The following is a 72089-nucleotide window of genomic DNA, read 5'->3' on the forward strand; positions in this document are numbered from 1 at the left end:
GAAAATAACGTTGCAAGGCGTTGTGAGCATGTAGATCAGCTATTTTCAAACATTGTAGTACTTTTACCTTTTGGTACTTAAGTGCTTGTCAGGGTGGGGGGTTCCCAGTTCACATAATGATTATTTTGGGAGGTCGTGGCCTGAAAAGTTTGAGAACCAATGGATTAGACCATGCATCAGCGGTGTGACACGGATGGGGGGGGGGAGGAGGGGGGTTGGGGGGGGGGGGCGTCACATCAGGCGTTGGGACATATGTTGCTGTTTTAGATGTTATAGTGACAACTCGTCACTATAGTATGACTTGAGAGCAGTGGTGGAAAGTAACTAAGTACATTTACTTAAGTACTGTACTTAAGTATAATCTTGAGGTATTTGTACTTGAGTATTTCCAATTTCCAATACTTTTACTTCTACTCCACTACATCTCAGAGGCAAATATTGTACTTTTACTCCACTACAATTATTTGAAAACTTTAGTTAGTAGTTACTTTACAGATATAAATTATGATATTATAAAACATACATTAACCACTTTAGCCCTATTTTATACATAGGCTATTTGAAAATAGACGATCTACAAGCTCACAACACGTCGCAGCGCGACGCGTTGTGAGCTTGTAGATCAGCTATTTTCAAACATTGTAGTACTTTTACCTTTTGGTACTTTAAGTACATTTTGATACCATTACTTTTGTACTTTTACTCAAGTACATTTTGAATTCCGGACTTTTACTTGTAACAGAGTACTTACAGTACTTACAGTATCGATACTTACAGTATCGATACTTTTACTTAAGTAAAACATTTGAGTACTTTTTCCACCACTGCTTGAGAGTGAGAATGCATTGCCCTTACCTTTAACAACCAATACAAAAACAGATGCCATGTGTTCTCTCCCTGGCTTGAGAGCGATGCAAAGAGAGGAGATCAGTGTCAGAGAGTGAAAATGATTCAGAGCTATATGGTGATGCTGTCCAGAGGTGGTAGCAGCTCAACTCTAGTAGCCCTGGGGGAGGGGGGGCGGGGGGTGTGGTGGGGCGGTCAATAATAGGCCAGTTGTTTTCACAAGTCATAAAGAGGTCCCTTAATGTCAAGTTTCGTCCCTGGCCCTCATGGGAACATCCACTGCAGCCCCACCTGTGTCACTGCTACTTTGTGGTGCCTCATTGTATAGACTATAGAGCAGTGGTTTTCAACCTTTTTCATGCCAAGGACCCCTACATTGATATACATTTGGCCGCGGACCCCCATCTGAACATGTTTTGTGCCAGGGACCCCCAGAAGCAAAGATTTGACTTAAAAATGTATGTAATGTATTGTAAATATATTCAAAGATTTGCACACATTTTCAAGATGTTTAAAAAATAGCAGATCTACAAGTTCATAGCGCGGCACTCGGTGGCGCGCTATGAACTCGTATATCTGCTATTTTTGAATAGCCAAAACTAGGTGGTTAAAATGATTCTGACGCTATGTTTACAAATTTAGCTGGGGACCCCCTGGTACTCCCCCAAGGGCCACTGGTGGTCCCCGGATCACTAGTTGAAAACCACTGGACTAGAGTATAGACAGCTTGCACCAGTATATGTGACAAGATTGTTATTTGTAAGCTTTAAGCCACTTAAACCCTATATACTTTGTCGTATAAAATAGCAAAACTAGCTTGTAGATGGGCTGTATTCACCATAATCGTATAGGCATAGGATATCTTTGAGAACTTTTGACTACTTATAATATAAAGTCCAAAGTAGAGATGTTGATGTGGTTAATCTGAGGCCCAACGTTTATGACTTTAACTCCTTCCACTATTCTTTCCATTCATTCATTCATTCAAACAAACCGTATCTCTGGAGAGAGAGAGGAGGACATTGCCCACTGAGATGCCAAGGTTTCAGTGGTGGAAAAAGTACTCACATTTTGTACTTAAGTAAAAGTATGTAGAAATACTCCGTTAGAAGTAAAAGTCCGGAATTCAACATTTACTTGAGTAAAAGTACAAAAGTATTGGTAACAAAATGTACATAAAGTACCAAAAGTAAAAAATTCACAAGTTTTCAAATGTATAAATATCTTTTGAAAATAGCAGATCTACAAGCTCAAAATGCGTCGCATCGCGACTCATTGTGAGCTTGTAGATCTGCTATTTTCAAATGGCTAAAATGTATATAGGGTTGAAGTGGTTAATGTATGTTTTGTAATAATAATCAAAATCTAGAAAGTAGCTAGTAACTAAAGTTTTCAAATAATTGTAGTGGAGTAAAAATACGACATTTGCCTCTGAGATGTAGTGGAGTAAAATTAAAGTATTGAAAATTGGAACTACTCCAGTATAAAGTAAAAAATACCTCAACATTGTACTTAAGTGAATTTACTTAGTTACTTTACACCACTGCAAGGTTTAAAACCATAAGCTCACAAGAATAACCGAATAACCCCTTCCAAACATTCCACCCTAACCTTTCTCACCCCCTTGTGTACGAGTCACATCCATAACGTCCACCTCTTCCCCTCATTACGTGTTCAAATCTTCACCCTCTGCACCCCAAAAACACAACCTACCCCACCCCGCCACGCTACGCTACGCCCCCACTGGGCCTGAAGCAGCAGGGGTCAGGGGGCAGAGATCATCCAGAGGTCAACAGGAAATGGTTGTTCTCTCTGGAACTCAGGTCCTGACCCGAGCGCCCCACCACTTTTCATTTCTCTCTCTTTTCGTTCCCCCTGAAAATGCACGCGCCCGCGCCCTCGCACACGCACACACACACACACACACACACACACTCCTTTCCCTTGTCTGTCAGGATGGACCCTTCTCTCACCCTCTCTTCTCCTGCCTTCTCATTCACTCCTACACACGGAAAGAAAAGTAAAAAATGTTACTCTGAGAGTATAGAAATGCTCCCGTAAGAGTCAGGAATTTAGCTGTGTATTCTGTTTTGGAACAGTGGCTTGTGAGGGCGTTCCATGACTCAGAAAAACACACCAAACCCAAAACACAGTATCCAAATGACACAATCTCAAATATAGCTTTTAAGATAACTGTACATCATATTGCAGTTGTACAGTACAGTATATGAATCCTGAATACGTTCCCTCTGGCATGCTAAACAAAAATTAAGCATTGACAAACTACATTTTAGAGAAAAGAAAAGCTTGTTTTTCTTAATCGTCAAACCAGCAAATCAACTGAAATGTATGTTTTGTGCAGAGTTTTAATGTGCTGAGCAGTAACATTGCTTATACATTTCAGTTATTTTTAATTCTCACACATGGCAGGTACATTCTGCCCTTTTGCTTGCGTGTACAACTGAGCCTGCAGTGAACAAGAATGCTAAGTGCACTGTCTACCAGTATAGAATATGACGATCCTTTAAAAAAATCTGTTCAACTCTGATTCTTACAGTAAATGGACGGTCTTACAGCGTCAACACACAAGGCAACAGTCTGGGGTTGAAGCAGAGAAGACTGAGAGGTCATTCATTCATACAGATCAGGTTAGGGGTTGTGTCTGTTGGTTCTGCCGTGCTGCCAGGCCATTCTCTCTCTCACCAACACACACTTCATTACTCAGTGAGAATGCATTATATACAATGCATAAGATCTGCTACGCGTAGGTTCAAAAGAGAATGGGAGAGGGAGGGTGGATGCATTTCGTGTATTGCAGTAATGTACTATAATATTACGTGTTAATATGTACAATATGTGTGTGTGAGTGAGTGTGTGAGTGTGAGAGTGTGTGTAAGTGTGTGTGTGAGAGTGTGTGTGTGTGTGTGTGTGTGTGTGTGTGTGTGTGTGTGTGTGTGTGTGTGTGTGTGTGTGTGTGTGTGTGTGTGTGTGTGTGTGTGTGTGTGTGTGTGTGTGTGTGTGTGTGTGTGTGTGTGTGTGTGTGTGTGTGTGTGTGTGTGTGTGTGTGTGTGTGTGTGTGTGTGTGTGAGTCGGGGAGCATTTACATGTTCTGCTTCTACGGGCCGACTGCTTGGAATAAACTCCCAATATACCTAAGACAGGCCCCCTCTGTAGATAGCTTTAAAGCACAGCTCAAGAATTACTTCTTCCCTCTTGCTTTTAGTTGATATTTTTCCTTTGTCGCTGTGTTGTTGTTTATGTCTTCGCTGTTTGCTTGATTCACTGCCTTTTTGTTTTGGCCATTATTTTAATGCCACTGCTATTATTATTAATAATAATTAATAATAATAATAATAGCAGCAATTATTATTAATTTCCTGCCTTTATTTTTATGCCATTGTTTTAAACTGCTTCGATGTTGTTTTTTCTGCTTTGTTGTTGAATTGTGTTGCTTTTTCTGTAAAGCACTTTCGCTTTATTTTATTTTATGTATTTCACCCTGTAAAGCACTTTGAGCTGCATTAATGTCATGAAAGGTGCTATATAAATAAAGTTTATTATTATTATTATTATTATTACCCTTATTATTATTATATGTACATCTGAGGAAGAGTGAGACTCATGTTTATACGTTTTTTTGTGTATTGTTACTGTACAGTGTGTGCAGTTAGCTCGGAGGTGATATATATATATATATATATATATATATATAGACTCACACACTGTATGTGTCAGAAATTATTTGAGTCATTGCACTGTCAATATTAAAGAATGAAGAGATATCTAAGAGTCATTGCACTGCCATGATACATACTGTATGAAGATATACAGTGTATGTGAGTTATTGTATGTGAGTTATTGCAGAGTCATGGTACAATATGCAGAGATATCTGAGTCAATGCACTGTCATGGTACAGTATAAAGACATCTGTGAGTCAGTGCACTGTCATGGTACAGTATGAAGAGATATGTGTGGTGTCAGACTTCATTGAACGCAGCGTGTTGCATGGCCGCTACATTGGCTACAGTGTCTCACTGCTCCTGCTGGTTTGAGTTCCAACATTTGAGCTTTGGGGATATTAAAGGCAAAATGAACACACGTGTGCGACGCGAACATGATAATGCCTGTGTGTGTGTGTGTGTGTGTGTGTGTGTGTGTGTGTGTGTGTGTGAGTGCATAAATATGTATAAATCTCTGTGAACATGACGTGTGTGTGTGTGTGTGTGTGTGTGTGTGTGTGTGTGTGTGTGTGTGTGTGTGTGTGTGTGTGTGTGTGTGTGTGTGTGTGAGAGAGAGAGAGAGAGAGAGAGAGAGAGAGAGAGAGAGAGAGAGAGAGAGAGAGAGAGAGAGAGAGAGAGGAAGGGGAGGTACTCTGGTGATCATTAATCATTCAATTACACACCTGTCAGAGTTCAGACAAGGAGGAGGGGGGAGGGGGGAGAGGAGGGAGGGAGGGGGGAGAGCAGGGGAGAAGGGGGGGGGGTGTAAGCGAAAGAGAAAGGAGTGGAGGACTGCAGGAAAGAGGGGAGACATGGAGGAGGGCATACAGAGGGGGAGGAATGGACACAGAGGGAGGGAGGGAGGTGCTATCAAAGCATGCCGATCGAGGGATACAAAACAAAAAAAGGAGGAGAAAGAGGGTTGGGAGAAAGACCAATAACAACCCAACTGACAGGAGAAAGATGCTGGGTTGTGACCGGTGACGAAAGGCCAGGCGAAAGACACGCAGACACACACACACACACACACACACACACACACACACACACACACACACACACACACACACACACACACACACACACACACACACACACACACACACACACACACACACACACACACACACACACACACACACACACACACACACACACACACACACACAGAGCAGGGCAACAGACTGTCCTGCAGGTCAGTCCAGGACAGAACAGACAACATTGTCACATAAAAAAACACTATAAGTTGATCCTGCACAATAAAATCCTAACTCTCTGAGCGTACGAATGGTGAAGCCTTGCCTTGCTGGGTTACATGTGTGTACACTCTCCGAGTTACAAATGCATAAATTAATACAGAGGATTTTACTGTGTACAGAAACCAAAGAATTTAAAAAGGTAAAAATTCAAAAGGGGAAGTTATGCTATACTGACAAATCTCCCATCATGACAGACGTCACAGAGCAATCACTCAGTCTCAGCTGGGCAAAAAACATTCAATATGTTAATTATTCCCTAACTGCACTTTATTCATAAATAAAATATGCATTCTCCATCGTTACATTACACGGAAACGTGATGCAGTAAATAAACTAGTAAGAGCCTCTTATGTTATCTCTGCATTGTGAAGACTGACATGAAAAATCGTTGCTAAAATAAGGCGTCTAGAAACATTTCCAAATGGATAGTTTATCCAATGCCATACATTTATGTTTATGTAACCACTTGAACCAAAGCCTATTCTACAAAGCCTATAAGCTCAAAACACGTAGCTACGGGCCGCGCTTTGAGCTTGTAGATCGGCAAAGAGTTTGGTGCAGAGTGAAAAAGGAGCGGACCAAGTACAATGCCAATTCAGGTCTGTTTTTACTAAGAATAGTGGGTTTAAGTGGTTAGGTCTGATTATAAGAGTGGATCAAGCACTCAATTTCACTGATTACTAACACTATATCAGCATTTCCATTATAATCTCGGCAAGGACAAGATGTTGACTGTCTCTGGAACACTCCCTTCAGACATAACAACATGAGGTTAGAATGAGTAAGAAGAATACAGTTGTTTATGAGTTTATGAGTATACAACAGAGAAATGAATCATGAAATGAATTTCTTCCACGCATTATGTGAAGGATGCTGTGTTTCTAACTGTATGTATGCATGTGTGTGTGTCTGTGCATGATTTTGTATTTTTATGTAGATGCAGCACGTCCTCTGTTGGAGTGTGTGTGTGTGTGTGTGTGTGTGTGTGTGTGTGTGTGTGTGTGTGTGTGTGTGTGTGTGTGTGTGTGTGTGTGTGTGCATGGAGTGGTGCAGCCTCTATATGTTTAGCAGCAGTACCCAGCACTGTGCCTCAGGCCATAGCCATCTGTGCACCCCCCCTCTCTCTCTTCTTTCCTCCTCTCCTCTCCTCTCCTCCACTCCACTCCCTCCCTCCCTCACATGCCACCACCATGGCCATATATCTAATTTATGGCCGCCCTGAGTGTGCTACGCACACCCAATGTATGCATAATATATCACATGTGTAAAAGAAGTGTGTGATCGTCTGTGGGTCTGCGTAAGGCACCAAAAGGTGTGTGTGACTGTGTGTGTGTGTGTATCTCAGACTGTATTCCTTCCTCAGTCGTATCCCCTGATCTGCTACTGTAGTGTGTGTGTGTGTGTGTGTGTGTGTGTGTGTGTGTGTGTGTGTGTGTGTGTGTGTGTGTGTGTGTGTGTGTGTGTGTGTGTGTGTGTGTGTGTGTGTGTGTGTGTGTGTGGAGGCCCAGCTGTTTCTGGGCTTGACATCCACATGCAGGCAGAATGCCAGATGTCTCATTAGGCAAATTTGATTGGCTTGGTCATTTAGAATTCAGCAATGAGATGGTTCCATATGTACAAGATGCATGTATGAGAAGGTGAGTGTGTGTGTGTGTGTGTGTGTGTGTGTGTGTGTGTGTGTGTGTGTGTGTGTGTGTGTGTGTGTGTGTGTGTGTGTGTGTGTGTGTGTGTGTGTGTGTGTGTGTGTGTGTGCGTGCGTGTGTGTGTGTGTGTGTGTAGTGTGTGTGTGTGTGTGTGTGTGTGTGTGTGTGTGTGTGTGTGTGATTTACATAGGAGGCCGTTATCTATAAGTATTTACATGTGCATGTTGCCTATGTATATGCACTCACATGCTTTCATTATGGCTTTGCATGTGTGTTTGTATACGCGACTACGCGGCCATGCATTTATGTGCGAATGAAGTCTGTGTGGACACTATCTAATTTGTACGATGGAGTGTTCCAAATATAAAGTCTTCTTGAGGTGATATAAATAGGTTTTTCCAGCACATTCGAGAATAACAGAAAGATATCTCAGTCCAAGATCAGCAATAATCTCCTCCCTTACCAAGAGTCCACTTCATAACATTTAATTTAACAGTTTAACATATTCAACCAGTGTTGCTGCAGTACAGAGGCTGCACCACCACACACATAACCAGTATATAATGGGACACAGTAAAAGTACAGTAAACCTATCTTTTCACAAGGTGTAATGCTGCTCCCTAGTGGTCAAAATGGAAAACATATAAATATCACTGCATGTTGGCTGCAAGAAATACAAAATATAATGACAGATGTTGGAATTTTACCACTTATCCTAAGTTTAACTTTCTTGGTGGCCTTTAACAGGAATGTTCAACACAACTCATTGCCTAAGGAGAGGATTGAGGTGGATTCGCTGCTACATACAGCTGTAGAAAATCAAAAACATCCTGTAAGTAACACTATAATATAAACCATTGGTACATCTTCAAATGAATCCCTGAAAGCAACTGTACAAAAATAAATAAATATAAAATGTAAGTAAAAAAAACGTTGTTTCCGTTATAAGACAATGAATTATACATTATTATTACTGTATTATATTATACTGTATTATACATACAGTCCAATTTGTTTGTTTTGATCAAATAAACAAATTGGACAATCGACAATGTCCTCCACCCTGCGTGCCTCAAAAAATATATATTTTTAGACCTTTATTGATCCGACGGGGGAAATACAGTTTCCACTTCACCCAGCTGATGGCTGCTCAGATGATCCCGATGAGCCCCTGGGGAGGTTGCTCTGGGACACTTGTACAGTATATCAGGCAGGCCGGGAGGGGCGGGGGCTGGGGGGGCGGGGGCGAACCGGGGATCTTCTGATTACCAGACAGCTCCTTTACCCACTAAGCCAGTGGTTCTCAACCTGTGGGTCGGGACCCCCAGGGGGGTCCCCACATGATTTTGGGGAGGTCCCCAGATGACAGTGAAGTGACAATTTAAGTACTTTTACCCCCTTGTTAATACCTAAAAAAATGTAAAGAAAAGAAAAAGACCATCGCTGCATCAAAAGTAATCAACAAACTATAAAAAATGGTGAAACATTGGCCAAATTGTCAAATAATAATAATAATTTCAAATATTGTGAAAATAGCCGATCTACAAGCTCACAACGCCTCGCATTACGTTGTAAGATCTGCTATTTTCACAATATTTATCTGTGGAACCGAGTCAAACAAAATGTAATGCCTCAACTCCTAGGATGCCAAGTGCTTGTCAGGGTGGGGGGTCCCCAGTTCAAATATGATTATTTTGGGGGGTCCCCAGTTCAAATATGATTATTTTGGGGGGTCTCCAGTTCAAATATGATCATTTTGGGGGGTCCCCAGTTCAAATATGATTATTTTGGGGGGTCCCCAGTTCAAATATGATTATTAATATGATTATTTTGGGGGGTCCCCAGTTCAAATATGATTATTTTGGGGGCTCGCGGCCTGAAAAGGTTGAGAACCACTGCACTAAAGCTATGGCTGCCCCAAAGATATGTTGACATGTGTTGTCCACATAACATCAGAATGGCGGTAACTCCTGCGAACAGGGGCGCGCACGCTCTCCCCCTCTGCTCCTTTACCTTCTTCTCCTGGCTCTCTTTCTTCGTCCTCCACTCCCTTCTTCTCATCTTCTCCTGCTGACCGTCCATCACTCCTCTGGGCCCGTATTGTCTTTTGCCGTGGTAGCTGGGTTGACGGGAGTGACGGCGGAACCTCATCCTGTGCTTTCACCACCTCTTCCCTCACCGGCTCCAGAGTTTTACCGTCGCCCTCGCTCGGCTGCAGCGAGTCAGCCGCGCCACCGGAGGGCGCCGTTCGGGTCGGGTCACTTTCTCCATCCTGTTGTTGACGTCCCGGTACTCTCTCAGAGCTCTTGTCGGCCCTCTCCCTGTGCACCGTCTGCCTGCGGATGGTCCGACGGTTCAAGCTGCGGCGCGACTGGTTGCAGTGCAAGGTGCGCCTGCGGTGCCATTGGTTGAGAGACTTCTGGGCCTCGGAGCTGAGCTGGCGGGCGGCAAGCCGCGGTCGGAAGCTGCTGATGTAGTACAGAGAGGCGTAGACCGACGTCAGGTAGTAACCCCCTGTGGAGAAGAGGAACAAAAACAGACAGAGTTACTCAGTGAGACAGAGAGAAAACGTCAGGGAAAGAGTCGTTAACCTGTCGCTTGCCAAAATAACAGATTTTATAACCGAAAAACGTGACGCATGGCCTCAGTGTGAGTGCTTGAAAGTGTAATTCCCGCCGGGGGACGCTGTGGGCGCTGGGGGCGTGTCTTCTCCTCCGCGTCATCAGCGCCCATACCCTAGGTGGGGTTGGCGAAAGGGCTATCTCTGTGTGGAGTTAGCATGTTCTCCCCGTGTCTCCTAGGGTAGTTAATACCCTCACAAAAATATGTAGTAATCCTGGTCGCTATACTGCCTCCCCCATGACAGGTTTGAATAACGTGTTCCTTCCACGCGCTACGTCCTACCGGGGAAACTCCCCCGTCAGGTGATAAGAAGGTCAGTTGGCTCTCATGGATTGAAGGAGGCATGAGCTCGGCCCTGGGCTCCCTAGGCTGGTGGGGGGAGTGTAGCGCCCAGGATCACTTAAAAAATTGGCACCGGGTGAAAAAAGGGTTACAAAATCGAGGGATAAAAAAATTATGACAAAAAGGGAAAGCGTAATCGTGTCTGAATAAGTGTCCTGAGAGTAGCCCGTGTGTGGAGTAAATGTACTTAGTTACTTTACACCACTGAAAATAACAGATTTCAAAACTGAAAAACGTGACGCATGGCCTCAGTGTGAGTGCTTGAAAGTGTAATCGTGTCTGAATAAGTGTCCTGAGAGTAGCCTGTGTGTGGAGGTCTGTCTCACTCTCTCCTTGCAGCTGTGTGGGATCCAGCAGCTCCATCATATAGTCGGTGTCCAGCTGTAAGGTGACCACGTCACTGCGGAGCAGAGTCCACGTCAAGCAGGGCAGGAAGTCGTCTGCTCCAAACACCGCACCTACAGGAGAGGAGAGGAGAGGAGAGGAGAGGAGAGGAGAGGAGAGGAGAGGAGAGGAGAGGAGAGGAGAGGAGAGGAGAGGAGAGGAGAGGAGAGGGAATTTGACTTGGAAATGTCTTGACCTGAGGTTTACACACAGGGTCTTGACCATAGACCGTAAAAAGGAATGGACAGAGTGACACCATTGGTTTCAACAGACCGTAAATGAAGCCTATTTTTCAACGATTTCAAATCTTTCTATATCGCGTCATATCCTGGGCAACCGGAAATGAATGCTATTGTTTGCGTAGCTTGTCAATCAAATCATCCCGCCCCTCCTACAGCATACCCTACTTTATCATCAATTTAAAAATAAATGAGACCATAATTTACCAAAACGCATATCATGGTGATTGAAAGAAGACTTTAAACTAGCGACTGGAATCATATAGTATTTATGACAAGTTTATTAAGGTAAAAAAAATTAAAGCTAAAGTTTGTCAAAAACCCATCCGCTTGAATGGAGAAAAACACTGACACCAGCATGGGTAAAACAGTGAAACTACTGGCCATTCATATGAACTGTCACTTCCTATATAGACTCAATTTAAAAGCCGGATGCTGGGCTCTTGGTCTTGACACAAAACAACTGGGCCAGTGACAGAAGCCAAACGCATAAGAGTCATGCCAAGACAAAGACTACAGAGAATCATTCAATCAATCAAGTGAGACAGAAATAGGAAACATACCCGGGCTTGCGTTGCCGCTCATGCTCTCGTAGATGCTCTTGCAGGCCTTGAGCAGTATCTCCGCCTTCTTGCTGGGGGAGTAGGCGTCGTGCATGCGGCTCCACCGCTGCTGCATGCGCTCCAGGGTGAGGGCGTCGGGGACCCCGGCCCCCGCCGACCCTTCCAGCTCCTCCAGCGACCGCACCTCCAGCACCTGCTGGTTCCTACGGAGCGAATCGAGGCTCCCGTCTTGGTCTCGGGAGGCTTGCAGGGAGGAGTACAGGTGGGTGGAGACGGGCTTCAGCGCCACCTTGTGGAGGGCCAGCTCCACCATGGTGTCTGCACAGGAAGGGGAGAAGACAAAGGGAAGGCAACGGCAAGTCCATGTATTATTACATCTGGATGTCGCAGACACTGTAAAAACCTTTTATATGGGAGGAGACAATTCATTCCATGTTGTTGCTGTTTCACTGAGGTGCTACAGTAAGATGTTGAAATCCTATACAGAGCAGTGGTGGAAAAAGTACTCCAATGTTTTACTCAAGTAAAAGTAACAATACTGCAATGTAGAAGTACTCTGTTGCAAGTAAAAGTCCGGAATTAAAAATTTACTTGAATAAAAGTACAAAAGTATTGGTATGAAAATGTACTTAAAGTACCAAAAGTAAAAGTACTAAGATTTTTGAAAATAGCAGATGTACAAGCTCACAACACGTCCCATCGCGACGTGTTGTGAGCTTGTAGATCGGTTATTTTCAAACAGCCTGTGTATAAAATAGGACTAAAGTGGTTAATGTATGTTTTATAATGTACACTACTATGTAACTACACCACTGATACAGAGGTAGCTCTCTCTCTCACCTAAGTCTTCGCCCGGTGTCTCCGCCATGCTGTCCAACAGCGTCTGGACCTCCGGATGGTCCAGCAGTGTCTCCTTCACCGCCGTGAGCGACGACCTCACTTCCTGCAAGAACTCCAAGCCTCTGACCCCGCCGGGGTCGACCCCTCCCTTCAGCGTCGTGTCCACGAATCCCCTCACGGCCTCGGCGAACGCCCCGCCCCTCCGCTCGCCCAGCTCCTGCACCCGGATGCCCAGCCTCTTGTTGTGACACACCAGCCCGCCGATCGCCTGGCCCACCGCCGAGAGGCGGTTCTTCACCTTGTTGGCCAACCGCTGTGCGGACGGGTGGAGGGAGGCGGGGCTAGACGTCAGAGTGTCCGGCTCGTCCTGGCTGTCCTCCATGCTGCTGATGGACAGCGAGTCCAGCTCCATGCTGCTCCGGGGATCCAGGGAGGACCGAGACCTGGGCGGAGGCAGCCACACGCCGTCCTCGATCCAGGAGACCCTGTAAAGTACAGCAGCAGTGTGGGCAACGTTGATGATGGAGAGGGCCACTATATTTCCACACTCACTCCAGGGGCCCACATTGCATATCGTTGCTGTCGGGCAGAAACCTCTTATCTCCATATTTTAACTTTCTTCGTAAATTAATGCCGTACTGCGACATTCTAGTATGTCACACAAAAGTAGCAAAAATAGCAGATCTACAAGCTGAAAACGTGTCGCATCGCGGCGCGTTTTGAGCTTGTAGATCTGTTATTTTAGCTATTTTGGAATTGGAATCCTGAATTTCTTTTCTGTATTTTGAATTGGAATCCTGAAAAGTAGATTTCAAATAAATTTAGTTATACTTAAGTTAACTTTATGAACTTTATAAATACAAATACATTGGACATAAGAAAAGTCATTAAACAAATAATATAGACTTCAGTAATTAAAGCGGGTCATGATTGCATGTTTGGAATTGGAACATATACTGTACAAATCAATATATCAGTATTCCGATATTAACCTGCGGGCCGCATTAAGTGAAGGTGAGGGCCGCATGTGGCCCCCGGGCCGCCAGTTGCCCATGTATGAAGTACAGGGATGAGGCTATTAGCCGGTTTTACTATTAACCATTTTAAAAGGCAGGGTAAGTGATTTTCTTTGGTTAAAACACATGTCAAATAGCTCTATATTCTATTATAGTACTCATTGATATAGATTATAGAATGTTTGTTTAGTAACGGGAGTCTCCATGTCTCTCCAGCTCTTTAATGAACAGAACATGTATTTTCAGGTCGGTATGCCAATTTTATCAAATCAGGATAGAGAACTCAGTCTGAGGAATTGGAAGTGATGAAACAAAGAAATGAGAAGACAAAATTTTAACACACTATAAAAATGAAGCTGATATGGGTACTCTCTCCTGATTGGCTGAAATGTTGCCAGCCTACCAGAAAATCTAGTAACTAAAGTTTTCACACACATCTAGTAACTAAAGTTTTCAAATAATTGTAGTGGAGTAAAAGTGCAATATTTGCCTCCGAGATGTAGTGGAGTAGAAGTAAAAGTGTAGACAATTGGAAATACTCCAGTAAAGTAAAAAAAAATACTTCAAAATTGTACTTAAAGGTAGGGTAAGTGATTTTCTTTGGTTAAAATAAGTGTCAAATAGCTCTATATTCTGATAGTACTCATTGTTATAGAGTGTTTGTTCCTTTAAAAGGAGTCTCCTTGTCTCTCCAGCTCTTTATTAAACACAAAATACATTTTCGTTTCAGTTTCAGTTTCATTTTCAATTTAATCCAATCAGGATAGAGAACTCAATCAGGATATAGATTAAACAAGTGGAATTTGAAGTGATGACACAAAGAAATGAGCAGAAAAAATTGGAACTGGAACACTATAAAAATGAAGCTTAAAATGGGTACTTTCTCCTGATTGGCTGAGATTTTGACACCTACCGAAAAATGTATTTTCTGTTTATTAATAATAATAATATCGTTTATTGTCCCCAAAGGGAAAATTGTCTTCACAGGTCTGTTCGTTACAACAAAAACAACAAAACAAACATAACAACAAAAACAACATATCACAAAGACAAAGACATGAGGTCCCCACAAAAGAAGAGAAAAAGAGCTGGAGAGACGGGGAGACTCCTGTTACTGAACAAACTATAGCAATGATTACTATCAGAATATAGTGATTTAACCTTTTAACAAAATACTTTTTGTTTTAACCAAAAAATATCACTTACCCTACCTTTAAGTATGGTACTCAGAACTCACTGAGTGCCAGAATTATTTCTGGCTATTTCTGGCCAGTGCGATTAAAAAAGAAAAGAAATTTCAAAGTAAAAAAAAAGTGCTTTGGAAGCGAGATACAGCCTTTTTCAGTTATAAGTTAAACAAGGAGTGGATGGAGCTGCAAATCTTCAGATAATGATATCTTGGGTTCTGAACAAAAAACATTATTTATTTATTTTTACAATTCTTTTCAAAAACACGTGAAACACGTGATTGGCACGTTGCACCATAGCGGTAAAACACGTGAAACACGTGAATGGCACTCAATGAGTTAAGTTACTGCTTAATGGTCTCTCATCCCTACCTGTAAGGGGATACGGTGCCGCTTGGAAGCTGGAGCTCTGAGCTCATATCGGAGGACGTCACCCTGGGGCTGTCAGGGGTCGAGGGGAGGCTCCCCATGCTCCCTGCCCTCAAGATGGAGCTGGAGCTGGAGGAGGAGTCTCGACTGGGCCGTCTCAGCACCACCCCCTCTATGGTGGTGGTGGTGGGTGATGATGTGGGGGTGACGGTGGGCTGCTGGGAGAAGCCCTCTGACTGGGCTCTGGTTAGTCCTGGAGAGGACCAAACACAATGCTGCTGTGACCACAGAGGTATAGTGAATAAAGAAAGGGAGAGCCTCTTGACTCGCAAGGAAATAATATATCTTTGCTGTCGGGGGGGGGGGGGGGCTTGTTTGTCTAAAACCGTTCCTTTTTTATTATTATTTTAAAGACATTTTAAAAATGGTGAAAATAGCAGATCTACAAGCTCACAATGTGACATCATGCGACACGTTGTGAGCTTGTGGATTTGCTATTTTCACAACTTTTGTGCGACACTCTTGTATGATGAAGCAGGGCATTCATTTACAAAAAAAAACATTAAAAAGTTGAAATATGGAGATATGACAGCGCCCGACAGCGACGATATTTTAACCACTGAAAGCGATACTACTTCAAATCCTAAATGAAAAATTTTCCCCAATAAATTACTCTATTAATTACTTACCGTGAAGCCCTGATTTCATGGGGATTTTTTGTTTTTGGCGGCGTCCTTCACAATGAATGAAGAATTAAAAAAACGAATTAACAGCAAAACTACGGTGTATCACAAATTATAAACTAAAAAACTAAAAAACAACTCTCACTCACAGTATAATGCAACTGGATACGAGACACTTAAAAACACTTCCAGTGTAAACAGTCTTGCGTTGTGTTCAACACAATAGTTATTCAGCTCGTAGTTATAGTTATTATATCGTTTTGTTTCTGTTGTTAATTATGGAGCCCTATTTTCTTCAATTCAGCAAGCATTTTCTCAGTTTTTGGATTCTTCATTCACCGAAATGTCAAGTAATACACCACACCCGGAAAGTAATCAAAAGGAAAAGTAATACTTCCTTACCTGAGCTCTCTGTACTGCTGTCCAGAATGCCCTGATCCAATGAGAATGCTCGCTGCTGGTTGCGTAGCCCCGAGCCTCCCCATGGCCTGGCGGTGCTGAGCCGGCGCTCCCGCTTGTAGGTGCTCAGCTGCGTGGAGAGCTGAGAGCTGATTGGCTGGCGTGCGAGCCAATCATCTCCGTGCTCATGCAGGTAGAGGGGGTTGATGACACACACGGCCCCGTTGGCTGACGTCATCTGAGAAAACACACGCACACGCACACGCACACGCACACACACACACACACGCACACGCACACACACACACACACACAATTATTTTGCATAATTGGCCTAATCGTTTCCATGTTGAAAAATGTTCATACATCTTCAAACATTTTCCAAAAATAGCAGAAATAGCTGATCTACAAGCTTACAACACGACACAAAGTGACGTGTTGTACGTGCGTGTGCGCACACGCACACACACACACACACACACACACACACACACACACACACACGCACACGCACGCTCACACACATATTGTTGTGTATACCTGTATTGAACACATGACAAGGTTTGGCTCCATGTTGGTCATGTGATCGTTCTGTGGGTCAGAGTTCATGCAGAGCCAGGATTCTATGCAAGAGAAGGTTCAACTATAACAGTGGTTCTCAAAGTGGCGTCCACCTCAAGGACCCTCAGGGGTCCTTTGAGGTGGTTCCAAATGGACCCTTACAGGTCTGTAACTCTGAGAGCATAAAAATGGACCAAATTAAAATTTACACTCTCAGAGTTATGGGTGTCCATGAAATTTAAATGTTTCAGAACCACCGAACTATACTGACATAATACTTGAATTTACCAGCTGACACTAGTAGAGCTGAATGTGACAACAAACATTAAACTATTATTTATGAAGACAGAATTGTCCCAAGAATAATGTTGAGGAGTGACTAGGTCCCACCCTTATGGAAATAAAACGATGCAAATAATTTTGTGGTAAAAAGGTTTACAGCATACAGTAAAATCACACTGCCATATGACAACAGTATTACTATAGGCCAAGAACACAATCCATTTGTGACTCTGAGATTATACAAATGTAACCAAATGGACCTACGAGTCCAACTGGTTATATTTGTAGACTCTTAAGGCTGTTACACACCAGGAGCGAGGCACAGAAACGATACGAAAGTGTGACACGATTATTCCACACCAAACTATTAATTTGGTGATGCCTCATTCATACAGGTTGGTGATTTTATTTGTGCTGAAAAATCAACCTTGTTTTGAAAAATGATTACACCGCTTAATCCCCTCGTTATAATCGCACTCTGTGTGCATGTACTCATAACACAAACAGCTGCAAAAAATTAATGCAAATTAATCGCACAGAAATAAATGCTCCTGGTGTGTACGGACCTTTAGAGTTCAATTAACTCTAACTGTGTACTATAACAACAGAATATTGTTGAGGAAGATTAAAGAACATAAAAGCATTTTTTTGTGGATTTTGTTTCTGTGTGGTTCAAATTAGGTTGTGTTGGGAATGTTCCATCAGTGTGTGTGTGTGTGTGTGTGTGTGTGTGTGTGTGTGTGTGTGTGTGTGTGTGTGTGTGTGTGTGTGTGTGTGTGTGTGTGTGTGTGTGTGTGTGCGTGCGTGCGTGCGTGCGTACGTGCGTGCGTGCGTGCACGCACTGCGTGTGTGTGTCTCAAAAAATGTATGCCATCCAGTGCAGCAATGTACAAACACTCAAGAGTGCTACCTTGGTTTGGTTTAGCTTGTGATGTCTTTGCTAACATCCCAAATACCCCTGATGTCGTTTTTGTTAACACCTGTCACAAGGAGGTTCTGATTCTGGAGGTGGGCTGTGTCTTTGATCTATACTGTACATGAACCAGGCTTTCCAAGATAAGCATTCTAAGTACCAACCGCTACTGAGAATCATAACAAACCTTGGGTACAGATGCAGATTCTCTGTACTCATATTTGGAAGCCTGGGCCATGTATATAAGCTGACCACGAGTGGCCTAGCAATCGCTGGCATGACAAAAAGCAAAGGCAAATAACTTGCGAAATATTGCTCTGTTTCAGCTGTTATAGGCAGTGTGTCTGTGTGGAGGAGAAGGTGCCATGTGTATCCTTAGGGACCATGAACTATCAACCCCTTTATATTTGTTTCCCTGTAAATTAATTGTAATTTGTGGATTCAAATAAAGAATTAAAATGCGTGTGTGTGTGTGTGTGTGTGTGTGTGTGTGTGTGTGTGTGTGTGTGTGTGTGTGTGTGTGTGTGTGTGTGTGTGTGTGTGTGTGTGTGTGTGTGTGTGTGTGTGTGCGTGCGTGCGTGTGGTTGTGTGCGTTTGTGTGTGTCTGTCTACCACTGTACATGTGTGGGTATTTGTGTATGCGAGTGGATTTGTACATATACTGTATATCGTCTCTGTCGGGTGGAAACCTCATATGTCCAAAACTGTCAAATTCAAAAATGGCAAAAGTAGCAGATCTACGTTTCGAGCGTGCAGATCTGCTACTTTTGATGCTTTTGTGTGACGCTGTAGTATGATCAAGTAGGGCATAAAATTTATGAAAAAACACAAACAAGTTAGAATATGGAGATAAGAGGTTTCTGCCAAACGATATACAGTATCTCTGTGCATGCAGAATTTCACATGAAGCACGGGCCAGTAGGACAGAGACGATAACTCACCAGGTTCCAGCTGAGAGAGACGAGCGTCTGTCTGCCCGGTCACACTGTAGACCCATGATGGGATGGACAGACACACAGACAACACATCCCTGAGAGAGAGACACACACACACACACACACACACACACACACACACACACACACACACACACACACACACACACACACACACACACACACACACACACACACACACACACACACACACACACACACACACACACACACACACACACACACGCAAATGAGACAAAACAGAGCTTCAGGTGACTCTAGAGCTGTCCTCGTCTGTGAATGTATGAATTGCTTTAGTTAAGTCACAGGACATGTTGGGAAAGCACTAGTGTGATTTCAGCAACACTAGGGTGGGGTGGCCCGTGTTGACATCAAGATCTCTGTGAAACACATTAATCGGGGTCAACTGTTTTGCATACATGCCTGTACTATGAGGGAGTGCCAGGAAGGGGAATTATAATTTCTGTGTAATTGAGAATTTTTATTTTGTGTTATTATTCTTGAGTTATGTAAATGTTATTTAGAATACTGGGTTTGTGCTTCGTACAAATCACAAAGTACATTTTCTTTTTTAATATCAATGCATTGCTGTATTGAAATTTAGAACATTCCCCCCCAAATTAAATTGTCAGAAAAAAGTTTTCAAAAAGTTAAAATATGTTATATAATATTTAGTATATCAAATAGGGCTTAAGTGTTTAATTCATTATATATTTGTATTTTGCATCCCAAGAGTCCCTTCCTTCGTGCCGCACTGCAAGCTTGTGCTATTTTTGAAAATTTGAAATCTTGAAAGTGTTTTAAAATGTTTGAATCATTTTGAATTAAAGGGATTCTAGGCAACTTCAGAGATCAAAAAAAGAAAGAAACTGTTGTCAAACAACTGCTATTGAAAGTGTCTAAGTGGAAGTACAAGAAGTACAGCCCAAGGAAGTTACATGTGCAGATTGTGCAGATCTGGTTACATTCCCATTAAAACCGCATCATGAGGGTTACTTCCGAGGGAAGTACATACAACGCAAGGTCAAGCACTACAGACCAGGGTTTCCCAAACAACGGGACCCATCTGGACCCATTTTTATGGGTCACAAGTAAATTTCACTTTTTTTCCATTTCCTAAGTTTTTTCCAATTATTATTTCAAAAGATTTTCAAGAATCTTAAACAATAAATAAATCTAATAATAATAATACAAAAATAAATCCTTAAAAATAGCAGACCTACAAGCTGACAATGCGTATTTTCACTATGAAATATTAAATTAAGTATTTAATTAATTCATTATTTTTGTAAGTTTGTCTGGGGAGACACCAAGTTTTGGGTCTCGATCTATGGGAACCAGTTCCATAGACACTTTCTGCAGTAGTTCTTTACGAGGCTCTTTTCCTTGTGAGATGAAAAAAGCCAGGGAACAAGGTTACTGAGAATCTAAGTCCTCATTAGACCAGCCCATCCTATTCAACGTTCTTCAAATGAAGCTTTTGGTTCTTAGATATTCCATTATTAGAGATGAAAAGGCATGGTTCACACATACGTATATGACCTATCAAAGTGTCTTAATCCAGGTTACTCACCTGGTCAGAGAGTAGAAGAGCACCAGCTGAGGCAAGTCTGAGAAACCTAGATGAGACTGAGACAGCTGGAAGGCTGAGAGACAGAGACAGAGAGAGAGAGAGAGAGAGAGAGAGAGAGAGAGAGAGAGAGAGAGAGAGAGAATGTTTGTGTGTTTAAAATGAGATCCCCACGCGCACAAATCAAGTAACTAAGTACATGTACTCAAGTACTGTACTTAAGGAAAGTGTTGAGGTATTTTGACTTTACTGGAGTATGTCCAATTTTCAGTACTTTTACTTCTACTCCACTACATCTCAGAGGCGATGCGACGCATTGTGAGCTTGTAGATCTGCTATTTTCAAAAGATTTTTATGCATTTTATACATTTGAAAACATTTGAAAAAGCATAATGAGTACTTTCTACTTTTGGTACTTTAAGTACATTTTGATACTAATACTTTTGTACTTTTACACAAGTACATTTTGAATTACGGACTTTTACTCGTAACAGAGCATTTCAACAATGCAATTTGTTTTTCACTTTTTGCACCACTGCTATACGCATTAGTGCATTTGCATGCGTGTTATGTGCAGTCCCTACCTGCAGGGGTACGTTGTATGGGGTAGTCAGCAACCTCGTCCCCTGTAGACACACACAACAGACTGGGCTCAGACCTCTCCGTGTCCCTCACAGCCAGGAAACTCTGGAGAGAATCACAGAGACCACACACACAGACAGATGGAAGTTGTTAATAGCATTATGTCCGTGTATGAGGTGGTAACGCACTGCATGCTTGTCAAACAGGAAAATGTTTGGAGTATTAACACAGACTGGCTGCCTGTAAAACCCACAAGGCGTGGCTTTTTCTTTGGCTCTTCCGTGGCCACACCCACACAGCAAATACATTTGAAAATGTTCAAATTCTAGAAGAATTAGCTGAAAATATTGGAATTCTGGACATGCCTGGGGAGACGATCTATTATGGGAACTGGTATGAGCTAAATTCTATTTCCAAGTCCCAAATGTATATACAAACCTATTTTTCTCACAGTATGAGTAAGGTGTGAGAGAGAGAATGGAGAAAGAGACACAGATATGCAGCATGGAGGAAAACTTCCCCCTCCTGAGGCATAGTGGCAGGCAGCAGCTCAGCCAGTCAGCACACATACCACATACAGTAGACACACCTACTAATATGTCACATCCCCTCAGCCACAAATGCTTTGGAAAATTATTATATGAATGTGACCAGTTCCTTCCTCTGTGTGTGTGTGTGTGTGTGTGTGTGTGTGTGTGTGTGTGTGTGTGTGTGTGTGTGTGTGTGTGTGTGTGTGTGTGTGTGTGTGTGTGTGTGTGTGTGTGCGCGCGCGCGCGTGCTCGTGTGCGTATATGACATACACCATGTGACCAAAAGTCAGTGGACACCCTTTCTAATGAGTATTTTGTGCCCTGTGTTCCAGTGAATGGAAATCTAATTATAGACAAAACAAAATTTGCTGTCAAAATCAACACTGTCCTGCACTGACTGGTGCCCAAGAAGGGATGCTTTTGATTTACAGGCCATCAGAGATTGGACCTGCAGCACCTAAAGCTCTGTTTCTTGCACTTTAATATGCTTGAACTGTTCCTACCTAAACTGCTGTACATAGAAGATACTGTAAAGTTGTTTACATAAAGTACTGTGGCAGCTACTGAAAAAAACCCACTGTTGGTGTATATAATATACCAAGATCATGTGCACGTGTACATACACTGAAGTTCTCTTTTTTTAGCTTTTTTAAAAACCTTTTTTGAAGACTCGCCCCAGAATACACTCACCCCCATTTTTTCGCGGACCAGCGGTTCTTGTATTTTTGTATTTGTTTTACTGAGGATAAGGTTAGAAATAAGTTAAGGGTTAGGGATAGTTTTACTGAGGTTACGTTTAGGAACAAGGCTAGGTTTATAAATAGTTTACTGAGGTTAAGTTTAGGATTAAGGCTAGGTTTAGGTGAATACCGCCGGGTTTGCCCCGGGGCAACTGTGTTTTGGGGCGAACCTATTGGTCTAGTGGAGCCTAGTCACTGGAGGAAGTGGAGAGAGAGGGAAATGTCAAATGGATGTGAAACTAGGACAATTAGCTGACCCCAAGTTCATTATCGGGTGAGTACAAGCAAGCGTTACAACTTTTAATGCTTTTAATGTAGTCAGCACACACAGGACACAATTACATACATGATTAGAACATGCTTTAACATTCGACAATTGAGGTCATTTTGTTTTTAATAAATTGCTACAAAACCTGTAAATCCAGTCATTTTGGGGCATAAACAATAAGTTGAAGGATAAAATTAAGTCTGATAATGATGTACCGTGCATGTTCACATCATGTATACTTTACATTACTTATTATTATTATAAGTATAATGATGTACCGTGCATGTATACGTTTAATTTATTTTTTAAACATTTTAGACAAAATAGCTAATTTTACATGGAGGTGCCCAGATGTCCCTAGTGCCCACCTGCGTGGCATAACATACAGCAAGGCCCACCTATATAGCTTTCAAGCATGCGTGATTCGGCCAATGGAGACGGTCGGGGGCGCGGTTTCGATTCCCGGGGGCGGGGTTTGCCCATAACTCCGGTTGCAACCCAAATCACGCCTCAGTGATGGAGGTGGATCACGGCGTGGTTGCCTGGATTATGGACTGCCTCACCAGCAGACCTCAGTACATCAGAGGCATGCAGGGCAGCCTATCAGACGTGCTGGTGAGCAACACCGGCTCCCCAAGGAACCATGCTGTCACCTTTCCTGTTCAGCCTCTACATGCTGTTGTAGATGTTCTACATGAACAAACTGAACATGCTAGTGAAGAAGACTAGGGGGGGGGGGGGGGGATTTCTGAAATTCTTTAGAAAAAGGTTTGACATTGTGGTACCTGCTATTTTCTTTGTGTTTGTGTTATGTTAAGGTAGCCATGCTGCCAAAACAATGTGTGGTTCTACACAAATTGTATGCTACAACAAATGTGAACTGTCAGAACCTCAATAAAAAAACTTAAGAAGAAAGAAAAAGGTTTTACTTTCTTAAAACTGCACAATGTAACTTTCCTCTCCTACCCTGGATTTGAACCCAGTTTCTGCCATTTTTTTCCCCACCATTGAGCTAATAGAGCCTGCCTGCTTGCTCAGGGGATAAATTGAATCTTGACCATCAGGTCAGATCCTGTGTCTAGGTGAGACATGACCTTTGACACAATCTAAATGTCTCAATAGAAGAGCAGGGAGACAAAATACAACCACCACAATTGTATCAGTTAGTTTGTAGATTGTATTTACATACTCTACCATACAGATTGGACTCAATTATATTTTATTCATAAAAAAGTGACACAGTGCCGCTTTAAGTCAAATAAAATAAAAAATGTTTATTTTTCATTTTTAGTTTAGTTTTAGTAAAAAAGGGATATTTACTCACGGGTCCGTGACCCAAAAACAACGGTCGGCAACAATGTTGGATGCCGATGGGGGATCTCGCTGTCTCTCTCTGTTTTGGAAACAGTGAGTAAACTAGAGACCTATAAAACTAGAATAGAATAGGCTGTGTGCTGAGACATACCCAGCGTGGTTAAGTGAAATGATACTCATACAATGGTGTTACACTTTTAGCAGCCAACTGCTGCAAAAGGTGAGAAATTATAGAAATGATCTCACCAAATACATGAATTTGAAATGCACACACACATACATGCACGCGCGCGCGCACACACACACACACACACACACACACACACACACACACACACACACACACACACACACACACACACACACACACACACACACACACACACACACACACACACACACACACACACACACACACACACACACACACACACACACACACACACACACACACACACACACAAGAGGAAGTGGGTTTTATTCTCGGCACGCTCAGAAATAAATGTGAGAAGCAGGTTCACTATACAGGGTAAGTCACCAAGCCAAAAGCATCAAACACATGCAGGCAGCATTGCAGCTCGTGAGTAAGAGAGGCACATACCTGTCGATCGCAAAAAAAAAACTCCTTCACCTGTTCTGCAAGTTCAACACTGCAAAGCCAAACCAGACAGACTGTATAGAATCTATGCAAAGCATCCCCAGGTCAAGGACAACACCACCTTTCTTAAGTGCTCATGCTGTCTTCCTGTGGTTCTGTACAAAGAAAAAGGCATAGAAGCCAGCCACGTTCTATTACCCCATACTCACGTGTCAGAGTAACTATTTGCATATATAGGCCTAGCACTCATTCAATTAAGAGCAGTTTTTTAGACAAGACTTATTTAATACCTCCCCCCTTACCACATGCATTCTGTTTTTTTTCCTTTGCAGTAGTAACAGGAGGCTATCTGTATTGTAACCTTAAATGCTAAACACATCCTTTTATACAGTAGTAACACCACTTCCCCATTAACCTCTGAAAGCAGCGCTATCTGATGACCAATGAATAAGGAACTGCCTTTAAGGTGGCAGTTAAAAGAGGCAGCTCTCTAGTTTAACCACTTAAACACTCTAATCTTAGGAAACCGGACCTGCGTTGCTTACTGTGCTTGGACCACTTTTTGCCCTCTACACCACATTTCTTTGCCAAAAATAGCCAATCTACCTGTAGATCGGCACACACACACACACACACACACACACACACACACACACACACACACACACACACACACACACACACACACACACACACACACACACACACACACACACACACACACACACACACACACACACACACACACACACACACACACACACACACACACACACACACACACACACACACACACACACACACACACACACACACACACGGCCATAGCTGAGTGGTTAGTGAGCCCGCCTAGGGAACCAGCTGGCCCTGGTTGCCCCAGGTTCGATTCCAGGCTATCCCAGCATATGTGCCGATGATATGAAATTTGTCCCTGAGCAAGACTCTTAACCCCAATTGCTCACAGGTTCTCATTGGAAACAAGACCGCAAGGACTTTCATGAACGACCTGTTAAAAGGAATTATCCTATCCTTATCCACACACACGCACACACACACACACACACACACACACAGCCTGGGAGTCTTTAAATACCCTGCTAGAGTGTTACATATTTGGTGTTGTAGTGTTGCATAAGTTGGTTTGTCAGTTTTTGACCTTGGTTCGGTTATGTTTAAGTTCTAGCTTATGTTTGGCATTCATGTTTTATGATAGTCCAGTGTTGTGCTTGTTTGTGTGTGACTTTTGATTTATTGATTGAATACTTTATTAGTCAGAAATGTCAACAGAACATGGTACAGTCAGACATTAAAAGGATAACACAAAAAAAGTCCTGGGGACTTGTTTCCTATTTGACCTATTACTGCGTTTGATTGTGCTGTGCTATGTTTTGTTTTTTCTTTAGTAAAGTCTTCATCTGCGTCATTCATGTCTCCTGAGTTTGGTCTTGAGTTTTGAGTTCCTGCTAATGGGTCCTAACACCAGTTCCTGACAATAGGGTTTAAGTTGTTAAAGATGTACACACCCCATCCAAGCAAGACACATTCAGGTCGGCACTGACTGGCATTCAGGTTAAAGGAAAGAATCTACCGCTAAACCGACTGTGGCATGCGTGGATGGAGGTTTCCTGATGATTATGTCACAGCAATGTACGTATGTGTCATTAAAAAACTGTCACACCTAGGAGCATAACATTGAATTATGACCTCAGCAGTGTCATAAATGAGTAAAGGTTAGTTTTTAAAACACTAGTTCCAGATTCAACAGGCACTTCTTATAAACCAGCACCATTTCACACCAGCACTAATCTTACACAGGTCCCTGGCAGGAATTGAACTGGGTATGCTGTAATTATATAATATAGCACCTTTCCTAAAAGGTAGAGTAACTGATTTTCTTTGGTTAAGATAAGTGTTAAATAGATCTGTATTCTGATAGTAATCATTGCTATAGAGTGTTTGTTCAGTAACAGGAGTCTCCATATATCTCAAGCTCTTTATTAAACAGAACATGGATTTTTAGGTCAGGATACCAATTTAATCCAATCAGGATAGAGAATTTAGACAGGATACAGATTAAACAACTGAAATTGTAAGTGATGACATAAAGAAATTAGACAAATTGGAACTGGAACTCTATAAAATGAAGCTGATAAATGGGTACTTTCTCCTGATTGGAGAGACAGGGAGACTCCTGTTACCGAACAAACGCTCTATAGCAATGATTACTGTCATTGCTTTAACCTTTTAACAAAAACCTTTTTGTTTTAACCAAAATATATCACTTACCGATCACTCAGATTGTCTAAAATATATGATTTTATAAAATAGCAGATCGACAAGCTCAACGCATCGTATTGTGTCGCGAACTTGTAGATATTTTATGGTTAGTTGACTGGGGTCTCCCAGGGCTCTATCCTTGGACCGTTCCTTTTTTCCGTTCACACCAAATCTCTTTGCCAAAAACTGCAGATCTACAATATCACAATGCAATGTGCCGTGAGTTTCAGTTCATGTGGCTAATGAGCAGAGACCTACTGAATGAGATCTACTGATGAGAACGGTCATAAAAGAGACTGAGAAAGACAACCAACCATCTGTCTAACTCAGGGGTCTTCGGGGGGCCTAGGGGGTCCTCAGAGTTACTACAGGGGGTCCGCCAAATCTTCGTGTGGTGGGGAACATTAGCCGAAAATAGCAGATCTACACGCTCACAACGCCTCGCGTGAGCGTGTAGATGAGCGTGTGAGCGTGTAGGTCCCACGCTGTAGCGTTGTGAGCGTGTAGGTGAGCGTGTAGCTTGTAGATTGGCTATTTTCGGAGAGTCGGTGTAGAGGGAAAAAGAGCAGACCAAGTACAGAGCCAACTAAATATTGAGGGTTTAAAGGTTAACTATCGGAAAATACACATCAACATGAATCCAGCTATCTATGAAATCCATGAAAAAAGTTTAATCTGCAACACAATTTTATACAGTATGTAGTGGGGGTCCCTGCTTCATCTCTCTCTCAGCTAAGCGGTCCTTGGCCTGAAAAGACTCCGGGTCTAACTGACTGACTGACTGGCAGGCAGGCAGGTTGGAGTGGACAAAGAGACAGGGAGGTCAGCACACCCTGACAGATCTGTTGGCGACAGAAACAAATTCCAGAAACACAGAGAGAGAGAACTCACCCCAGCAGACGTTCCTGAGAGTGCAGCGTGTGCTCTCTCTCTGTCCCAGGGTGCCCCGGGGCACCAGGCGTCCTGAGAGCCTCTCAGTCTCTCCAGGACGGGTAGGAGGGACGGCTTTCTTCTGCTGGTCCTCCACGGGATAGCCGTCGTCCCATTGACCGGACTACCGAGAGGCCTGGAACCAGAAACACGCACCATTACTCTAGACTGGTGGCATACAGATATGCTGCCATATAAACTGCAAAAAACACTACATGCAGCCCTCACACGTACTGTACGTACAACAAAGACCAGCTGAGGCTGATAAGACATGAGCTTGGGAGATTCCGAAAGGCAGAAATCTTTTGGAATCTCTCGAGCTGCCATGTGTAATTTCTACCGTACAACGATTGTAAGTGTTCTTATACATTCTCTTTTATTTCATGGTATGTTAATGCACAGTGGTGGAAAAAGTACTCAAATTCTTTACTTAGGTAAAAGTACCAATACTGATGCACAAAATCTGTTTAAACTCACACAAATGGAGGAAAATGAACACTGAGGATTTCACCACGTGAGCAGGTTACGCTTATTGAGAGCACTGAATGCCGGTCATTGTTAAACTGAATATGTCTTGAATGGATGGAGTGTGTTCATTTTTTACTTTACTTTGTTGTTGTATTAAGTCATGTCTGTTCTTGTTAAATGTATCAGCCATCCAAATGAATGTGTGCGTGTATGTACAATGACAAAATAAAGCAACCAAACAACCACTTAAATAAGCATTTGTGTTTCTTTCATCACGGTTTTGGACAGTCAACCAGACCTTTTTCTTTTTCTTTGAAGTTAATAGGATCGCAATTGCTTTATTGCCAAAGTATGACGTTAGTACAAATAATCGTCTGCATCTGGTGAAACATAAGTGATGCCTACCCACTGATGATTACAAGGTACATGGGCATACAGAAGTCAGCATATGTAGAACGTCAAAAACAGGAATTGAAAAAATCCCCAAAAGGTGGCACATCCCAAATTTCTAATTAATGGAGGACTAAAGTGCTCACATTTCCACTTTTTCATTGGCACACACCAATAAATGAACTCATGCGCGTTTCGGCTAAGAGCCTTCATCAGAGCATAATGCTCTGAGCACTCCACTGAGAAAACGCTCTTTTTCTTATTTAGCATAAGTAGAATGTTTCCATCTATCTTGGTACGGACATTCGCCTGGAATCGGGTGATTACTGCTGGCCAAATGGCAAGACTGCATTTAGAGAAGCTACTCACCTGTTTGAACCTCCCTTCTCCCTCTCTTCAAAGCCTCGCATCTTCCCTGGCTGCACAAACTAACAGTCATGTACTGTAGATATTATCAGCACGCAGATTTCATGCATTTACATAGTTTCAATAAAGAAACAAACTTGAAATATAGATTTCATGTCCAACATTGACCAAAAACAACTAACATACAAACGCTAATAAAACATGTTGATGTACTGATGAAATACTGGTTAATACTTACACGTGGTGAGCTACAGTATCTGCTACAGAAGTTGTTCAAACAAGTCTATTCCTTTCCTAGTCTATTCTGTTCCACATGGTGCAATCGTTCAGAAAACCCATCGTCTCTGCCACGTTGCTTAACAGCTCAGAAGCATGTCTGTTGCCAATACGTTGGAAGGCAACAACAACCATTTCACGTCTATCAGTGCAGCTTGATTTTTTTTTAAAATGCTAGTTTTAATGCCTTCTCGTCATTTCAACGCTCGCCTTCTTCTGTGCAGGCTGTTGTGCTCATGCTGTCATTCGAAGTTTAAATTTTCCTCACGACACTTGAGACATGACCCATTTTTTACCCTCCCTCCCCCCTCACATGTGGTTAACCTAACTGAGCAGTCTCACTCAAGTGAAGCACACACAGTGACAGCGAGCTTAGTTATCTCAGAGTCTGAACTCACGTCTTTCAACCTAGACTGTCTCCACACAAACATGGTACAGATCTTGGGAGTTGAGAACTGAGTAGACGTGTTGAAAATGTTAAAAGGCAGTATGTGTTGGTTTAAGGTCTCAGATGTTATCTTGCAGGTGCAAAAGAATGTAGACATACTACTGTACATACCTCAAAAAAAGAAATTAGAAGCAGGCCCAGATGAGAAATATCAAAGTCCAAAGTATCGATTGAAAAAACTAAATGGTGTACTAAAAGAAAACGCCACAAAATGTCAGATGTCTTTGAGTATCCTTTTAATGCATGCGAGTGCATGACGTCTGTCCAACACAGACTTTAGCAGGAACCACAACTGGAAGTGGCACCTATTGGTCAACAATATCTCTATGACAACTACACCCTCACCGTAATTCACTGTTTTACTGCAGTTTGCGTCACGCCTGCTGTTGAAATGGTTTCCTGACAACATCAGAGTCATGTTAAGACGCTACCTAGAGCATCACTTCCCCCAGGTATACAGGAAGTAGCTCTGTGGACACAGGCTCTTTACAACTCTTTGCAGAAGAGTGCTGGCCTTGGGCCACTTTTGCTTTGTGAAAATTATTAGCATCACATTGGGAAAGAGGATGTAAATTGAAATTTAAGATAAGCACTTTGACAGGCCTTGTGAACGCAGGCCTCAACGCCTCCTACCTTTTTAATACTTATAATAAAACTTGTTTTTATTGGGCATGGGGACAATCGCCTAACAAATCAGATAAGCAAAGTGTGCAAACATATTGGGAACAATTACTTCTCTGGAGATGCAATAATATGGAGTGTCCAGTGCAATTGTCACAAGACTTAAAGGTAGGTTAAGTGATATTTTTTGTTTTTATGTTAAAAATGTTAAAGTACTATTCTGATAGTAATCATTGCTACAGAGCATTTGTTCGGTCACAGGGGTCTCTCCAGCACTTTAGTAAACAAAATATAATTTAAGCCAATCAGGAGAGAGCACTGAAAATGCATTTTCTGTTTAATAAAGAGCTGGAGAGACATGGGAGACTCCTTTTACTGAACAAACACTCTATAGCAATGAGTACTATCAGAATATAGAGCTATTTAACACTTATTTTAACCAAAGTAAATCACTTACCCTACCTTTAAGAAATCTTCCTGTAACTGGCCTAAACCCTTCTCTAAATTGACATCTCCCCTTCTAAACTAAGCAGATTTAAAAGTTTAAATCATTAAGCGATCACACTTTCTTACCTGGGTTGTCTATTTTCAAGGAAAGCAATGCTGCCTGGTCCTAATATTTTGTACACTTAGTGTATGTTCCAAAATAATCAAAACTAAGCATTATGTATAATTTATAAAGCATGACACGTATTTATGTTAATACATTTAAGAAAGCTTTCATAGCAAAAGAATCACACGTCATAGGGGTACAAAGTAAACAGGAGAAAATAAATCAAGAGAAATTTTTACATTTGCATTCACAGTAAAATCCTTAGTATCAATTTAACTCTGCAATTGTAAAAAGAAAATACACTCTCAGAGTTAAATTAACAGATTTTATTGTTTACCTTCAACCATTGTTATAAATATAGTATATACAACTGATGTGGCATAACTTAACCACGCTGATCAGCAAATTATTTGCTTTGTCAGTTCCGGTTATGGATCAGATCAACAGATTCGGGGATGCATTCAGTAGGGCAAAACGTTAGTTAACAACTTTAACAGTGTGCTAGGTATTGCATTAATGGTTTGCCAAACTAAACGTACTTCCACACTGGAAGTCCCCAGGGGGATGAAAATCTGTGTTCACTTGTAAAGTGAGACATAATGGTTTTCGAGAAAATATTCCAGGCTGATTACAATGCAGAGGTTTTTGTGATGTTCAATGCAATCCAGGCATTGTGAGATGTGGTATCGTGTCAGTATACCACTATCATCAACAAGATAAACAACTGAGAAATTCCGTAGGTAAACTGGATCAATGCCACTGCATTCAGCAATGAACTCTGTCCATAACTATAGAATAAAATACACTGCTTTAGGAACAAAGTGTAAGCACGGACAGATGTTAATTTCAGGTAAAAACACAGGTAGAAGAGGGCAATGGGATATTAGTAAAGTGCAAATAACTGACATGAACAGAAGTACATAGACAGAGATAACAGCGGCCCTATGGGTAAATTCAGGAGGATTACGTGTTTATGATGGCCTATAGGGCCAACATGACTATTTCTCCGTCCGCTACATATAATGTATATGACAAATATACTACTGTATGACACATACAGTATTTTAACATATTTATATTCTAGGTGACCTATACTGCTTAATATTTGTGACGGCTAGGTTCCCCATACTTGCAAAAAGAAAGCATTTTTGCTAATCAGAATTTTTAACACCCCACCCTCCTGAACAAACCCTTGGGTATGCACACCTCTCTTTGAACTCCAAACTGTCTGACATCGGCGGATATTACAATGACATTGGTTACTCTTCCTTGTCAGTCTGTGGAGCGACCGATGCAAAACCTGGCTTAGCTGCGGCTCCTTTGCTCTCCCCGGTCTTCTCCTTGTTATCCTGGCTGTCAATTCTGGCATGCTCCTTCTTCACCAGCTCTTCCAACTCCGCCTGGGAACAAGAGAGGGAGAAGGGAGGAGAATATGATAGGAGAAAGGGAGAGTTAAGTGTACTGGCAGCATCTTGCAATTCCTGCTCAAGTGCCATGTTGCATATCAACTAGTCAAATTCTACAGGCTGTAATTCCGCCTCGTAACAATTCTGCACAGGAAGCTGTCATCCGTTTTAGAATGTCCATTTCCGGGGGGCGCGATAGCCGGTTAGGGCGCGTACCACATAGGCTCTGATGCCTGACAGCGAGTCCCGGGTTCGATTCCGAAGCCCGGCGGACCATACTGTATACGTTTTATTTTCTGCGTCTTTTCAGCTCATTGAAAACTGTGTGAGCCGACAAGACTGTCTCAATACACTACATATCAACCTCTCTACACCATAGTTCCTGTCTGCCTCCACTGTACACCATCTCCCGTGTCTCTCTCTCTACAGTACACCATGCCTCCAGTGTCTCTATACCCTCCTTCCTGATTGAATCGATCAATTATTTGTATTTATTTAACTGAAAACAAATGGAGGGTGATCTGGGTTATTGTCTCAGCATGGTTTATGTTACCTTCCATCCCAGCAGGTCAGCCAGAGCCAAACAGCCATCATCACATGTACTGATGTGGGCTACGTCTCTGCAAAGACAAAACACACAGACAGAGACATTCATCACTCATTTATCCTCATCATCATGCTTCTCATCATCACCACAAATCTTAGAACTGGTCTATAGCGGTGGTTCTCAAATGGTAGTGTGCCATGAGACAAGTCCAGATGTGCCTTGGGATTTTGTGACAACCACACTTTACTATTGCAATATATACAACTAGACAAAACATTATGAATTGTCTTTTAATTTACTATGTCAGTACTTTGAACGCAATCATTTCCCAATACACAGGCACATTTTAACCACTTTAAACCTGGCATCCATACTATTGGGCATGCCATTATAGGAGAACATTTATTTCTTATTTTAATCAATTAATTGTACACACACACACACACACACACACACACACACACACACACGCACACACTTAAAAAAGGCAAAAATAGCAGATGTACAAGATCAAAATGCGGCGCAATGCGATAACACATGTTATCCCGTTTAGACCTGAGGCCGATTCTAAAACGTTTTCAGAAAAAAAAATCGGATTTTCATTCAAAATGTAAAAAAACATTTTGTATATAAATGTATCTAAATGGGTTAAAGAGCACTCGTGTTATAGACGCTACTTTGCACGGATACGACTACAGGTGTGCCTTGAAATTTTGACTTTTCCTTTGCAGTCACAAAAAGTTTGAAAACCACTGCTCTTAACACATCGGGTGCCAAACACGGTAAAAAATGTGTTTTCCACAAGGGGGGGGCTAGCGCAGCTCTGGAATCACCCACGGTGACTCTGAGAAGGAAGGGACAGATGGATCACCGTGCCAAAAAACATGGCTCCCTGTCCGCTCCCGTTCTATCTCCTTGATGAAAACCTCTGCAGCTCCAAAACTTTTTACATTGGGGAAAACGAGTAATTTTCAATGGGCGATTACTCCGTAATGGCGACTCGCGTGAGAGATGTTATTGTTCCAGGCGATAGCCAGGACCACCGATCGTCTTGCATGCATCCATTGTTTACGTGTGGGTGCTCGCCGTGGAGTCCACAGCTATAAACAGCACAGCGTTACAAACGGTGAGATCTCTGGCACTCAAAGTAATCCGTTTTAACAAAACGCTGGCACCCGATGTGTTAAGAACAGGCCAGGTTGTGTATCTCACCTGTAAGCCTTGTCTGAGTTAAAGTCCATCCCTCCTCCGAAGCCTATCAACCCAAACAGGGGATCAGCCTGCACAGGGGACACAGACAAACAATGCAGGAGTTACATCTGAGAGAGGAGGAACAGAGGAAACATGGAGGAAAAGAGAGAACATCAAGACAAAGAAAGAAGGGAAACTTACCTCTCCTGCCTTTTCCATGTTAATGAGCAGCCTGGGACAGTTTTTAGAAACCCTGCAGTGAGAAAGAGACACCAAAGAGAAGAGGGATGGGAGAGGGTAAGAGAGAGCGACAGGACAAGACAGATGGAGACAGGTTGAGAGAGAGAAAGTTCAAGAGCAAAGGAGAGAGGGGTAGAGAATGTTTCAATATTTCATGAACAGATTAATAAGACGTTGAGGGAGACATGAGTGAAATCTAATGCGTGGTACCTGCCAACAAGACCGGCAAATGGTTGCACCTGCAGGGATGTACCCATGACGATAAGAAGGTCACAACGAGGAAAGTCCTGAGAGAGAGACGGATTAAGGTCACTGATGCTGATAATGAATAAAATCGATATGAGATCACAAACACCAAGTTCTCACCATCTTCATTGACGTAAAGAACCGTACAGGCAGGTTTTCACCAAAGAAGACAATATCTGGATGGTAGAGAAATACATATTCATCTGGTAGCCAACCATGTTTGCAAAGAAATGTGTGAATAACTGTCAATAACTGATCCTTCACACATTGGAGTGGGTGGCAACATTCAAAACCACAAGGGAGTCCCGAATTAAATCACTTTTGAGCCTAATGTAACCATTTCTCTACTTGCTGTGTCTCAGAGGTGGGATGTGGACAGTTCAAAAACCTTTAGTTTTCAGTGTTATTGGTGAACCTACAATGGCTTCTGTTTCAGTGTGACAAGTTTCCAGTAAGAGAAAGGCTATAGTTGTCAATAGCTTGGAATCCCCCACCTATGATGTCATTGAAGGAAGGTTTCTGAACTGTCCACAGCCCACCTCTGAGACTCGGGCGAGTAGACAGAAATTGTGCCATCTTGTAATGACCATTAGTGAGGAGCAATTACAGGAAGATATAGTTAAAAATGGGCGAGTTAAAAATGTCACCAAAGTGAAATGAAGCAAATGAGATTTAAAAAAAAGTCCAAAAAGATAGATAGAAACTGACCTGGCTTGACCAGACTGTTGCACTTATCACATTTGGGGATGTCATCAGCGAAGATCTTCTCTGCAGGACAGAGGAAGGGCGTTGACTTGACACCACAACACACTCAATTGACTTATCACAGCTCAATCACAATCACAATCACACTCACACAACAACCACTGTACAGAAAAATACCTCGTAGCTTATCCACATAAGGCGTGCAACAGTTAAAACCAATTGATTTAATCAATTATGAAATATAATCGATAAAATAAGCAAATTTCCCCCAAAAAATAAATACTTGTTTTATTTATTTTAACTGTACACATAGGCTATAAGTGTATGTCTGTTGACTACACGTTGTCTGTACTGTTATTGTATTGTTTTGGACACAAGACAAATTTCCCTTGTGACACTAAAGTCTATAGTCTATCTAATCTTCAATAAACGCAACGCTATTCCTGAACAGAGTTCAGTTCATACCACAAAAATAGTCAACTTTAATATTTGGCTATAATTACATTTGAATGGGAGGACAGCAAAGAAGGGTAAAATACAGGAGAATCGTGAATGTTTAAACGTTAACATTATGTACACCTGATTTAAGCATTCACAGCCTAAATCCAAACTAATTGGACTGAGCTGATTGTGTTACACACCTGTTGAGCGTCAAGTTAATCGATGCAGGTTAAATGGGTTATCCCCAAAGGTAGAGACTAGAGTGTCATGACAGCATCTACATCTGCTCTGGCTTGTACCATCTTGATCTTGCCAGTCTGTACTCCTGTTTGAACTATCAACCTGTGTCCCTGAGTGTCAGAGGAAACCCAGCCACCACCACCCCCCACACGCACACCCACAAACCTTTCATCCAGTCCAGGTCGTACTCCTTTTTGCAAAAGAAGCTGACACAGTGGGAGGTGAAGAACGTGCCATGGGCTTCAATCAGGTCGTCTCCCTCCATCCCAGCCACACGCTCAAGAGTGTCAATATTCTGAAAAATGGATCCAACAAACAAACGTTAAACAAAAGTTATGTACAATAATTGTATTCTATTATTATAAAATAAGTAACTATTCTAAAAAGGCGTGTTTGTGTGTGTCGTTATTCTAACCTGGGAGTAACAGCGTCTCAGGAGCCCCTTGTCCTTCAACAGCTTCATGAAGTAATGACACACTGTCGGCTAAAGAACACTGGTGATTACTAACAGACAGTTACCACTATACAGAACCCTATATACAGCTACACTATGACAAGATACTAAAAAGACAGATACCATACAGAACCCTCGCCGCAAGCAACTTAGATGCTATCTGCAACAAGCTCCATTGACAGCCCATTCATGAAACAGAAAAGTCCTCTCAGACTGTATTAAAAGACATTAAACTGACCAATATTGCAGCTGTATGGAAAGCTTGGTCCTCTTTGTCTGCGTGAAGGCTTTGTTTAAAAATAGATACAGACAAAGAGGATAACCCAGGCTTTCCGTACAGCTGCAATATTGGTCAGTTTATCGTTGTTTAGGAACTTAAAAGCAAAATGCAAACTAACTTTCAATGGGTTTACAAAAACAGCCACCACTAGGTGGAGACATTGGGTGCCAGGAGACAGGCCAACACAGTTACCATACAGAACCCTACATACTTACACACTATGACAGGTAGAGTAACTGATTAATAACAGACAGTTATCATACAGGATCCCACATACTGTACAGCTACTAACACTATGACAATGTTAATTTTGCAATGAAACCCACTGCTTGGTGGATGACAGATTATTAATATTTTATCCACTGCTGGGTAATTCTTTCATGTTTATAGTGACTATCTGCTAGTATGGATTAGTGGCCTAACAGACAACGGTAATTGTGTTGTACCTTAAACTGTCCTGGGTACAGTTCCTTGGCCAGGGCGAAGAATGGCTCGGGGTGTTTCTGAATGACACAAGGAGGAAACAATAGATATGTGCTTTAATGTGACAACACCAGTGACAAACAGTACAGCAAAGAGGAATACTTTACACATAACTATTGCTGCAACTCAGTATGTACAGTGCTATGAGGCATTAGCCCATTCTTCACAGTGTACTGATAGATCTAGTGTGTTCAACACACCTTGAAGTAGTCTATCTGGAAGATGGCTTCTGGGTAGGGCAGGTTGTATTTCTTCAGATTGGCATAGAGGCCAGTTTCTGGCGAGCGGAAGTCAGGGATCCCAGCCGCTGAGGAGGTGGTGATGGGGGTACAGTTTAAAACATAATATACTGAAATACGGCACTTTAAAACCATTAATTTTTACTAGGACTGCAACAGTTAATCAAACAAATCAGAAAAATTATCGACAGAAAAATGGCTAAGAAGATGATCGATCGTTTTAAACATATACGGAATTACAGCACATTCAAATGATTACTTTTTACATTTATAGCTAATGCCAATGTAGAACTACTCACATGTAGATATTCCTGCTCCGACCATGCAGATGATGTTTTTACCTAAATGGGGTGGAGCATCAAGGCAACCGTTAATCATTTGTTTTTAAAGATAAGATAATAAAATGAACCACATGAAAGAATGGTGTTTTTTTAAAGGGGTAGATTGAGTGGGTTGTACATAGAGGTTGGAGAGAGACTCACATTTGCCACTCTGTATGTGCCGAGCGACCCCTTCCAGAGTGAGCTCATCCAGAACCTTCTCTGCTGAACCCGTACCCAGGGTTCTGGAGAACAGGTTGCGCAGGAAGTCCACTGAAAGAAGCAGGCAGAATGAGAACAAGTAATCAATGACTGGCAAGGGGATAAATGCTGCAGCCGCTGCACACCTGAATACAATGGTAAAATCAGATGTGAGATACAGTAGGTAGTACAGGCAGTAGTACTCTACTATAAAGTTAACAACTTTAACCCCGGCGTCACTATTTTGGGCATATCATTATAGCCAAGACTTAGACTTTAAATTAGCTTTTTATAGCCTATCTACAAGCTCACAAAGCATCTCATCTCACAAGGCATTGTGAACCTGTAGATAAGCTATTTTATAAAAAATATGTTTCCCCAACCTTTCCTTTGGGGAGGGGGGATCCTACCCCCACATCATGATCATTCGCACCCCTGAAAGTCAGGTCAAATCAATTTGATTTTATATACTGTAGTTCCAAATAAGCATTTTTTTTCTAGGCATCCCCAAAAGCAGTAAACCTAGGGGAAAAAAGTACTGAAAATGTCAAATATGTTTGAAAAATCTTGAAAATAGGGCTTAAGTAGTTTATGCACAAATCGTAGGAAAATATATTTATGTTACAGTAGCCTATATCAAATGAAATATTTGACATGTTTTTTCCACCCACTTTCTGTTTCTCCAGAAGCCTCTCCTTCTTCTTCACTACTATCGTCAGACTGATTCTACAAAGAAAACAAACGCAATCAACATCATACATACAACTATAATGGATCCATGGTTTCCACGGCTCTACACAACAAAGTCATTGTTCTTGTGTGGCTCATAAGACTGACAGAGGCATGCCCGACCAAATATACTTTGGATTTGTGGGGTTGACTATTGGTACTTTCACAAAATATTCTATAATTTTGATATAATAATAATAATAATAATAATAATAACAATAACAATAACAATAACAATAATAATAATAATAAACTTTATCTATAAAGCACTTTTAGAAACATGGTTACAAAGTGCTTTACAGTGGCAATATAAAATAATACAGTAGCCTACACCAAGAACGAGAAATACTGCCCCAGACCTAACAATGACAGTTGTTTTGATGACTTAAACGTTACTGTTATGCTAGCCTGCTTTACATTGGTTAAGCCCACCTTGTCAGAATAACGTTACCTCGTTGTTACAGGATATAACTTTAGTTTAAAACTCTTAACTACCTCTGCTTCAGGGGTCAGATCCTCCTCTTCTTCTCTTTTAGGGGTCTCTGTGTGTGAACAGAACATTAAAAACATTCTGAATTTCACTCCCTCAACAACAACTGTGCAAAGCAATCCATCCACTAAGCTAATGTTTTAATTTGTTTGCTAATAGCCTTGGATCAAGACTATCATAGTTCATAGATGTATTTGATTGAGTCTGACTTTTACGTTCGTATCTATGATGGTCTTCACCCCGGGCCAATTGTCACTGAACATCCGCGCGGAAAGCCCGTACTTCCGCGCGGATGTACAAAAAAAATCATATACAGTGCTGACCCTGTATCCCCAGATGTTAACACGACATTAGGAACCCGTGTTCACTGTATTAGCGCGTATTTTTCAATAGACATGTGTTTTTAATCCAGTCTGTGTCGGATTCTGTCAGAAGTTCCCTGTATTCCAAAATGGGCGGTGGTGACGAGGCGCATCCGGTGAAAGCTGGTATTACACTCAATGTAAACAGGAAGTAAACGAGGGGGGAGGGGGGCGTTTGGGTTTAAAACACATATCTATTGAAATATATGGACTAATACGTTGCACAAAGACTCCGAATGCCGAGTTAACATTTGGGGCAACCGGGTAAGCACCTCATATTTTGCATTTGTACATATTCGGAGTAATACGGGATTTACTGGTGAAAGTCCAGGACGCACTGGGGGGTGCTAGCCAAGACTATCGTAGATTTGCAAATGTGAAAATCGATCAAATACTTCTATGAGACTATGATAGTCTTGATCCAAGGCTAGTTTGCTAAGCTAGTAACGCCCTAGCTACTAGATATCTATTATGCTGTTAAAAACACACATCCTTCATACCTGGTGCTTCAGACATCTATCCGTCTACTCAAATAAATGTTCAGATGAAAATGTATATTCACGTTGTCATTTAGCTGCACGGCGTCAATGTTTACAACTCAGCTGACGCGATCAGATTGTTGTGGTCCGTTGCCTATTACTGTCCCGACTCTGTCTGTGTTGTGAGCAGTCAGTTCCTCCCTGCCCTCCAGCCGCTCCAGCCGAGGTGGAAAGACTGGTAACGCGAGGTTACCTCCAACCAAGTCTACGTCAGTGGTTCCCAAAATGGGGTTCGGGGTCCCCAATTTTTTCCCCCTTTTTTGGGGGGGGTCCCCAGATGATTATAGCTTAATGTCCAACATTGTTTTCTCACTCAACAGTAAACAAACCAACATACAGTACAAGTGTATGACATCTGCACATTTCTAAAGTGACAATTTAAAGGAGTAGTTCTGTAGTTCACCCAAAAAAATACTTATTTTCTATCAATTACACACCCCATGAAGCCTTGAATTCATGGATTATTTTTTGTTTTAGTTGCATTCCTGAGCCAATCATTTGATGACCAGTGTATTTCCGGTAGGAGGCACAAAGAGTCTACTTTGTGTCTCCTACCGGATACATTAGCATCTTTCCGCCAGTAATCAAATTGTTAGCTCAGGAATGTGACAAAAACAATTAATTCAAGGCTTCATGGGGTGTGTAATTGATAGACAATAAGTCATTTTTGTGTGAACTACTCCTTTAAGGACCTTTAAGACCTTTTTCATACCAAATTGTTAGATATTACATACAGGCAAACATTGTGAAAATAGCCAATCTACAAGCTCACAACGACTCGCAGAGAGCTTGTAGTTCGGCTATTTTCACAATATTTATCTGTGGAACTTTGTCAAACTATGTAATGCTACAATTCCAAGTGCTTGTCAGGGTGGGGGGTCCCCAGTTCAAATATGATTGAACCTGAAAGGTTTGGAAACCCTTGGTCTACATGACCGCAATGGAAATAATAGGGATGTCCTGTTTTGATATATTAAGTACTTTATGCATAATATGCATAAAGTACATATTATGTGCATTGCATTGTAATTGATCTAATAAATCAATTTAAATCAGACCCTGTAATAGAGTTGATAAAGGGTCGTAAATCCTGCTCTATGTTAATTAAAACTATTTGTAGTTAAACCGCTGAAAACCCAGTGTAAAAAGGATGAGACGAAATCAAAGACAGACACAGGCCGGTTCTCAAATTAAAAGGTTGACATTGTATTAAGAGAAAGAATCAATCCACGAGGCACCGTACAGCAAAAATATCTCTCTGATATTACAAATACAGGCAATAGTATTTATACACAAGTTGGAGTCCGGACATCAGATATAAGGTGGATCCTAACGATTGGTTAAGACCCTTAGACGTCAGATCATATCTGATGAGCTGTCAGGCATCAGGGTGTCATCATAATAAGTTGTTGTTCATCTTATAGTGTCCATGTGTACAACTTTTGGTTCCATAAACAAGTTATTCCTTCGATATCATAGGACATGTGGCAGGTTTATCTGTGACAGGGTGACAGCTGACAGAGTAAATTAGTGACAATATCCCTGTCATACAGAGATATAGGTCATCGTACAGAGATACAGGTCATTAGGACATTAAATCACAAAGCGTTGACCAAGACATGTTTTTACTGATTGGAAACATATGGAGCCGGCACCAGATAGCAAATATGGAGCCAGCTACATGGCCTTGGTAGGGAAAGTACAGGCCCAAAAAGACATCACTATACTAATTGGGACCGTACCTATGTTCCTCAGGTTCTATGTTCCCCAGGTTCTATGTTCCCCTCCCCCCCAAAAAAAGGTTCTATGTTCCCCGGGTTCTATGTTCCCCGGGTTCTATGTTCCCCGCTCAACCAAAAAAGGATTCTATGTTCCCCACTCATCCAAAAAAAGGTTCTATGTTCCCCACTCAACCAAAAAAAAGGTTCTATGTTCCCCGCTCACCCAAAAATGCAGGAAATGGTGAGACATTTCAAAAGGTTTAAATACATGTATTTATACCCATTAGTTATTTGTAATTTTTCAGTTTTTAAAGTGTCAAAATATCATGTTTTGAAAACTTCTTTGACATGACTCAAAATCTATTTAGGGGTGTCACGATACATTAATTTCACGGTACATATGATACGATACACGATATTGGGCTCACGATATCGATACGGTATTATCATTTTTACTATCATCAACATTGGCCATCATCTTCAGTTTCGAAGTGCTTAATTTATAAAGCATATAAAAAAAGTTACTAGAAAAAGTGCTCCTCGGAGCACAGGTCTACGCCAGGTCAGGTACGTTATTGTGGCCTCCTGGTGGCGGTATAATAGGCCAATGTGAAAAGGGTGCCATTTCTTCCTAGGCCTTTCACGGCAATCGGACACTGCATTTATGATTTGTGGCATTTTGTTGGGTTTGTTGGGTTTTGCACAAATCGGCCTCCTGGTGGTGCTATAACAGGCCCATGTGAAAAATTTGGGGCAGAGGTTCTGAATTGGTATCGAGGGAGTGTGTGTGCACAGTTTCGCAGCGAGTGGGCCAATGGTGCCGGAGATTAGCTGGTAACACACGGACAGGACACACACACGGACAGACGGACGGACGGACAGACGGACGGATGGACAGGGGGTAAAACATACTCTCTCGCCATGCCTTTCCATATGACCATGATCACATGGTCATATCATATGACCATGATACTGACATGATACTGACATGATACTGACCATGATACTGACCATGATACTGACATGACACATGATACTGACCATGATACTGACATGTTACTGAACACGATACTGACATGATACTGACATGATACTGACATGATACTGACATGATACTGACCATGATACTGACATGATACTGACATGTTACTGATACTGGCCATGATACTGACATGATACTGACATGTTACTGACCATGATACTGACATGTTACTGACCATGATACTGACATGATACCTCATGTTTAACCACAAAGATCTGCCTTCATACTGGAGGGCTGTCAGTCGTATCATTTACATGGGCTAGACCGTGTACATTTTTGATTTTGCCAAATTTGATAGGCATATCTTCCAATTGTTACTGGAATTTCTTCAATTTTAGTGTAGTTCTGGTGTTGTTTTGCTTTTGTTGTTGTTGTTGTTGTTAATGATGCATGTTTTTTTTATTGGCTATATCCCCCAACCCCCTTGCCTTTTTGACAGGCATTTCTTGTCTGACAAGGTTTTTTTTTTTTCCTACATTTTGGTGTAGGCCTTTTATGGTGTTTATATGATGTTAAAAAAAGTTGATACTGTCATGATATTGGCATGATACTGACATGATACTGACCATGATACTGACCATGATACTGACCATGATACTAACATGATACTGACCATGATACTGACCATGATACTACCATGATACTGACCATGATACTGACCATGATACTGACCATGATACTACCATGACACTACAATGATACTGACATGATACTGACATGGTACTGACCATGATACTGACCATGATACTAACATGATACTGACACTTGCCATGAAACTGAGCATGATGCTGACCATGACACTGACCATGATACTGATACTGATTATAAGATGTAACACTTTTCTCAACAATTTGACCAGTTATGGCCCGGACGGCTGGCGTGGCGGTCCGGGCACAGCGTGTCGCGGGTTCGACTCCCGATCCCGACGGACTTTGCTGCGTGTCACTTCCATCTCTCTCTCCCCATTTCCTCTCAGACTACTGTATACTATCTAATAAAAGGCAGATAATGTTTTGTTAATGGGGAACATAGAACCTTTTTTGGGGTAAACGGGGAACATAGAACCTTTTTTTAGGTAAAAGGGGAACATAGAACCCAGGGAACATAGAACCTTTTTTGGTAAGTGGGGAACATAGAACCTTTTTTGCGGGGAACATAGAACCTGGGGAACATAGGTACGGTCCCTATTAATTTGACTGGTTAGATCGATAGTTCTAGATCATATCAATCTGGTCCACAAAACATATATATTTTTAACTCCATCCTGTTTCTGGCATGTTAGTTCCCCAGGCTTTATGAATGTATTTTCTGATTGATTGAACTTGAACATTTTAAATGTAATATCCTATACAGATATGCGCATATATAGTACTACTAATACTTGTATTCTATTTACGCCTGGCGGTGTGGTGGCATTTCGGTAGGGGAACGATAACACTGCAGCATAGACCGGATATACTAATGGCCGAACGGATAGTTTTGGATTAGGTGGGCTCTAGACTGGATCTGATCTGTCACTAGAATTATGCCCTGGTGAGTGGTGATGCGACTCGCATCATGCGAGGTTAGGTTAGCTGGAAGGCAGCACATTGCAAAACCAACACACATTAGATATTAGATTATAAATTATAAACGCATTTATGGATTCTTTTCCAGATGTTTCTACTCCCAGTATAAACATATTTAATTTCATGTGGGATTTTATTCCATTCTTTCCCACGGGTAAAGCAATGTAGCAATGTGGGAGAACCAGAAGGACTAGGTAAAGCAATGTAGGACAACTTCTTCTTAACCTGCTTCATAAGTTGGGCAGTTTCAGATTGTGTTTGTTACGGTTACACACTAGCCCTGGAAGTGTCTAATAAAAAGAAAATCACCCATGAAGATAATTTGGACAAATACCACAATTTAACAAACTATAACCTATCGTGCGTGCCATTTATCTTCAATGTTCCATCAGTTAACAACTGATAAACCTGCATGTGAGAATTTGGATAGTTTTACACATTTAATGGTTGCAACCATGCTGACACCTAAGCAATGGTCTGGAGTTGCACATGCCAAATCTAAAGCAATGTACAGGTAATTTAACATCAAACGCAGCCGTCAGAAGGATGAAAAAATGAATTCCAACATACAAAATAGCTGTGGGTTCAACATCCAATCTCTGGCTGGCACCGCCACCTACAGTACTTAACTAGCCTAGCCTGGATTATAGGCTTTACTACTGTCTAATAAGCTTAATTGCTTCAAAACCATAACATACTGTACAGCATAACCATATGTTTCCCCATGTCTGCTATGTACAAGATTTCACAGACTTCCATGCAATAGTCATTCCTTTCTTAAAACACCAGAATACTTTACAATAAAATCTTTATTTGATAATTTACATAACCAACATATTTACAAATGAAGACTCATTGCAACAGTTGCTGAAGAGTACAGTACAGACAGAGTCTATAGAGCCAAAACATTGTACTGTCCCAAAGATAGTCCGAATTAATATCTCTCAAGCCTGTATTTGTGATACTGTACATGTGCGAGTAAGGAAGATAATAGTTTTTCACTCTGTATCCTTCTATCTAAAGCAACATTACACTGAGCTTTTCTTTTTGCCTTTAAATTGTTAGGTCACAGTTTTACATTTGTATTTGATATCACATTTCCCAAGGTACTGGTCAAATAGAAGAAAAACTTTTTTTTAACAGCACTACAGTTACAGAGAAATGTCCACTGGAAGCTTCTTAGCATGTTGCAGCAATGCTAATGGAAACGAATGGTATCAGCTAGCCAGTATCTGTTTTTTGATCAGCTAGCCAGATACTGTTCAGATTGAAAAAAAAAGTTTACAACTGTTTGACTAGTAGCTTGGTAAGTATGACATGATATCACCCAAATATAACATTCTGAACTAACACTTTGGTTGAAGGACAACCCCTCTCTCTGACCCAGGGAGCTTTTTAGACTTTCGAGAAACCACTGTTCTAAACCAATATTCTAAATCCTAAGAGTTTTCTGAAAAACGTATGTAAATGACACAGATGCTTTCCCGGTTTTAATGGGTTAAAACCCATCCGCTCCCCTCTACTACTCACTGCTGTCCCTGTCTTTCTCCCTCTATCCTATACCTCTGCTCCTGCTCCTCCTCCCCCACCCTCTCTCCTCTCTCTGGCCTCAGGCTGAGGTCGTACCCCGTAGCGGTGATCAGACAGTGGGGCAACATCTCCTCCAGCAAGATGATGACCAGGCCTGGACTGCTGAGCCCGGGGAGGGACGATATGTCCAGACGCCGCAGCCGTCTGGAACACACACCCACACAGAAGAGCAACAGTGGTGATGGTGCTTATACACAAGTGAAAACACACACACACAAAGAATCAACTTTAAATATAATTGTCACATCACGGTTTACAGGTGTAAAAAGTGGGTGAAATTAGTTTTTGTGCAAGCTCCATTGTTTTTTGTTACTTTCAAAAGAAGAGAAGAAAAGATGGGAGCAAGATAAATAAATAATAAAATATCTACATATACACATCAAATCTATCTTTATTTATGTAGCACATTTAAAAAGAACAACTGTTGACCAAACAGCGTAGAACAGCATGTACAGTATGTGCATGAGGTTAGACATAAGGTGTGAGGTGGCGACACATCACACTCACACACACGCACAGAAAAATGGTACTTCCAAAAGTAAAAATTATCAATATACCAGTGTAATTAAAGGTTGGGGAAACTTTTTACAGAAGGGGAACAATGATGTTTTGCCATTTAGCCTGTGCAGTGTGTGTGTGTGTGTGTGTGTGTGTGTGTGTGTGTGTGTGTGTGTGTGTGGGTGCGTGCGTGCACATGTGCGTGTGTGTGTGGGAGGGGGTTAATTACTTGAGATGGCTCAGAGCTGACAGCCCGCGGACGGTGATGCGTGGACAATGAGAGATGTCCAGTTCCTCCAGGCTGTCCTGGAACTCATGCAGCCTGGTCAGCGACCAGTCGTCCAGTTCTGGACACCCCCGCAGTGACAGAGTACGCAAAGACGGCTGTCCCACTGGGGGAAGATGAGACGTTAAGGTTAGCTCCCCATGTCCAACACAAGATGCACCGACACACTGAACAGTATATAGTTTAACCACTTGATCCCTAGCATCCTTGTACTGGGCATGTCATAATAATAATAATAATAATAATAATAATAATAATAATAATAATAGGCACACATTTAATTAAAATAATGAGAGACATGAAAATAACATATCTACAAGCTCACAATGCTTCACAACGTGACACATTGTGAGCTTATAGATCGGCTACTTGCGGCTGAGATTTGGCCAACAAAGTACATGGGGTTTTAAGTGGTGAATCCATGTATAGAAGAAAGAGAAAGACAGAAAGACTGAGCAGGAGGCTCAGAGACAGAGATAAATAACCACAGAGATATCTTGTTACACTACTCTGTTTACACAATAAAGTGATGTTTGATTGTCCTGATTGTAGTAGGCCTATATACTTAACTGTACATACAGTGCATGCGTTCTTTTTTTATTTGACACTTCCTTTGACTATGTAAACCTAGGTTTTTCCCATGCCAATAAAGCCACTTTGAATTGTCAAAGAAAATGTCAAAGATCATTATTGATAAGAGACAATGGGGAGGGAGGGGGAGCTAGTGAGAGATACAGAAGAGAGTATTTGAGTCCAATACCCAGGTTGTCCATCCCCCTGTAGTTAATAAGTGTGTTGCTCATGTCTATTTCCTCCATGAGTGTTTCTGTGTTATTTAGAAAGTCCCAGTTGAGTCTGCCCCATCTGCCTGGACGGAACCACTCCGACTGGTCGACATACCTGAGGACACAACAGAGTGTAACACTGACAGTAAACTGCAAAAAGATACAATAACGGATCATTTTCACCTCCAGATGTCCTAGAGAGCTGGCCTGTCATCAGAGTTCCTCTTGTTCATGAGTGGGGCCACATATTAGGGGTGCAATCGAACTAATCGGTTCTCAAAAATAATCTAGTTTAATAAAATAATTAGCATGACACCATTGTATGAAATATTGCATGTTGAGTCGTAGATTAAAACAAATGTTACGTATCCAAAAAACATCCTTGTCAATTATTAGACGAATCGAAAGCGTAATCGTTAGAATTAACCGCTAAGAGGGTAATAGATAGTTGTAGCGCATATCACACAATCAGGCTTTAACAGACAAATGGAGGCACTCACCTGAATCCTCCCTTCATGCACAGGATGTAGTAGGCTGTTGCTATTTTGGCCCCATAATGTCTCTGAGTGTAGCCATAGTAACTGTGAAGGGAAAGGGACAATACACCAGATCGGTTGAGGTAGTGGTCAAATAAATGGTCAACAGGCACCCTTTACACTGCTGGTCGTCATTATTGCATCCCTAATTAATTGGACATTATAGGCGAACAAAAAAGAAAACAAATAGCAAATCTACAAGCTCACAACACACCGTGATGTGACGCATTGTGAGCTTGTAGATCGGTTATTTTCAAGAAAATCTAATGTGGAAAATGTGGAATATTTTTTGAAACATTTTCAACAACATAAATATTGTATGGGGGTCCCTGGCACAAAAAAAAATCAGATGGGGGTCTGCGGCCCAAATACATATTAATTTTGGGGTCCTTGGCATGACAATGTTTGAGAACCACTGTTCTAAAGCAGTGGTTCCCAAACATTTTAGCTCAAGACCCAAAAGATAAATTAGATGTTTGCCCGGGACGGAAACTAGTGAAAATAGCAGATCTACAAGCTCACAACGCGCCGTGAACCTATTTCTTAAACTTAAAAAAAAAAATGTATTTATCGAAATTAGATTTTTTTTTTCATTTCAATTATGAAATACTTGGGGGAAAAAAAATCTGGACCCAAACATGGGTCCCGACCCACTGTTTGGGACACACTGTTGGGACCCACTGTTCTGAAGCATGAATGTCTAGGCCTTACGCATTCTTCTTCTTCAGTGAACTGTGCTTCCACTGAGAGGACCAGTTGAGGAGCATGTCTATGTCGTAGAACTTCTGAGAGAGGTACAGCAGCAGTCTGGAGTACAGTGGGGCTGGGCCTGGAGCCACTGGGCTGGAGCTCCATGATCGCCTGGCAACCAGGAGGAGAGATGCCTGCCTCCAGCATCGCTGTAGTGGCCATGGAGAACACAGAGAGAGAGAGAGAGAGAGAGAGAGAGAGAGAGAGAGAGAGAGAGAGAGAGAGAGAATTAAGAGAAATGGGAAGGGTGGATGGTAAATGAGATGTAGAAAGTAACGATTAAAAGGTGTCGAGTCTTCTTCTGAATTACAGTAAGTAATGTGTGATCTAAGTATGACATTGTACCAGAGACTGATGCACTCTCTCCACTCTGTCACAACTTCACAAGACCGTTATTATGATGTCTCTTACTAAATAAAGTACATCAATCAATCACTGTTGGTGAAAAGACAAACTCTGTTTTATTATAGGCGACAATAATGGAGGAATTGCATGTTTGATATTGTTTGTTAAACAATATCAAACATGCTATTCCAAATGAAGCCATAAATAAATAAATGCCTTTAAACGTGATAATAACTGTTTTGATTGATTGATTGATTGATTGATTGATTGATTGATTGATTGAACGAATGACAGAAATGCAAACAACAATACAGTCATACACTTGGTCTACAAGGATAACCCCAAAAAAGTCCAGTGGTAGCCTTGGATCAAGACTATAGGTGTATTAATTTCTATCGAGTCTGACTTTTACTTGATCATAGATATGCAAATGTCAAAATCGATAAAAAATGCATCTATGATAGTCTTGATCCTAGGCTAGTCCTGTGGACTTGTTTCCATTGAGGTCCCATCATGTATTACATAGCATAATAACTGCACTGTACTGTATATGGATGGAGCATTTGTTACCGTTTTGTTCTAAGCTATATTGTCAACAATTTACATGAACATAACTGAACATTAGCGTTATATGCAGGTTGAAATAACAAGGGTACACTTACCGACAAGGGGAGCGCCATGATAACTGGCACAGGACGGCAATTCACAAAGAACAAACATTGCGCTTTCGCGTTTGACTTGTGGTCGTTCACCACTTCCACCACTGTGGGGCGCTCAAAGCGTATAGATTAGAATAGAGCTGATCTGACTTCAGTATTCACTGGTGGTGACGTCATCGTGAGCCAAGCAGAGGAAATTACAGGTCAAATCTGTCTGAGCCACGTTGCTTCATCCTGCTAATAATATTTGATTGATTGATTGAATACTTTATTAACAGTTTGCAAAAAGTACAGTGATACGATTAAACAATGGTGCTTTGAAAAGCCCAAACTTACTAAAGTAATGACCACAATGTTAAGGGTAAGTGATTCTTTGGTTAAAATAAAGGTTAAATAAATATAGCTCTATATTCTGATAGTACTACTCATTGCTATAGAGTGTTTGTTCAGTAACAGGAGTCTCCGTGTATCTCCTGCTCTTTATTAGAACAGAAAATGCATTTTCAGGTGAGGATGCCAATTTGATCCAATCAGGATAGAGAACTGAGACCTGGTATCCTATAGTTTCAATGTACAGAATATATATATATTTTTTTATAGTAGCTAATTGTTTACACTGATGTATGCTAGTTTCTTGGTTTCTTAGGTTGATGAGTTAATGTGGATCCCTTGCGAAATGTAATAGGAATCAACTCAGGATGGAAAGAAGAGGCCCAGTTGGTGCATACTGCATCTCCAGATGAATCTCTTGTTAGTTCAATTTCCTCCCAGGCCTTCTTGGGGAGTACAGAACAAACAAAGGTTAGAGCGCACCTGCTATCTGACAGATATACAATGAAAAACCAACATCCCCCTGTTATGATTCCCATTACCACCAGCTCTCACACATGTACACACATTCCCCAAGGTCCCAGCACACTCACACACACACTAATGGTGACAGGCGGTCAGTGGTGGAAAGTGCATTTACTCAAGTAACTGTACGTAGCCTACTATAATTTTGAGGTACTTTTACTTTACTTGAGTATTGCCATGTTTTGATCCTTAAACTTAATACTATATTTTCCTTTGGCACTGTAAGTATATACAGGCTATTCAGGCCAATACTTTTGTACTTTTACTTAAGTACATTTTTGAATACAGGCCTTTTCCTTGTAACAGAGTATTTTATATTGTGGTATTGCTACTTTTACTTAGAGCGGCACTATGTAACTTTTTAAAATGAATAAAATGTAATTTTGTCCAATCTGGACAGTATGTTAATACAATATAACCTACAATTGGGTGGTTGTATTTGGTCTCCCTGCTCTTCTATTGAGACATTTAGATCGTGTCAAAGGTCATGTCTCACCTAGACACAGGATCTGACAAATTTTGACCTGATGGTCAAGATTAAATTTATCTCCTGAGCAAGCAGGCTCTATTAGCTCAATGGTAAAAATGTTCAAATCCGGGGTAGAAGAGGAGAGTTACATACTGCAACTTTAAGTAAAAACATTAGAGTACTTCTTCCACCACTGCATTTCCCCAAGGTCCCAACCCAGCACACTCCCAGTGAGTGTGATGGTGGTAACAGGCGCCGAGGCGCTTCACACCTGCTCCTGGGTAGTGGTTACAAATACCAAATCACCTCATCCTCCCTAGCACTTTTCTACTGTGTGTCAGATAACACACACATGATGGAGCAATAGAAGGGGGTTAAATGGAGAGATTTAGATAATGAGAATATTTTTTACTGTGGTGGATGGTGTTGGTGTACGTAGTACAGTGGCTCTCAAAGTGGCGTCCGGTGACCCCCAGGGGTCCTTGGGGACAAAACATACACAGATACGATATCTCAACAACAAAGCAATTTTTGATGAAAAACGATGGAGGTTTATGTAAAGTTTAAACCATGTTGGCAATAGACAATGTCCTGTAGCAACACTGTTATGGTCCTTTAATGCTGGAGGACATTACAGTATAGCATGTGTATGAAACTGGACCTGGACGATGGACCTGGCACAAAAACGAATTTCACCCACTGTCTTACACCTGTAAACCTGTGATGTAGCAATAAAGTTGATTCTGATTCTGATTCTGTATAATCTTCTTCAGTGTGTCAGTGCAAATTGTTTCGGTTACAGAGAGGTAATCTTACGTCTCATCTTCCCTCAGTGGGACAGCCGTTTTTGCTAACTCTGTCACTGCGGGGATGTCCAGAAGAAGTGGAAGACTGCATGTTGCTGACCAGGTTGCATGAGTTCCAGGACACCCAGACAGGAAATCTCTCGCATCACCATGGGCCTGCTCCAAGCACTGGTATGAACGACTAGCGGCGGACAAGGTGAATAACTCCTGTGAACACCATAAGGTAGAACACCTAGTACAAACAATGAAGTATTAGTATTGTAGTTTTATTTCAATTGTAGCATTCTCGAGAATCACTCATCCAGTTGACTTCACACTTGACACTGCGCTCCCTTGGGTCCTCAGCAATACACCCTCCAAGTGTGAAGTGATGAAAGGTTTTCAAGATATGTGAAGGACAGACAGACAGACAGACAGGCAGAGGGACAGACAGAGAGACAGACAGACAGACAGAGAGACAGACAGACAGACAGACAGACAGACAGACAGACAGACAGAAACAAAATAATACAAATGTTTATTCTTGTTGAATACTATTTTCATAACATTTCCACCAGTCTGATACAGCTCTCTGTAAAATGTACCACGGGACCCTAAAGATTTATAATATATTATCTCAATAAAATTGTTAACTCGGACAAATTATAAGGCACTATTGGTAAACAGAGGCTTGATGGCTATACTACCATATTCCTGTTGGTTAGATGGAGGGACGGATAAAATGATTGAAAAATACTGCAGCGTATGACAAACTGAGTTAAGTTCATTAGAGTCATGACTGAATCAATATATGGAACCAAAGCAATCACGTTACGGAATAGCTGGGTGAATTAATATATGGAGCAGCGGGTTCATGGGTGAATGACGGAAAGAATGAATGAATTGAGACGGGAATGAATAAATGAATGGATGAATGCTTCATTGGATCAGAAGTTCAGTGACAGGAACAGATGGGCAAATGGAAGAGGAAATAGAGAGAGGGTGTTGTGTTGATTCTGTGTCTATCTATATACTGTAGTATGTCTACACATATGCGCACGAGAACATGAGTGTGCACGTGTGTGCGTGTGTGTGTGTGTGTGTGTGTGTGTGTGTGTGTGTGTGTGTGTGTGTGTGTGTGTGTGTGTGTGTGTGTGTGTGTGTGTGTGTGTGTGTGTGTGTGAGTGTGTGTGTGTGTGTGTGTGTGTGTGTGTGTGTGTGTGACATGCTGCCTGATTCTGACATACATAGAGATTAATGATCTTGAGGCATTTCAGCTGGAAAACACAATTATATTCTGTCCATATCCCTATAGCTTTGCTTAATCTATCTCTGCCGGGATTGGACGACGTATTTACTTACTGATATCAATCTGATGAATATTAATGTTTTTAGATCAAAAGGTTTTTCTTTTTACTGTGAAAGCCACCCTGCTATATTATTGATGGATTCTCCTTAGTAGCCATTGTATTTTGATGTATTCAGTTACGTATGTTTGTGTGTACACATCCATTTTTCATGGTGCCTTTAATGGACTGTCTGAGAGCAGGACATGTAGGCCACAGTTACAGCTTGAAGCTGTTGTACATTAGAGCCCAGTGGATATGCTAAAACAGTGAGCTACTCTAGGGAATAGATTGCTACAGTTGGATATGTCGTGTCTCAAATGATAAAACATTAAAAACTGCAATTACTTAAAAAAGAAAGAAATGTGGTAATTTAAACATCTACAATTTATCTCAGGAACGTTGAAATGTGTAATGTTGCATCAGATAGATCAACAGACAGTGCCTTGGAAGGTTGAGAACAAAGTCATTTGCAGTCGAATTCAAATGTCTGATCTTTGCCCGGTGCAGCAGAATGGATCGAATGACATCTTTGAAGGTTTCTCTGTGCTGGGATCCATGTTGAAAAAGCTTCCCATAGCTGTGACAGTGATCCCATTCCTCTAAGGGGGTCCATTGAGGCTTTGGGGCTTCGGGGCTGGTGAGAGAGGGGTGGAAGAAGTGTTCCACAAGTGTTCACGTTGAACCCGCTGGAGTTCCAATGGTATTCCTGTGCATTGAATACAAATTCATTATAACTTTGCAAACTTGCTATACTGTATGGGGGAGCTTAAGAAATGTGCTGACAGTGTCAAAATACTCTATATACGGTACCTCTCTCCCCCTCCCTCCTTCCTCTTCCTTCTCCTTATCCCTCTCTCCATTTATTTTTGTCTCCGCCAGGCCGAAGGCGTGGCTGAGACTATGTTTTGCCGTCAGTGTATGTATCCGTCCGTCCGCCCGTGAAACCAGAGCAGAACCTTTGCCCCAGAATGTTCACATTGGCTGTTACAGCGCCACCAGGAGGCAAATTTTTGCAAAACGGATGTTTTGATATTACTCCAACAGATTTTGTCCAAACATCACGCAATTCGGTACACATTATCTCTATAGTCATGTGATCAAGACGGATCTTTTTTGAATATTTAATTTTTTGTTTTTCAAAAAAGAAATTACATGACAAACATAGAAGACAACGTACTATACAATATATACATCGTACACCTACATACACTTATACACTTAAAAATAGGGAGACAAAAGAAAAGAAAAAGACTAATTACAATACAAAAGGAAATAATAAAAAAAGTAACTAATCAAGACAGATCTGTCGGATTTTTCATATTCCATTCTGAATGGCTAAGATTGGCTTCCAAAGTTGGCAGGAGTGGCCTGTTTTGAACAAAATGCCTCAAATCATGAACAGCGTCCGATTTCTGTGAAACTTTGCACGCACATTCCCAATAGGCAAAGGATGAAATGCCACCCCTTTTTTCAAATCGGCCTCATGGTAGTGCTATACAGGCCGATTCACGTTTTTACCTATAGCTGGACCGATCGGCGGGACACTTTGCACACACTCCCTAGAGGCCAAGGAAAAACCTCTGGCCTGCATTTTCTCATCAGCCTTTTAAAGCGCCACCAGGTGACCGATTTTTGCACAAATTTTTTTTTTTATATTACTCCTACATATCTTTTTCTAACATCACGCAAATTGGTGCACATTATCTCATGTGATCAAGACGGATCTGTCCGATTTTTCATGTTCCATCCTGATTGGCTAAGATTGGCATCTAATGTTTGAACGCAGCGTCCGATTGTCGAGTAAGTTCACAGTGGCCTGTTATAGCGCCACCAGGAGGCGGATTTTTGCAAACATTTATTTTTGCTATTACTCCTATAGATTTTTGCCTAACAGGGATCGTCGTCAAACGGCGAACGTTGCCTACGCCGATCGTTGCCTAATGGCGATTAACTCTGACATCAACCATTTTGTGTTGATGTCGCCGATTTGCGCAGACATCGATGATCTCCATGTATGGGTGCTTGTCCATATGTGGGCATAGATTGCGCACACAGACAGACAAGCCCACAGACAACTTGAACTTTAGTAGATAGAATGAAAAATGTCAGGACTGCAGTGAATCACTCCTAAGGCCTTTTATGGCCTTGTTAAGGGTGACTTACATGCTGTAGGCATTAACAGGTGAAGTCCTTGGCTTAGTATTAGCTGCTCTGAGTTTTGTGCCCGTCCACTCCCTACTGGGAGCTGCACTAAGTGATGGTACTGCAGGAAAGCCATTAGATGCTGATTTCTCGTGATTTTCCTCTCTTTCTCTCAGCGGTAGTGAAGGCAGACCCCCCCCCCTCACACTCACACACACACACACACGCACGCACGCACGCACGCACGCACACACACAAACACACACACACACACACACACATGCATGCACACACACACGCACACACGCATGTGTGCGCACACAAACACACTCACGGTACGAGCTAATGCAGCAGTGCCGAGTCTGTTAGCAGCTGTCAGGGCTGTTTTGTTTTAGCCAATTCCCATGAGGCCGACAGAGTCTGTAAATCACTGTAGTCTTTGGCAGGGCGGCCATTACGGGGTGGTCATGTGAGGCCAGTCGCTTAATGCTCACGTTGAATGACAGTCACTGGGAGGGCAGCTGGAGGGCATGGAAGGGCAATAAAATGAAGGAAACAGACATGTGAATTAACCCTTAACTGTGTGTATGTATACAGTAGCTGTGTTGGGTTCGACAGGAGGAATGTTATGAAAACCCTTGTCAACATCCTGTTTACAAACCACTAATTTAAAAGAAGAGCAACAACAATAATATTAATATAATAATAAATAATATTACAGATTATAATTTTTTGGCTAGCTACTAATAGCTTAATACATTTTAATAATAATACATTTTATTTATAACGCACTTTACATTCTCACGAATCTCAGAGTGCTACAATTAAAAGCAAGGCATAAAAACAGCATAGGCAACAAAACAATTACAATAGACCCAACTAGGCTAAACTAAAGGGCCAAAATTTAGAAATTAAAACTCAGTACGAAAAACAAACAAAGTCCATGAAAATGTGGAAAAATGCTTTTTTTTTAAAGGTAGGTTTTTAGTCCATTTTTAAAAGCATCAGTGGACTGTGGCGCTCTCAGGTGGTCTGGGAGGGCATTCCACAGACATGGGGCTGTGTGACAGAAGGCCCGGTCGCACATGGTGCGGAGGTTGGTGTCAGGGACAACAAGAAGGTTGGTGTTGTTGGAGCGGAGGCTTCGGGTGGCGGGTTTTGGGGTGAGGAGTTCTTTGAGGTAGGGGGGGGGGGGGGGGGCGTTGCCGTAAATGCATTGATGGGTGAGAAGAGAAATCTTGTATTCGGTCCTGAAGGAGATGATGAGCCAGTGAAGTGAGTGGAGGGTGGGTGTGATATGGTCATATTTTCGCACTCTCATCAGGACCCTAGCAGCGCTGTTTTGGATGTATTGGAGCCTTTGGAGGCTCTTGCTAGGGATCCCGATGAGTAGTGGATTGCAGTAATCCAGCCTGGAGGAGATAAAGGCGTGGACGAGTTTCTCAGCATCTGGCAGGGTGAGTGTGGAGCGGAGTGTGGAGATGTTCCTGAGGTGAAAAAAGGAGGTTTTACACAGGTGTTTAATGTGTGCCTCGAAGGTGAGGTGCGGGTCCATTTTGACACCCAGGTTGGTGACTGTGGATGAGAGGGGGAGATTTTGACCGGAGAATGAGATGCTGGTTATGGGGCATGATTTGATCTGGTGGGGGGTGCCAATTAAGATGGCTTCAGTCTTGGAGCTGTTTAACTGAAGGAAATTGAGGTTCATCCACGCCTTTATCTCCCTCCAGGCAGGTGGTCAGTGTGGATGAAGGAGATGGTGCCGGCAGGTCTGCAGGGGGGGTGACGGAGATGGTGGTGGCTGGTTTGTGGGGGGGGTGGGTCAATTTTGAGGTACAATTGAGTGTCGTCGGCATAGCAGTGGAACGAGATGCCATGCTGACTGATGACGTGGCCGAGGGGGAGCATGTAGAGGGTGAAGAGTGTGAGGCCGAGTACGGATCCCTGGGGCACACCGCAGGTGACATGGTGTGTCCGGGATTTTTTTCCTCCCAGGGATACACACTCGGTTCTGTCGGAGAGGTAGGAATGAAACCAGTTAAGAGCAGAGTCAGAGAGACCAATGGAGTGAAGGCGGTTGAGGAGGATGTTGTGGTGAACAGTGTCGAATGCTGCAGTCAAATCAAGCAGGATGCACGGAAACCAGACTGAATTTTTTCAGCGATGCTGTTTATGTCAAGGTGGTCCTGGAGTTGTGCTGCCACCACTTTTTCCAAAATTTTGGAGAGAAAAGGGATGTTAGAAATGGGTCTGTAATTGGCCAAGTTGTCGGGATCTAATGAGGTTTTTTTGAGCAGGGGTGTGATGATGGCTGTCTTCAATGCAGAGGGAACAAGGCCAGACTAGAGTGAGAGGTTTATGGTTTTAGTTATCAGGGGACTTATGGCACAGATGTTAAGCTTTACTAGGGCTGTGGAGAAGGGGTCCAGGGCACAGGTGGAGGGTTTCATCCTTTTGATGATGTCCACGACCTCTTGCTGCGTGGTGGTGGAGAAACAGCGGAGATGCTGAGAAATCCCATGCGGGGGGGCAGGGGAAACAGGAGATGTGGAGTGTTTGGAGAGCTGGGAGCGGATGAAAGCTTAGTTGTTTCCCAGGGCAACAGTTAGAAACAGAAACGTCACATACTGTAGGTAAGAATATTAAGGACAGCTGTGTTACTGTTTACATCCTGAAACTGTATAGTAAGTAATATTTTGACCCATTTAATGCTGTACAGATTTGTGTGTGACACAGAGACTCGCATTGAATGTTACTTAGTGGATAAGGGAGAGCCAGTGGATTTAGTGCAGAGCTAGCCTGCAGAATGTATTGTTAATGATGATGGACATGGATAGAAATGGAATGAAATCTTTGCATGTTTTTGCTAAATATAGCACATACACACACGCACGCACAAACACACACACACACACACACACACACACACACACACACACACACACACACACACACACACACACACACACACACACACACACACACACACACACACACACACACACACACACACACACACACACACACACACACACACACGTTATCACCTGTAATTACGTCTACATGTCACGACTGGAATGTTAAGGTGATGTGTGGCTTTATCTCAATGTTCTCTTGCTGTTCATTCAAGCACTGTTGTATATGATGTAATTTGTGTGCGTTTGTGTGTGCACGTGTGTGCGTGTTTGCGGGTACACGTGCACCTGCACGTGCACATGTTCATGTGTGTGCGTGCTTACTGTAATCATCATGGTTCTTATCTCTCTTTTCCACACGTGTGGTAATTTCCTTTCGCAGAATTAATTGCCATGGTGATGAACATACACTAACGACCGAACGACAGCACAGTGACCCTGCCCACTGTGATACTAACTATGCAATTATCCCATTATCTTGTGTATAGCTGTCAGTCAAAATGGCATGCTGGCCCAAAATAGCAGCGCTTACCGTGGGGCAGCTGAGTATTATTTCAGCAAATAATTGTGTTCGCAGAGAAAAGCTGCTGACTTTACACGTGTGCACAAATCTCACCCGCACGCACGCACACACGCACGCACGTACGCAAAATCCAGAAAAAACGTTACATGCACACTGCCCTGTCCATTTAGATGAAAAATATATTTATCTCTTGTTCTTGTCTCTGTCTCTCTCTTGCTTTGTCTCTCTGTCTCTCTGTCTCTGTCTCTTTCTCTCTCTCTCTCTCTCTCTCTCTCTCTCTCTCTCTCTCTCTCTCTCTCTCTCTCTCTCTCTCTCTCTCTCACAAGCCTCACGAAATGGAACACACTGTTATCTAGAGATTAGAATTCTCCTGTGAATGTGGTCTTGTGGGAGAAGCCCCAGTGAAGTCTAATCTACACATCGCCGTACACGGCTGTGCAATTCCATGCGCAACGTTTTTCAGTTGAATATCAGTTATTTTTAGCGAATGACACAGTTGTGCTGCAAAGAATAAGTTGGGCACAACCACTTAAAACCTATGTACTTAGTTGACCGGGGGTCCCCGAGGGCTGTATATAGGTCCGACGTTGCCGAAAATAGCCTTGTAGATCTGCTATTTTTACTCAATATTCGCCCCAGAATAGGGACGCTGTGGTTCATGTGGTTAAGTGTGGGCCATTAGTAACAAGAACGAGGTCAGAGTCGATGCTCCTCCGAGACTGCATGCACGTTGGAGATACAGTAAAAGTTGCTGCTTCTTCCCCATAAACATGCACACGCAAACCAAGCAGCTCGCACATGGTCCGTTCTGGAGTTGCAGCACATTATGAACTAAACTTAAAGTGCTGATAATGGTGCATTTATTTATTACCGCATAGACCAAGTTAGTAAGCAGAAAGAGAATCTCTCTTTGTCTCTTTCTCTCTCTCAAGATAGCGGTCGCATAGTGTATGAGTGTGTGCGATATACGGCTATACTGTATTCCCATTGGGTTGTATGTAGAGAGTGTCTAAAGCGTTAGCTACATAGCAGCCAATGAATAATGCAGCGGAAATAAAAGTTTTTTTCGGTACAGCATCTCCATGCGATATGATACGTTATATAGGTGGTCGAATGTTGCTGTAGCATGGGCTTCTACTTGTTAGCGCCCTATACAGTCGCGTCACGTGTGTGTGTGTGTGTGTGTGTGTGTGTGTGTGTGTGTGTGTGACTTTTGGATGACTCCCATCACGCATTGGCAAGAATGACAGCCATTGTTAACACCTCCACTATACAGTATAGGTGACCAAGAATGCTTCGATGAGCTCTCAGGTCTACTGCAGAGAGACCAGCCATGCACTTGTCTTTTTTAAATAGATTTTTGATGCCATCTTTTACGCTTTTAGAAAAGCGGCATATATCTGCATAAGAACACATGATCCTCCTCACTTAATCACATCCACAATGAGGCTATAAATAGGCTCAGACAAAAAATTGGCTAATGTATTATGCATTTTGGTCTTTTGATATCCTGTCGACATCCTCTTTTCCAATTAGACCTTCTCTCCTTCTCCCGTCTTTTGCTGATATTTTCTATAATCCTCCTTTTGTCCTTTGTTCCTCTCCTCAATCCAAGGCTACCCCCCCCCCCCCCCCCCCCCACCGCCACCCTCAATCCCACCATGCTCTGTAGCCAACGCTATCTCTCCCCATGCAACACACCTGCCGTAAGTCAAGTTCTTATGTCCTTTCATCTCTCAATGTCTCTTTGACCAAGCTTTTTTTAATGTATAAATTCAGCTCATGCATTATCACCGCCTCTCACGTTCTCCTCCTCCTCCACCCTCGCTCCTCTGCAGCAGCTGTGTCAGCAGAATGCTAAGTTTGACTTGTATCATGAAATGAGCACACGTGTGTAACCGGGTCCGCGCACACACGCACGCATACACGCACACGCGCGCACGCATACACGCACACACGCACGTGCACGCACGCACGCACTCATGCATCTGCACACAAGCAAGTAAATTGCACGCACGTGTATTACTGTAAGAGAAAGGGGAAGGGAAGAAAAAGAGGAGGAAGGAGACAGAGAGAGTAAAAACAAGTGGAGAAAAGATTTCAACAGCTCCAACAAGCAGAGATCATGAATAGCTAATGACGGGTTTATTTTCTGCCTGCTTCCCATGCCCCCCCCCCCCCCGCTTGGGCTCATCAATCATCAAGAGCTGCCTCCTCTCTCCGCTATAAAGACACATTAAGCTGATAATAGACTCGCTGTGCCGCATGTCAACCAAGAAATATGCAATGCCTCTATGCTCCTCAGCTCGCCTCACAAACCAGTGAAACCACCCAACTCCACTCAAGATTACAGCACTGTATGCGAAGGCTCCATCTATATCAGTGGTTCTCAACCAGTGGTCCGGGGACCACCGGTGGTCCTTGAGGGGCTTCCAGGGGGTCCCCAGCCTAATTAATAGTTAGGAACCAAATGGACCCTTATGTGTCTGTAACTCTGAGAGCGTACACATTTGTACACTCTCAGAGTTAAATGAACACTAATGATGATGATACGGTGTAGATTGGGACCCCCAAGAATATATGTGTCAATTTGGGGGTCCTTGACACGAAAAGGGTTGAAAACCACTGATCTATATGACTAAGCTTTGCTCCCCTGTGTTGTGGTGTCCCATGCTGAAAATAGCAGATCTACAAGCTCACGACACATTGCATCTGTGTCGCCATGTGAGCTTGTAGATTGGCAATAAAATAAAACAAAAGTGTAAAATAGCTGCTATAGAGTGTTTATTCAGGGTCTCTCCATCTCTCCTGCTCTTTTGTATACAGAAAATCTGGCAAATTTTTTATCCAATCAGGAGAGAGAACTCATGTAGGGAGAAAATTGGAACTTGAACATTATAAAATTGAAGCTGAAATGTTGTTCTTTGTAGGGTTCACTCTCCTGACTGGATACAATTCGTATCCCGACCTGAAAATTTATTTTCTGTTTTTAAGAAAAAGCATCACCTTTACACCACCTTTGATGTCTATCTTTCTTTGCAGCCAACGGGAAAGATTTGTTGACCAACAACGTTGGGTAGAACATAGGCTGTTACATAAGACCTTGATCTTTCTGTCCAGTGAGGCGCACAATGCCCCCCCTCCCCTCATGCCCCGGTGTCAGAACCCTTTGCTCTCGCAGGTGTTAAGCTGATTATTGAAATCACAGACAGCCTTCTGTCACAGACGGAAGGAGGAGAAGTCACGTCGCACAAACCCATTCTGCCGTAAACCCATTCTGCCGTAAACCCACATACTGTATACTGTACAGTACCATATATAAATTATTCTATTATGCTGTACTATGCAGGTTACCAAATATACTGTACTACTGTATGTATGAAGGGTACCAAAATGCTGATCTGCTATCTAACCAAACAAGTATTGGATTTCATGAGGAATATGTAGTTACGTACGTATATATATGTTTTCATATTTGCAAATGAGTTTCATTACTGATTACAGTAATCTATACAATCAACTCAATATACCAGAGACAGACCCTTTAACCAAATGGTATGAGACTCTTGTCATCAAAAACACATTAATGGTGATGTATGAACGACCACGACCTCCTGGGCTGGAATCCAGTTCCAATGTGTTGCATTGCATTGTGTTGCATTGGGAATTCCTTTCTCTCTAGCCTCATCCTCATTTCTCTCTTCAGTACAAAAAAAGAGGGAATCCAATCAGGAGAGCCTGTCCACTTGAATCAATGGACATTCAGATGATGAGCTGTCCAACGTTGCTGCTTGCACTGTCTTAAATCAATGAAAACAATCAATTGACACAGAGAAAAGACAGGGTCAGAATCCGATCATTTAAAATTCATATTAGCTTATGGATGATTTCATTTGCATGAATTATAACGCTCCGGGGAAACGGTGGTCCACATCTCCATTCTAATGTGGGCACGTGTGTGTGTGTGTGTGTGTGTGTGTGTGTGTGTGTGTGTGTGTGTGTGTGTGTGTGTGTGTGTGTGTGCGTGTGCGTGTGCGTGTGCGTGTGTGTGTGGTTGTGTGTGTGTGTGTGTGTGTGTGTGTGTGTGTGTGTGTGTGCGTGTGTGCGTGTGTGTGTGCCTGTGTGTGTGCCTGTGTGCGTGTGTGTGCGCGCGTGCTTGCGCGTGTGTGTGTGTGCATGCTTGGTGCGTGCGTGCGTGTGTGTATGTGTCTGAAAGAGAGAGAAAACTGTGTGTGAATATACTGAATTTGTGTGTGACTATACGAGATGAGACAGTGCCTCTCTCTTCTTCCCTGATTCCTCATTTGACTGCAGGGAACATAAACATAATATTATAAAAATACGTTACAAATCATTATGCAGCATCACTAATGTCGATAGACTCCAACAACAACATGTGTGTGTGTGTGTGTGTGTGTGTGTGTGTGTGTGTGTGTGTGTGTGTGTGTGTGTGTGTGTGTGTGAGAGGAGTTAGACAGATTAGTCTCTCTTTCATTCTCTGATCCGTTGTAGTGAAAGTCAATCCTCATCACTGGCACGCACTAACTGACTTCTATCATCCCCTTCTGTTTTCATCCAGTCTCTCTCTCTCTCTCTCTCTCTCTCTCTCTCTCTCTCTCTCTCTCTCTCTCTCTCTCTCTCTCTCTCTCTCTCTCTCTCTCTATCTCTCTCTCTCTCTCTCTCTCCCTCTCCCTCTCCCTTTGTCAGCATCGCTCTTTCAAGCCTGATTTATCGACGCAACACGTGAGGTTGTAGATCTGCTATTTCCAGAATGCGTCGGAGCATAAATTAAGCTTCGGTCTCCCATCTTTGTCCTTCCAATTTAGTCACTTTAACATAATCATTTCCCTTCTGTTCGCTCTCAGTCTTCACCCATCCATTCATCCATCTCCCTCCACCCTCCATCCAACCACCAACTCGCCCACGCATTTTGTCCATCTCTCCATCCATCCATACAACCCACCCACACACCCACCCTTCCATTAATGTATTAAGTTGTGACGCATTGTGAGCTTGTAGATTTATATTTGCTGAATGTCGCCTACTTTGAATGTTCGCCTATCCTGACACCCAGAATAGCAATACTAGGATTCATGTGGTTTACCACTTAAACCCTCTATTCATAGTAAAACGGGTTGAATTTATCCAAAGCGCTTATCATAGATTGTGCATTACATTCATGCATTCACACACACATTCATACACCGATGGCGGAAGAAACCATATAAGGCACCAACCTTCTCATCAGGAGCAATTAGGGGTTCAGTGTCTTGCTCAAGGACACTTCGACAGTAACTCTTCTGGGAGCCCGGGATCGAACTGGAAACCTCATGGCTTCCATCCGGCCGCTCTATACCGACCACTCGACCCCTGAACCACTGCCGCCCCATGTACTGTAATGGGACATTACAGTACATTACATCTGCAGAAATCTCTGCCAAAAATAGCCGATCTACAAGTGCTGTGATGCATTGTGAGCTTGTAGATTGATTATTTTGGCTAATGTTCCCCCCAGAATACGGATGCTGGGGTTCAAGTGGTTAATGCTCTGTCTTGCTGTAATGTCTCAACGCTTAATGTTAATGTTAAGCACCTTAAATAGGCTTGTTGTTAAAATATGCTGTACAAATTAATAAACTTGCCTAAAAAATTATATAAAACCCTGTCACTTTCCCTTTCACGCTAGCCTTCCCTTCCTCTCCAGACCCCCGCATGCCAGCCTACTTTATCTTCTTGAGGCGTGGAGGTTGAAGGATAATTAGCAGGGCTCATATTTTATACTCTCTCACTGATGATCATCATGTCATCTGAAGACCAGCCAGTGGTGGGGACCGTACGGCGTGGAGAACCATACCGCCTGTCCTACTAAATCCTCTTTCACTTCCTCCCTCTTTCCATCTTCTGCCCCCCCCCCCCCCGCCTAGTCTCTCTCTCTCTCTCTCTCTCTCTCTCTCTCTCTCTCTCTCTCTCTCTCTCTCTCTCTCTCTCTCTCTCTAATCATTACTCATTAATTACTTCCCTCATGCTTTCTTCTCCCGTAGTAAATTTCCTCTCTACTCTCGCACGCCATTTCTTGTCAAATCCTTCCTTCCCTTCCCTTGCTCCTTCCTCATTAAATGAGTAATGACTTTATTTCTATCAATTAACTCACCCCCGTGATGGCTTGAACGGATGGAGAACTTTGTTTTTTGTTGGATACCTTCATGGTGAACGAAGAAGCCGAAAACAAAGAGAATATTTGCTGAGTTGAACTCAATAAGTCTCCAAGATTAACAACGGCAAAACTACATAAAAAATATGTTCATAATCTCTCACACCATGCCAGCGTCTTCTTTCCAGTCCTATCCACAGTACTTACAAAACATTGCATTTTCAAATGTTACTTACAATTTAAATCACTTGCTGGATGAATAGTCTCATGCGTGATCGAGGAGCGCACACGTGCGGGTGAACTCAGCTCGTGCTGAACCCCACCATCATGTTGTACCCCTCTTCATTCATCATGACGCTATATGCGACAAAAACAAAACATTCTCCATGCATGAATTCAAGCCGTCACAGGATGAGTAATTGATGCAAAAATGACATTAAGGAGGTGAAGTACCCATTTATACCTGAGGTCGATTAAAAAAAACTGATTTCTGAAAATCGACAACAAAAGAAATATTATTATGTTGCTATATCGTCGGTGTCGGCTGGACACCTACTGTATGTCCAAAACCGTTCCATTTTATTATTATCTATTTTGAATGAAAATAGTGAAAATAGGTGATCTACAAGCTCAAGCTTATGGGTCCGCTATTTTCGCTAGTTTTGTGTGACACTCTTGTATGACAAAGTAGGGCATTCATTTACGCAAAAACATAAAAAAGTTGAAATATGAAGGTTTCTGCCCAACAGCAACGATATGCAGCGACATATAAAATGACACAGATGCTGTCCCTGATTGAAAGGTATAAAGATGTAGGTTAAACAGGTCTAAAGGGTTAAGAAAGTCCTCCATCCATTCCTCCATCATTCCGTCTCGCGTCCCATAGGCTCTCCTCTTCCTCACTGCTCCCCTTGCCCCCTGTGTACCCCTCACTTCTCTCTCCATCATCCATTTCTCCTCTCCTTTCTCTCCTCATCTTTCTTCTCCTCTGGTCTCCTCCTGCAAGGCTGAGATATGACGGGTTACTCTCTCGGTACGACCAGAGTTAATAGGAAAGTGTGGAATGAAATGACGGATGGATGCCCTGGTCTTTGTGTTCCTTCGCTAACAGCACACTGAATATAAAAGGTCTCTTTGTCTTCTTCGCCTCTTTCTGTCCACCGTGTCTTGTCATTCTCTTGTTTCATTTTTCACCCCCCTCCTCTCTGTGGTCATGTGGCTTGGGCAAGCCTCGTCATTTATAAATGGTACGGAATGTAATGACCATTCAAGCACTCACGCCTTTAACTTTAACTATGTTTCTTTTTAAATTGACAGTGCCTTTAAAATGGACAGACACATCAGTTCTGTCGTTAAAACCATATTATTTCAACTTAAACTTCTCGCCAAGGTTAAAGGAGTATTCACCCAAAATTGACTTGTTTTGTTTTTGTCGCATTCCTGAGCCAATAATTTGATAACCGGAGACTCAAAGAGTTTCAAAGAATCTCCTACTGAGTCTCCAACTGACCGATGACCCGGTCAACAAATTATTGCGTCAGGAATGCGGCAAAAAACTAAAAAAGTCCATTCATTCAAGGCTTCATGGGGTGTGTAATTGATAGAAAATAAGTGATTTTTTGGGTGAACTACTCCTTTAAGGCCTATATCCCCTGAACAACTGGAGATGGCAATTCACGCCTTCATTTCTTCTTGACTCGACTACTGTAACTCCTTGTACAATGGCATTGAGCAGTATTTTGTATTTTTTCATTTGTATGTCTGAAGAGTTATTATAGAATTGTCTTTAGCTTATCAAATGTGTACGTTGTCATGTTACGTATAATCAAATTGTCCTTCCCTGACGCAGGCTTCTGGCCTGGGAGACCGCATGAGACGCACATCCGTCAGTTTGACCAATGATGTGTAGATTTGACCATTGACTTATGTAATGTGGGTAATACCTCCAGAGATAAGTATAATTGTGCCTGGTGCTCCTGTGGAGATCAGAGAAAAGCTCTCAGAGAATTCTATTGGAATAAACCATCTTTAACCTGAATCTCGGTCAGCGTGTGCTCCATATTTGGCTGTGCAGTTCTTATTAGTATTATTTAAAATGTGATCTTTACTTATATATTTTAAATATATCAGTGTCTCAGGCGTCTGAACTTGAAGCTGATTCAAAATGCAGCTGCTCACTCGCCTCCTCGAGACGTGATCACATTAGTCCTGCCTTGGCTTCACTTCATTGGCTCGCTGTTCATTTTAGAATCAATTTTAAGGTTCTTTTATTTATAAAAGCCCATTTAGCTATTAATGGGCTGGCTCCGCTGAACCTCTCTGAGCTCCTGCACCCTTACACCTCAGCCAGGGCTCTCGGCTCTGAGGTCTGTGGACAAGCTGATGCTGGTCGTTTCTAGGATTGGTAAGAAGAGCGGGGGTGACCTTGCTTTTGCGGCCGCTGCAAACATGCTCTGGAATAACCTGCCCCTCCCCATCAGATCAGCTCAATCCATCAAGGTTTTTAAATCATTACTTAGTAAAACCCACTTATTCTCTCCGGCTTGCATACATGTACAGCTCTGTTTTGATCTTGTACAGCACTTAACGATTTATAGATAAAGTTTGTTTTGATTTGATTTGAGTCCAAACCAAATCCTGCTCCGAATCAGTTGTTAAACACAAAATGAAGAAAGTTATTATATCTGAGCGCAAATATTGCTGAGAGCAATTTTGATATCTTACAAAGAATTTTAAAATGAAAGGTTCTTGGATATAATGTGCAGCTCCTCTCTCTCTTTCTCTATACGCCCCTGGACACACTTTTTTCTCCCATTTCTTATCTCTGTATTATCTTTGAGATCTCCATCCTCCCCTGCAGGGTGTTATAAATCACACGGACCACATAGAGCTTCAGTATATACACTGAAGTGTACCGTAAATAGACTCACCACCATTATCACAGGCTCAGACAAATCCCATTGATTGTGATTCATCATACAGAAGAGTGTGTCATATTGCTATTGAACGGTGTGGTCTTAGAGGATTTGGGCATGTTTCATCAAGGACTAGATTACTGTTTGTTCAGACCTGTGATCGCCAGTCCGTCGTATGAACTGTATTTGCGACCTTATTGATTTGGTTACCAGAATGGTGTGTACACAGTAAAACCTGGAGTGTCAATTGAACTTTGAGAGTGTAGAACTGGACCCTTACAGGTAAATGTTTAGTTAGATTAACACTCTGGACTTTACTGTGTACTTGACCTTTGTCTATGCACTTCCAGAACTAAGCCAGTGTACCCAGAAGATAGTCCTTTGTTTATGCGTGTGTGTGTGTGTGTGTGTGTGTGTGTGTGTGTGTGTGTGTGTGTGTGTGTGTGTGTGTGTGTGTGTGTGTGTGTGTGTGTGTGTGTGTGTGTGTGTGTGTGTGTGTGTGTGTGTGTGTGTGTGTGTGTGTGTGCGCGTGCGTGCGTGCGTGCACGCGGTGTCTGCGCGTGTGTGGGCATGTAATGGAGGAGAAGAACAATATTTACATGGAAGCTGTAGGAAATACAACCATGGTACTGTAGTAGTGTATGCATCCAAATATATTATACTGTACTGTACATACAAAAGCCAAAATAAATAATATATTAATACATCTTTACAATTATACTTCATAGACTAGGACATATTTTGGCATACATACATACATATTTGTGTATAGTATACAGTAGTATAATGTTTGTGCAGTACAGTATATTTCAATTTGTTTCACAATTCATATTGTACACACATGCCTGTATGAAAGATGTCTTTTGGAACCACATGGAGTCCGTCTGGTCTGTGATGGAATCCAACAGCACCTCATGTAGGTCCTCTATCCCTGTTCCTCTGCACTCTCTGGGGTTAAATGAACCATTTTAACCATGTAGGTCCTCTATCCCTGTTCCTCTGCACTCTCTGGGGTTAAATGAACCATTTTAACCATGTAGGTCCCCTATCCCTGTTCCTCTGCACTCTCTGGGGTTAATGAACCATTTTAACCACTTGAACCTCAGGAACTTTGGCTAAACATAGCAGATCTGCAAGCTCACAATGCCTCGCCTTGCGACACATTGTGAGCTTGTAGATCGGTTATTTTCAGCGCACCAAGTACAGTGCAACTCAGGGACGTTTTGCTAAGGGTTTAAGTGGTTAATCCAGGCATCCCTGTTTTGGAAAAACAAACCTAACATAAATTCAATAGTTTTTTTTTTTTATGTAAAAACACAATTTACAAAAAATACAAAAATAGACGTTCTACAGTAGGCCTACAAGTTAATTCCTCATAAGGCAAAGTCTTAACCACATGAACCCTAGCGTCCATATTCTGGGGGCGAACATTCAGCAAAAGTAGCAGATGCATGTATCGCATTGTGACCTTGTAGATATTCTATTTTTGATGAAGAGATTTGGTGTAGAGCGAAACAAGGAGCGGACCAATAGAGCCCTGGGGGAATACGGTCAACTAAGTATAGAGGGTTTACGTGGTTAAGTGGTTAACACTCAGGATTTTACTGTCTGCTGTCCAAATAAAAGACAAAAGATAAAATATGTCACAGTAAATAATACTTAGTAGAAGCAACGCAACTGAGACATATATACTATATATATTTCTTAATATTACATGTACTCTTATCTCAGGGTCAAAGCCAAAGCGCACGCAATACACATTGACATTAAATTGAACCTGACATTATGAAACCCAAGAATATAGGTCCTCTTAATAATTTATGATTAGAGGACATTATTCTGTTCCAACATTGAGTCGTAAGGCGGAAAACCGTACCCGTGTTATTCTTATGAAGACAAATAGTTATGTAAATCTATCAAATATTCATGGTAATACAATATTATGAATGGTAGAACGCAACACCTTAAACAAATAAAGTTATTATCGAGAATAAATAATATGGAACTTAAATTGAGGTATCAACACACAGTCAGTCTCGCTCATGCAGAAACACACGCTCAGTCATACGCACGCACGCACGCACGCACGCACGCACGCACGCACGCACGCACGCACGCACGCACGCACGCACGCACGCACGCACGCACGCACGCATTACATTACAGTCATTTAGCAGACGCTTTTATCCAAAGCGACTTACAATAAGTGCATTCAACATAGGTAGGGAACGAATCACCAGAAGTCTTAAGTGCATTTCCTGTAAAAACAATCAACCAAGAGTATACCTAGCGCTAAGGTAAAAGTGCAATATCAGCTACCTACTTTCTTAAACAGATGAGACAAAATAGCAAAATCAAATGAGCACGAGCTAAAACAAATAAGTGTATCGACTAAACAAGATCCAATAAAACAATACAAAAATAAAACAAGAGTTCGTACAACTAGTTAACAACAAGTAGGCCAGGCAAAGAGGAAGGGTAGTGCACGCACGCACGCACACACACACACACACACACACACACACACACACACACACACACACACACACACACACACACACACACACACACACACACACACACACATAAACAAAGGACTATCTTCTGGGTACACTGGCTTAGTTCTGGGAACAGGAGTGCATAGACAAAGGTCAAGTACACAGTAAAGTCCAGAGTGTTAATCTAACTAAACATTTACCTGTAAGGGTCCAATTCTACACTCTCAGAGTTCAATTGAACAAGCAAGCAGGCCTAATGCCTGACTTTTGCTCTGTTGTACGATAGTGCCCCGCGATGAAAATAACAGATCTACAAACTCACAATGCATCACATCCGTGACATGTTTTGAGCTTGTAGACCTGTTATTTTTGTTGTGTAACGCTGTCGTACAACTAAGAATAAATCGGACTTAAGGTCTTCACATACCTTTAGGCGTGACAAATAAACGATACGAAAAAGTGTCTGTGACTATTTCGCATCAATCTATTCATAGTCAATGCCTCATACAGGTTGACGCCTTTTATTCATGGTGAAAAATCTACCCCGTCCCGAATACAAATTGCATTGCCTGTGTGGATGTACACATAAAAAAATATATGTATTTTTGGGTGAATTACTGTAATAGCACGAAAAACCCTGCCCCCAGTGTATAAAGACCTTTAAGATGTCTAAAATGAATTGGCCACCATACATGGTTAGGTTGTTCATATTTTCAAAACCCCAAACTGGGACCCTTAATCACTTATTTTTTTGGGAAATTTAGAAAATAGCCGTGTTAGCTTGTATTTTCGCTACTTTCGACCCTTTTAATTTAAATTGAAAATGTCATCTGGTATTTTCTTCAGGTTGGGGGATTGATTGATTGATGTACTTTATTTAGTAAGACATGAGAAACAGTACATGGAAGTACAATTCACAATACAAGGTCTACTAAATTGGATAACTCGTAAAGCACTAAGCTTGTTTAAAATGAGTTCCCATGCACACAAGGAGGATTATTTTACTGCACCTTTCAAAAGAATAGAACATGATAAACATCAATGTATGCACTCAGAACAAGTCTTATTAATTTGTTATTGTGGTGAAAACGGGGACGATTAGTTAGTTACTGTTGAAAACCAGGACATTTTTGTGTTTTTAGAGATATTTTGTTGCGACTCGGGACACCCAGCATGAAACAATCCCGTCCAAACCGGAATAATCCCGACCAAACCGGTCACCATAATATATACATGTTGCGTGCTAGCCGGTAAACCAGACAGATCTACCAGAGCGAATTTCAATTGCTCTCCGGTGTGTATGAGTCTAGCCACTGCAGTTTATGGTTGTGTACTGCAGTATGTCCTTGCTGTCGGCCTGTGGTTGGTCGTCAGTGATTCAGATGGGACTGGAAGGCCAGCATATGCTGGAGCACTCAGTGACAGAGTGAAAGTCAAACACTGCTGCCCACTGACGCTATTATGCAGGGTTTGTTTTGCCTGGGGGGATCCAAGCCTCTGCTTTTGATATCCTCCCTCTGGTCATTAAGTTTTATGGCCAGTGGGGATGTGTCTAATTCCTGCTCCTGGTTCAGATTGAATTAACATGCATTTCCTTTTGGGAAATATAAGCTTTCTGATATGTTTTAATTTAATATGTATGTTAACCTCATTAACACTGGCACCCCTATTTTTATTTGGAAATCTTTCACATTTTCAAACATTTTCAAAATTTCAAACAAAATGTTATATTTTTTTCTCAAAAGAAAACAGTTGTGGCAGTATACTGTAGGTAGGACTTGAGTTGTTAAGAACATTTCCTCCCGTTTTTTTTTTTCAAACCCTGCACTAGACATTACA

The 72089-nt window shown here is 42.0% G+C and overlaps 3 protein-coding genes across 5 annotated transcripts; all 3 read right to left on the bottom strand.

Moving 5' to 3' along the window:
• Window positions 1–7609: 7609 nt before the first annotated feature.
• On the bottom strand, window positions 7610–32018 carry rinl (Ras and Rab interactor-like). 3 transcript variants are annotated; one of them, XM_080427822.1, is made up of 13 exons: window positions 29693–32018; window positions 28861–28919; window positions 27595–27769; window positions 20979–21081; window positions 20398–20470; window positions 18810–18898; window positions 16653–16735; window positions 16116–16350; window positions 15034–15283; window positions 12459–12943; window positions 11619–11936; window positions 10759–10890; window positions 7610–9982 (listed from the first exon to the last, which is right to left on the bottom strand). In XM_080427822.1, the coding sequence occupies exons 1-13, from the start codon at window positions 29834–29836 to the stop codon at window positions 9375–9377; spliced, it is 2754 nt and encodes a 917-aa protein (XP_080283948.1). In that variant the 5' UTR covers window positions 29837–32018; the 3' UTR covers window positions 7610–9374. The 3 variants fall into 3 exon arrangements, with proteins under 3 accessions (XP_080283948.1, XP_080283949.1, XP_080283950.1); XM_080427823.1 differs by lacking the exon at window positions 29693–32018 and adding an exon at window positions 29096–29369 and having other exon boundaries at window positions 28861–28910; XM_080427824.1 differs by lacking the exon at window positions 29693–32018 and adding an exon at window positions 29096–29369.
• sirt2 (sirtuin 2 (silent mating type information regulation 2, homolog) 2) lies at window positions 32015–39969 on the bottom strand (the record flags this gene model as incomplete). The annotated part of the gene is made up of 14 exons (XM_080428296.1): window positions 39830–39969; window positions 38973–39019; window positions 38420–38474; window positions 37687–37820; window positions 37189–37350; window positions 36952–37008; window positions 35937–36066; window positions 35094–35153; window positions 34506–34561; window positions 34350–34378; window positions 34101–34152; window positions 33921–33988; window positions 32715–32781; window positions 32015–32155 (listed from the first exon to the last, which is right to left on the bottom strand). The coding sequence occupies exons 1-14, from the start codon at window positions 39843–39845 to the stop codon at window positions 32015–32017; spliced, it is 1074 nt and encodes a 357-aa protein (XP_080284422.1). The 5' UTR covers window positions 39846–39969.
• A 5027-nt stretch (window positions 39970–44996) lies between these two features.
• Window positions 44997–49679, bottom strand: dmac2 (distal membrane arm assembly component 2). Its single transcript, XM_080428757.1, has 6 exons — window positions 49652–49679; window positions 48606–48793; window positions 47859–47939; window positions 47334–47473; window positions 46517–46679; window positions 44997–45933 (listed from the first exon to the last, which is right to left on the bottom strand). Exons 1-6 carry the CDS (start codon window positions 49667–49669, stop codon window positions 45726–45728), a joined length of 798 nt encoding a protein of 265 aa, XP_080284883.1. The 5' UTR covers window positions 49670–49679; the 3' UTR covers window positions 44997–45725.
• Window positions 49680–72089: the final 22410 nt, after the last annotated feature.

This window comes from Gymnoscopelus braueri, assembly GCF_963280865.1.
Source record: "Gymnoscopelus braueri genome assembly, chromosome: 5".
Lineage (NCBI taxonomy): Eukaryota > Metazoa > Chordata > Actinopteri > Myctophiformes > Myctophidae > Gymnoscopelus > Gymnoscopelus braueri.

What these genes read in the sequence shown, in the direction of transcription:
- rinl (XM_080427822.1), bottom strand. Translation starts at nt 29,836, where the DNA reads ATGCACTCGCATGCATTAAAAGGATACTCAAAGACATCTGACATTTTG. An exon ending in CATACAACGTACCCCTGCAG is followed by an intron (nt 20,471 to 20,978) that starts GTAGGGACTGCA and finishes TCTGTCTCTCAG; the next exon opens with CCTTCCAGCTGTCTCAGTCT. An exon ending in GACACCGGGCGAAGACTTAG is followed by an intron (nt 11,937 to 12,458) that starts GTGAGAGAGAGA and finishes CTTCCTGTGCAG; the next exon opens with ACACCATGGTGGAGCTGGCC.
- dmac2 (XM_080428757.1), bottom strand. An exon ending in TGCATGAAGGGAGGATTCAG is followed by an intron (nt 47,474 to 47,858) that starts GTGAGTGCCTCC and finishes TTGTGTCCTCAG; the next exon opens with GTATGTCGACCAGTCGGAGT. An exon ending in TCAGCTCTGAGCCATCTCAA is followed by an intron (nt 45,934 to 46,516) that starts GTAATTAACCCC and finishes TGTGTGTTCCAG; the next exon opens with ACGGCTGCGGCGTCTGGACA.